Source organism: Acomys russatus, chromosome X, assembly GCF_903995435.1.
Source record: "Acomys russatus chromosome X, mAcoRus1.1, whole genome shotgun sequence".
Lineage (NCBI taxonomy): Eukaryota > Metazoa > Chordata > Mammalia > Rodentia > Muridae > Acomys > Acomys russatus.
The window spans coordinates 50491474-50563562 of NC_067169.1; the positions used below are offsets into that span (position 1 = coordinate 50491474).

At 42.2% G+C, this 72089-nt stretch overlaps 1 pseudogene; it reads right to left on the minus strand.

Moving 5' to 3' along the window:
* Positions 1–43926: 43926 nt before the first annotated feature.
* Positions 43927–58209, minus strand: LOC127185271 (rRNA 2'-O-methyltransferase fibrillarin-like; annotated as a pseudogene).
* Between the last annotated feature and the right edge of the window lie 13880 nt (positions 58210–72089).

The following is a 72089-nucleotide window of genomic DNA, read 5'->3' on the forward strand; positions in this document are numbered from 1 at the left end:
AAATTCAGGAACCAGCAGAGCCTCCATTGGTGCTTTGGAAAGCCTGACCTTTAAGTCCAGCTCTATCACGCTCCCACCCCTCCACCCCACCCCACCCTCGTCCATACCCATGTGCAAAGCAATTTTTCCCTTCCACCATCCATCTTGAAAAGAAACTCCATATTGTGGGGATCTAGAAAACATGACCAAGAGCTGACACAGGGCAAGGATAGAGTGTGAGGAAAGGGTTGAGGTAATTGGGGTAGCAATGTCAAGGGGCAAGAGTGGAGAGGCAGGCTGAGCCAAGCTAAGTAGGTCTTGGGGCTACATGGAAGATTCTGAAAGTGCTAGGCATGGGAAGGGAACTGGTGATGTTACTCATAACTTAGATCCCCATGGCCTCTAGACTTAGTCTGGATTGTGCTACAATGAGAGAGGAAGCAGGAAGCCCAGCAAGAAGCTGCTGATGTGATCCAGATGACATATGATGGGGCTTTTAGCCAAGGTGGCAACTGTGGATCCTGAGATACTTGGAACACCAGACTCCATCTTACACAATTGAGCCAGTAGTGGTACCTGTCATCCGGATAGAAAACACAAGCCATGGGCCTGTTTGGAGATGAGCTAGCTGTGGGGTGGCAGAGCGGGATTCCAGTTCTAACCACCCAGAGAGAATCACCAGTCAGGCAGAGGCACATCCTGGAGTGCTGCAGCTCGGCCCAGAGTGGTAGGCAGATGAGCCCACAGGCAGTGACACTCAGAGAGCTGACTCAGAGTCAGAGCTTAGACAAGGAAGAGGAGAGGCTAAAGTAGGGTGTTGGGAGATTCTGAGGATGAGAAGAACAGGAGAAAATCTGGCAAGAGTTTTTGTCAACAGTGATGGGCACGGAAGCTGAACTGTACCAGTTGGAAAGGTGGTAATGGCCACATCCTAGTTCCTTCAGCCATGACTCTCTGGTCATAAGTAAAGAGAGACAGGCATGCTTCCACTGCTGTCCACCGGCCGAGGTCTGGTCTCTGTTTTCTCTACACACACACACACACACACACACACACACACGGATGCACACAGACACACATGCACGCATACACGCACACAGACACACACACACATGCCCATGCGCACATACCCATCCCCCACACGCACTCCCCACATGTGCATAGTGTATGCCCTCCTCCCCCATTCCTCACTCCTTTTTTGCTTCAGTGAACTGAATTGTAGGATTCTCTATCCCTTTCCATCCCAGTTTCAGGCTCAGAAATAAACTGTTCACTGCCCTGGCGGTGAAACCTTATCTGGTCTGGTAAAAACCCATGTGTCTGGAGCAGCTGAGCTCCACATTTCATCCAAGGGGGTGAGTTGGCTGCTGGCTACCTTGGTGCAGCCTGGGTAGGGGAAGGGCTGGGAGATGGAGGAAGACAGAGAGAGCCAGCCGAGGCTGCTCCATTGAAAATGAGAGGCTTGGGGAAGAGAGGGAAAAAAGAAGAGGAGATGGGGAGAAATGGGAAGGCAGACCAAGCTGAAATGGTCGAGCCAGAACCACTTTCTAGAGCCACAGGCTTGTGACCAGTTTCTGGAATCACAGATTTGCACTGAAATCTCACCTTTACTGCTTCCTGCCATGGTGACAAGTAGCTTTCCTTTCTGACCTTCAGTTTGCCCATCTGTAAAATCTATCTGATGACCCCTGGCCCCCCCCCCTCACTGGTACTCTTCATCAGGCAGAATAGTTCCTTCTTATCATCACTCATGAGTCTTACCAGGACCCAGCTGGTGTGGAGAGAAAGCCAGGCTGCTTCCTGGAGACTTTGCTGGGCTAAAGAGGCAGCCAGACTGGGCCCGGGGAGGGGCAGTCCTTGAACCCCCTCAGGTGCTGTTTGCCTACAGAGTCTGAGGCTAGTCATGGGATGCAGAAAAGACGTGTTGAATCAGCATCTAAGAACGTCCACCTGGCCCCAAGCTTCAAAGCTTTGGAAGCAGCATCTGCTTTGCTCAGAGACATCCTACAAAAAGTTTGCTCAGAGACATCCTACAAAAAGGAAGGTAGCCCAGCCTCAGAGGCTGGAACTCCACCCACGGGGACCACCTCCCAGGGCTGCACACCAAGGCCCATCCATTTTCAGGCCAGATTCTGGTGAGCCGCAAGTACAGCGTTGCACAGACACCTCTGGCCAGCTGCACACCACATGCTGCCTGGCTTTGTGGCTGGTGGGGGTTGGGGGGTGAGACTTCTGATGCCCCAAGAGGGCAAGCAGGCAGAGGGACTTACCAGGCCTAACCCCTCAGACTCAGAAGCTTAATGTCAAGGTTAGTCTTGCTTTCAGGCTTCAGATTGGCCTTGCCTAGATTCCACCGAGGACTGTGGAACTGCACAGTGCCGAAGAAACGCCAGTCTATGTATGCCCTTTGTGCCTACCCGCACTGCTGCCCTAATCCACCCTCCTTCCCTGTCAGTGGGGTTCAGTTAAAGATCTACTAGAGAGGAGATGGATGATAGAAAAGAATCCATCATGACCCTGGGATGGGGGGAAATGGAGAAATGAGACACACTCTTCAGGTTGGGAGGGGTTGCCACCTTCACCTGATTGGCAGGACAGGAAATTGGGCCTTGGACAATGTAGAAGGCAAGCCAAAAAGGGTGCTGGGGCTCTTTCAGGGGGCAGTGGGCCAAAAGGCAGCAGTGGAAGTTTGTCTGGATGCAATCAAGCCTGCTATGACCTCATGGGGAGAAGGGGGGGGGGGAAACACCAGACCACAAGGCTTTAGGCCCCACTCTTCCTGATAGAGGAGGGAGAGGAGCCATGTGGAGCGCTTGGTGGAATGAGTGAAAAGAACGAAGATAGGTGCATGAAAAGAGGGTTGGGAGCCAGAGGAGCAGCTGTAGCAGAACCGCCATCTTCAGCTGACTCAAAGCTTTGGAAGAAGCAGTATGGGCCTGTTGCTGGAAAGAGCTCCCACTCTAAACAATCTATGAGTTCTGAGTGTAGCTTTCTCTTGAACAGGTAGGGCAGCGGTATAGGCAAGGCTGGCCTGGGTGGGGCTGACTTGTGTTCATAAGTAGAGGTCGCTAGGCCCGAGTTTCCCCATGTGGGTAGACTCCACAAGGCAATGCAGTGGAGTGTCGCAGCCTAGGTCCCACGAGGAGCTGGGAAAACACCTGAGAATCATGGCCTGGAGAAGAGAAAACATTGGGACTCTGTGGGGCTCTTTGGTCTCAGCTCTGAACACTGTCCTATGTGGAGAGAACCCCTTTTGTCTGGGGAGGGGGGTAACTCATGGGTGAAGCTGCAGGACCACAGAGTGGCTCAAACCAAAAATAGTTTTCTTACTAGCCATCCAAGGATGAACTTGAGGAGGGGATTAGTGAGTGCCTTGTTACTGGTGGCATGTGACAAACGCTGCATGGTCACTCAAGTCAGAGTAGATTGGATGGCTCCTCAGCTCTATGAACTCGATGTGCCATCTCCATGCAGCCGAAGGACCTGGCACTTGCTCCTCAGAAATCTTGAGAGACTGCCTTGAGTTATGTACCTCTCAGACTGGGTGCGAGGGATTGTGTGAGCATTCCCACATGCAGCTGCCTCTGCCGTTCTTTCTCCATTGCTCCCACAGGCCCCAGGGCTCCATACAATCTCAGCATCTCACCTTGCTGATTGTAGCACACATCTTTTAATAGTACACTAAAACAACTCCACATGCCTCCTCCCAGCTTCATGTGGGGCTTGACTCATGGAACAGTGATCGGCTCCAACTTCATGAGCAACTGAAGGGATTCCCAAAGATAGTCATGGCTGCCTATAATTGGCCCTCGCAGGCTGAGTTGAGACACTACACTCAGTAAGGCATGCCTATATCTGGTGCAGAATAATGCTGTGAAACACAGGCCAGTGTCTCATGGAAAGTACAACACAGAAGCCACACAAAGACCATTTCATGGAAACCTGGAGCTTCGAGCCCTACCCTTACAATAGGCCAAGTCACTCTCTGTATGGCCCTTAGGCCTCAGCCGCAGATCTTGTTGGCCTTACCCTTTAAAGACATTCAGGGATCTGACGCTTTTTGAAAATATCTTATCTGTTGCACTTTGGCCCAGACCCTACCATCAGCTCTAGCTATAAGCCTCCTTACTGCCTCCTCGGCGTTTGCTCTTGCCCTGGCTAATATCTGTTCATCTTGTGACAACCATTGGATTTCTGGAAAGAGTTGGAGCCTGCCACTCATCTTCTTGAAGCCCTCCAAAGGCCCCAGTGCTCTCAGGTCAAGAGTCGAATGATTGTTGCGGCCCTGCGGGATCCAGCCGCAGTGCTGTCACTGTCCCTGCCAAGAGTCCTACCAGTTACTCTTCGCATGGCTCATGGAAATCGTGGCTATCCCACAGAAATCTCTTCAAATTCTGCACTCTGGCAGCTTCATCTGTCCTCAGTGTTTAACAGCAGTGAATGCTGGCACTTATGCAGGTAGGAGCAGTAAGTGTCCTCTGATGCTGCAATCCCCCTGCAGGCCTTGGGTTCAGAAGCCCCAGTTCTACAGGTGTTACAGCTCTTCCGTATAATTAAAAAGTCAGGCTTCCTTGGTCCTTGATAGTGGGCAGTGTTTCAGCTTTGTGTAGCCATTAGGAGTCAGAGTTTCATACTCCTTAGCACTGGACAATGTTACAACTATTTGTCCAAGGTCTGAGATCTGTGGCCCGTGAAGATTTGACAATGCTCTCCCAGGGACCTGGCCCTTTGGGTTCTCTTCTCTGCCTTGAACTCGCAGCAATCTTCCTGCCTCAGCTTCTCAAATGCTGGTATCACAGGCTCCACTCACAACGCCATTGCCGTACTTGTCACACCCATCTCTGCTGGGCCCCCAGGGGAGGTGTTTTCCCTCTGACCTAGGGTGAGCATGGTTTCAGGATTGTTTGGAGTGAATCAGGGACTGTGACTTCCAGAAGTCTGGAACAAACGGCTTCAAACATCCTTGGCTGTGCTTTTGGCAGTGAAGGTAACCAGCCGCAATCCCTTTGCAGTTTTCTCAAGCTGTCTGTGGACTGTTTGAAGTGGCCAGTGCTGGCATAAGGATAGCGTGACTGGCTGTTTGCCTGCTGATCCTTTTTGCTTAAGGCAGCCAGGACAAGGAGGATGAGTCTGACAGCTGCTAGTTATGAGGTCAATTTGTTCCATCCCCCAACATATTTGCTTATTTACAGAAAACTGAATATCAGAGGAAGTGCTTACAGACTGGGTCTGGTGACTCATGCCTGTAATACCAGCATTGGGAGGCTGCAGCAGAAAGATTGCTGTGAGTTCAAGGCCACCTTGTATTGCATAAGGAAAGGAAAGCGTGTATCGAATCCTTACCTGCTCCCCCCACCAAAGCAGTTCTTAGATTAAGTTCTTAGATTAAGAACTTAAAGACTTTTTTAAACATTTATTTTTTACATTTGCATGCGTGCAAATGTAAAATGTGTATGTGTGTGTGAGTGACTAAGTGTGTCTGTGTGTGTGTGTGTGTGTGTGTGTGTGTGTGTGTGTGTGTGTATGCTGTGTTCATAGGTGTCCATGGAGGCCAGAAGAAGATGTCAGATTCCTTAGCACTGACGTTACAGGTGGTTGTTAGCCACCAAGGTGGGTGTGTTGGGAACTGAACTCTTTTCCTCGGCAAGAGCAGCAAGTGCTCTTGCCTGCTGAGCCATGTCTCCAGTTCTGACTTAAAGATCTTATTAACACTATTAGTGATGCTAACAGATTTTTATGCTGAGCCTAAAAACTCAGCACCTGCATGATTCCACATGGAGAGATGCACCGCTGTCTCATTTCTAGGAACCTGGCCTCTCCTTGACCCCACCAAGCATACTTTCTGCCTCTGTGCTTTTTCACAAGCCCGTTCCTTTCATAGGAATACTCTTCCCACAGCATCCAAGATCAGCTGTACTTTTACTTCCATCTATGCCCCGAGGCCACCCTGCCAGAAAGACCTTTCCCCTGCCCACATCATATCAAACACTGACTCTATCAACCCATCTCACCTGCACTTCTTAACCCTCCTTGTCTGCCTTTTCCTGTTCCTTATCACTTCTAATCATGTAGCACATATTTATTCTTGTGTAGCTTGTATCACACAAGATGGGGTCTTCTGTTCTCTGCTTTGCCTTAGGACTCAGAAAAGTTTCTGGCATGTAGTAGGTGATCAATAAAACTGACTATACTTAAATACACACACATATGTTCATATGTATGAAATACTGTGAATACCCACAACACACATATGTTCATATGTATGAAATACTGTGAATACCCACAAGTCCACAGAACCAGCCCAGGGGGCCAACTTCCTCTATGCCAGGACTTTGAGTTTCTGTTCTCTAATGTGACTGTTGGGCTCTGGGTGTATCTGGACTCCACCCCAAGAGGCTTCCTTGCCCCCTTAGCTGTATTGTTAGAGGCTTAGTTTTAAAGCAACTTCTGTCACTTCCCAGAGTCCATTAACCCTTTTATCAGACTGTCCAATAATGTTTTGTTGAAAGAAAGAAAACAAGAGTTAGGCATACTGGTGTATTCCCTTCAGGAGGCTGAGTCAGGCAGATCTCAAGTTCTTCACAAGCTCTGTGGGGCTGTCTAAGGGGGTGGGCCAGATCCAGTCTGCATCAGGACAGACTTCCAGGATAAGTAACCTGCGCTTTCCCAGAGAGCTCTGTGCTCAAAAAGGCCCTGTGCTCAGCTTACTGAATTGATGTTGCTGTCTTGAAGTCTTTCAGTTTGTCTTAGCCAAAAGGCCAAAAAGCAAGAATTTATTTTTGCTGTTGGTTTGTAGAAGGATAAGAGTACAAACTATGGCATCAGCCAAGGACAATACATGCAGTAAACTTCGAATCCCTACCCAGATCTAGCCAATGGACAGGACATTCTCCACAGTTGAGTGGAGAGTAGGGTCTGATTTTCACACAAACTCTGGTGCCTCATATTTGACCATGTCCCCTGGATGGGGAGGCCTGGTGGCACTCAGAGGAAGGATAGCAGGCTGCCAAGAAGAGACTTGATACCCTATGAGCATATAAAGGGGGAAGAGTTCCCCCTCAGTCACAGTCATAGGGGAGAAGAGTAAGGGGAAAATGGGAGGAAGGGAGGAATGGGAGGATACAAGGGATGGGATAACCATTGAGATGTAATATGAATAAATTAATAAAATATATATTTAAAAAAGAGAACATCACAATGTGGAGGTACAAGCAAGAAGCATGGGCTGAAGTGAAAGTAGGGAAAGCTGTACACTCTCAGAGCTCACCTCTAGCAAGGCTGCACCTCTGAAACATCCTCAAACACTATCACCAACTTGAGACCAAGTGTCCAAATGTCTGAGCCCATGGGGACACTTATCAATTGAGCCACCACAGAGGCTTTTGTGTGGTATGAATTGCAGTATTTTACTGGACACACAAACTTTTTGTCTTTTAAAGAAATCCAATGGCTTTATTATGAAAAAAATTTTTAATATTTTTTCCTACTGCCATTCCTCAGCATGTAAGAATTAAATTAGCATATATTTTGATTGTACTGTGCTAGAATGTTTGATTTTGAAGATTCCTGTTTGAGTTGCTGACTTCAGCCCTATAAAAATATTAAATGAATTTTGGCTTGGGATTAGGACAGAATTGTCAACAATTTCTGAAATGGCCTTAAACATACTTCTGACATTTTGTATTACATATTTACATGAAGCAGTATTGTCCTCATTAACAACTATAAAATTAAAATATCCATCAACTCTGAAAACTGCTGTAGATACTCCACGTTCTGCAGTATCAGTCAGCCAAGATGGAATTCTTTATGTGAAAATAAACAAGCAGAGCTATCTCATTACTAGGAAAATTTTGCTTTCCTCCTTAATAAATGAGAAAATTATATATATATATATGCATATATAATTATTTTAACATACACCTCTTTATGGCTTGTTATCTGTAAAGATTTGGCTTACATACATTTATCATATATTTATATGCCCTGGGGCACATACACATTTCTCAGGTGCAAAGGGGTTGCTTGTGGAAGACAGTTTAAGAAGTCTTATGCTAGGTGGTTCCAGGCTAGGGTTGGCTACAAGAAAAATGATCACAAGATGGGGGAAAACAGAAGAGCTGGAGCAGCAGGAGCAGCAAAAACGACAACAACAACAAGTGGGGGCCCTAAGGCTGGCGAAAGCTCTGCTGAAGTGCACTCGCTATCTGCCGTGTAGCATGGGGCATTAGCCCATCCCATGGCTAGTGTAGCTCCTTGGATATGCTTGAGTTTCCCCTAGTCCAGAACAGGCAGCATAGTCAGTGTAGTGGGAGAGTGTGCCAGCGTCTGGTCCAGGCTTGGGGCCACAAGAAACAGATGAAAGATCCAGTTTGTCCCCATTGATAATGCTAGTACTGTGAATTCTGAAGTGCCTGTATTGGGTTAAGGCCGAGCACATACCTCCAAACACAGCAACTCCCTAAACGTATCATTCTCGTATGTCCATAGTCTGCCTACATTTTGGGGCCTTTTCTATCTTTTATTTTGCAGTGCTGTGGACGGAACCCAGGACTTTGTGCATGCTAAGCAAATGGCCCACCACTGAGCTACGCCCCGGCCCCTATGTTTACTCCTAGTGCTTTAGCATTTTCTTGTATATCTTGGTTTGACTTTCTCTGCTGAGCATTCTATGTCTATTTGTTTTCCTCTCTATGTTCCTTTCTCTCCTAGCTATTTCCTTCTTGGATTCTTTTTGTGTCCCCATCTTTATGTCTAGCTGCCTTTCACACACACACACACACACACACACACACACACACACACACACTCACTCATATACACACAACTGTGTATATAATTGTTCCCTCCTCTTCACTGTCACTGTCACCTTCACTGTGGCTGTATTTTCTCTCCCCTCCCCATCTCTATTTTCTATGTGTTTGCCACCTCCTGTATCTGGTTCTGTTTCTTGCATCCTAGAGTCTGATACCCACCCTAGGCTGAGCTCCAGGACTCCTATTATGGAGCCAGAAAGGACAGGGCCTACTGGGTCAGGCAGTGGTCTGAGCAGGAGTAGGGGAAGGAGTAGGCTGAGCTCAACTTCATGCCCAGAGAATCCTCACAAAGGCAGCTTCAGGAGATTGCAGCCTGCCCTGGGGCTGTAGCCGCATCCTGCCTGCAGCCAACAAAGCAATTGGTACAGATGGCAGTGGCCCAGATGTAAAACCCAGCTGTTCAAATTAGCCCAAGGCCTGTAAAAAATTAGGCTGGATCTAAAAGAGATCAGGCTGTGGAAAAAGAAAAATGTTAGTTAAAAGAGAAAATTCCTGCTTCCACCTCTGGGTCATAGATCACAGAAGAGAATCCTCAAACCAGGAGGGACGTCATGGGGCCATCTGGCTTGGCCACATATCAGAACAGGTCAGGCCCCAAACAGTCAAGACAATGGTTGCCTTTGGATCTTTCAAGAATGCAGGCAAGAGAATTTTTGGTGTTTTTCCCCCAAGTACCTTATTGTTAGAATGAACCCTGCACTTTGGGAAGTCTGAGGGCATACCCAGACAACTGGAATCACTCATCCTAAGACCCAAATGTGCACTTTCACCTCCAATCTGTCCCATCTTCAAAGTCTCCCATTTTTTTAATATTTGGCACATTATTCACCCAAATTGCCAAAACTTGGCATCTTGCTGTTTTTTTTCCTTAGTTCCCTTTCAAAGACACTCAAAGAGTCAAACCCTCAATGACATCTCCACACTGACGTCACACAACATCCACTTCATACAGAATGAACCACACTATTCTGGTTCAAGTTGCCATCATGTCTATCTGAAAGATGGTATGCCTTCCCGTGGGTGTCTATGTCTCCACACTTGCATCTTTCATTCACTTCCCCCAAACAGATGGGAAGAGACACAAAATCTTTCTGTGGGGTCTCATCACACCAAACCTCACATTTTAACTGTGGCCAAACAAACGTTTCTGTGGTCTCATTACCGGCCCCTGCCTCTTCTCTGGCCATACTGTCTCTTTGCTGTTCCCTGAACACATCAAGCTCCTCCCCTCTTCAGGAGACATGACCCACACTCTCTTGTGCTTAATAATGTTTGATCCCAAGCCTTTGCACAATGTTACCTCACTTAAGTTCAATGTCTACTCAAAGGTCACCATGCTCAAGAGGTCTTCTGTGAGAACCTTGGTTAAAGTAGGTTCTCTCACACGGCTACTTATTAGTCCATATCACACTTTTATTTTTCTCCACAGCACATATAAGTGCTCGAATATAAAAGTGATTTTATATTTACTTGATGTTTAACCACCTCCATTGGTTCTTCCAGTACCTAAGAAGTCTGATACTTGGTAGCTACCCAGTGGTGGTAAAATGTACCAGAGAACTCTTGTTGCTTATAAGCAAGGTTGTTCGGGTGCCAAGTTACTTAACTCTTCTTTTAGATTCCTTATCTCTAAGATGGGAAGAATTGCATCTACTCTGTAAGATACTGTGAAGAAGAAATGAGATAGTGGCTCTAGCAATCATGGCAGCTGGCATTACAAAGTACTGGTTATTAAAATAGCCACTGAGAGTTTGCAGCTAAGTTTTCTGGTTCTGACTTTATTGGAAGCAGAGAGCAGTGATTTACCCTACCCGGGTTGTATAACCCCAACTCTATTCATTTTGTCACATCTGACCTAGGAGTACATGAATCCAAGGACACGGAAATGATAAGGTCTTTGAAACTGTCTAGCCAGGAGCATTCAACAGAGACTTAAAACCAACTCTTTTAAATACGATAAAAGGAGATCAGGATGTGATGTCACATGCCCATCATCCTAGTACTTGGGAGGCAGAGGCAGGAGGATCACCAGTTCAAGGCAAGCCTCACCTACATAGGAAGTTTGAAGCTAGTCTGGGCTACATGTCTCAAAAACAAAACCGAAAACATGATAAAAAATAAACTAAGAATACCATGGGCAAATAAGTAACAGAAACCAGGAAAACAATGTGTGGATAAAACGAAAGGATTAAGAGGTAGAAGTTATACAAAAGAATTAGATAGAAATTCTGGAACTTAAAACTATAATGCTGAAATTTAAAAGTGCATGAGTCACAGAAACTCTTTTCTCTGCTCAGGGACCACAGGAAAGGTGGCCAGAGTTTCTGAATTTGAGACAAAAATCTCTGAGAGTCTAGAGAGAGGCATTTCATTGTCATTAGGAGGATAGAAGTTGAGGTCAGAAAGACCTGGGGTCTATTCCCAGTCTAATTGTGTGACATTGGGCAGGAGATCGCCATTTCTAGACCCAGCAGGAATAGGAATAGTAGTCTGATAAGAGGATAAAATGAAAAGCACATGTAAAGCATTAGGCTAGTAGTCAGGGCTCTTTAAAGGGTAGGTATTATTACAAGTATTATCATGATCTCATCCATCCCTGTCTCTAGTCAGCCCTGCATTCCAGCCATTTTCTAGAGCTCTGGCTTAGACTCACTGAACGATTCCATCCTTCCACTGGGGAAAAACACCTCGGCTTCAGACTATTTCCAGCACATGGAAATGTTGCCATGTACAGAACAAGAAGGCTACAGCTTTGCCCATAGCCGAGGAGAGCCAGACTGGAGACACAGCCTCCATGCTTGGGTGCTTAGAGAAAGGTTCAAAGTTACAGATGATGATCAGCACAATAGTACAATCAGCATCTACAAACACCCGTCCTTTCACAGAGAGACTGAAAAATGAAGAAAATATCTGCATCAACTTTTTCAGAACTCTGGCAAGCAGATAAAATTACACAACATCCACATAAATCCTGAATGAAGAAAAGGATTCTACTTTTCTTGAAAAACTACTTGAAAGAGCTCCTGGCATTCGAGGAAGTCTGTCAAAACAGTGGTTCAACATAGAGAAAGGAACTGAGACTTCAGTGACCACATGTGACAAAAATAGGCTTTTAAAAGATAATATGCACAAGTTTCTAGACACATGGATGACTGTAGCCTCTAAACAGCCAAGAACAGAACATCAGGGGGAACGGAGATGGTGTGATCTTCAAAATTCTAATATTAGAAAATCCAAGTGTGCAGATCTTAACAAAATGGTAAAGCATACAAAAAATTTACAAAGTATGGCCCATCCAAAGGAAAAGTTAAGAAAACTCAGATATCATGTCTACTAGCAAAAATATTAATTAAATTGATTCTGTTAAGTATGTCCAAATAACTAAGGGAAAATTTAAAAATGCATGAATGAGATTAACACATCAGCAAAGAAATGGAAATTGTAAGGAGAAGAAAAACCTGAATGGTATAATAATTGAAATTAAAAATTCAGTAAAGGAATTACAATAACAAGTTTTAGCAGGCAGAAGAAAGAATTGCTGAACTTTAGTACAGGGCTATCAAAATTATTTAGCTTGAGGATGTCTACATGCAGAAGAATGGAATTAGAGCTTTATCTATCACCCTTTACAAAAATTAAATTCATGTAGAACAAAGACCTCAATTAAAACCCAAAACAAAACTCCTAGAAGAGAATAAAGGCATTGCCTTTCATAATATAGGTGAAAGGACGTTCAGAACAGGATATGATTTCCCTGGGAAGTGAGGCCAACAATGGACAAGTGAGATCTCATAAAACTAAAAAGCTTCTGTACAGCTGAGGCAATAGTCAATTGAATGAAGGTAAAGCCTCCCAGAATGGAAGAAAATCTTTGCCAACTATACATATGACAGAGGATTAATATCTGGACTATACAAAGAATTAAACAAACAGAACAAAAAATAGTCAAGGAAACAAGTGGCCCAAATTAAAAATGAACTATGTATCTAAACATAGAGTTTTCAACAAAGGAAATATAAATAGCTAAGAAATACCTCAAAGAGTGCTCATCATCTTCACCATCCTTAGCAATTAGGGAAATGCAAAATAAAACAACTTTGAGATTTCATCTCATCCCAAGCAGGATGAGAAAGATCTCAAAAAATAAAAAATAAAAAAATAAAAACAACAACAACAACAAACCTGAGAACAAAGGTGGCAAAGATGAGAAAGATGAGCCTTACTCACCATTGTGGTAATGCAAATTGGTGCAGCTACTCTGGAAATGAGCATGGAGAATTCTCAAAAACAAAAGCCAAATCTGCCATATGACCCAGCTATACTTTTCCATGGCGTCTGCCCAAAGGACTTGCCATCTTCCTCCACAGATATGTGCTCAGCCATATTCATTGCTGCTCTATTCACAATAACTAAGAAATAGAAACAACTTAGATGTCCTTCAACAGATGTACGGAAAATGAAAATTTGGTACATATACACTCTGAAATACCATTCAGCTGGAAAGAAAAATGAAATCATGACATTTGTAGGTAACTGAATGGACCTAGAAAATATTGTATTGGGTGAGGTAACCCAAACCACAGAAACTAGGGCAACAAAAGGGGACCATAGGTGGAAAGGGTGTTAGGAGACTACCTGGATAAAGGTGATATGAAATGAACAACAAGACATGGAGGCGAGGGCTCCAAGTGAGAAGGGAGAGATGTCAATATAGAAAAAGGAAGGAGGAGGGATAAATAGCAACAGGTCATTTGATAAGGCCTCAACTAATCATAATATTTCATATTTACCATATATATGGAAGTGAGAGAGAAATGGGGGAGGAAGAGAGAGAGAGAGAGAGAGAGAGAGAGAGAGAGAGAGAGAGAGAGAGGGAGAGGGAGATTGAGATTAAGTCATCTGGGCTAAAAATGCTCTCCACAAGAGCCATAGACTAAGAAGAACCCCAGTAACAAGCATGAGAAACCTGAATTGTTGCTTAGGATAGTCTAAGTGAGTCAATAGAGGTTATCTATGTAGCCCTGGTTTGCCTCTCAGAGGTTGAAGGTGTGCCTCTATTGCTGAATACACCATACACTTAGAACATAAGATTCTGATGATCTAAGATAGATCTGACTTGGAAGCCTCTTTCCTGTGGTCTAGTTCCATGGTTCCAGAGAAAGCTTCCAGGAGAGGCCAACAATTGAAAAACAACCCTACCTAGCTGCAACACTATGGAGCACAGCAATCACCAGCATGGCAAGATATATGTACAGGTGCAGCAAATGGTGCTCCCATGTAGGTGGCAACCAACGGCTGTGTAATTAGACTTAAGGCCCACTCAACAGGAGGAAAATCATGCCTGGAACTAGAAACCTAGCCAGCATCCCAGGGCTAGTGAGGCCATGGGCTTTAGAAAATAATCTACTACTGCTACCTTGCTAGGTCAGCAAAGTTCCCTACTACATTCTAAAGCTTATCCTTACACCCTCTGATACGTATACATGCCACCCCTCATCAAAGAAGCCTCTCTTTACAGCAAATGGAGAAAAATCACAGAAAACCACAACTGGATACAATGCAGAGATCAACTGATTGTGTAGAGCCCAGCCCTACAGATACATCTATGTCACGGTTTCCTGCATCTATGGCTCAGGAAGCATCACAGAAGAGGGGACAGAGAATTGTAAGAGCCAGCATGCCAAGAAGTCTGCCATGAAACAGTCTTTCCTAGAATTGGACGCATAAAAACTACCAGGACAGTGGCAATAGTAATGGACATGTTATCAGGGAAGGAAAAAAAAACTGTGCAGGGCTTTTCCCTTAGAAAAATAACTAATGACTACTGAGAAAAGAATGAGCCTTTCTCAGGAATGAGCCCCCTTCTTGGTTGTCTAATGTAGAGTGGTCAATCCTGAAATCATATACCTAAAAACAACAAACGTGTACTCAGTAGGATGTGTGTATACATATATATTTGTATACACATACACTCATATATAACGATAAAAGAGAATCTCAGCTTGAAAGAGGAGCATGGGAAGGGTTTGAGGGAGGGTAGCTGGGAAGGGCAGAGGGATGAAAGGGAGTGGGGAAAGTGATGTAATTCTACTTCAATTAAAAGCATAGTAAAAAAATTCTTAGGAAATATATAAAAAATCTACTATAACTAATAACTGAGTATATAAAACACAAGAGAAAAAGCTATTTCTCACATTCATATGGAGTTGTAAGGTAATCTCCAGTAACCAAAAGCTTTTTGAAAAAGAAAAAAAAAAAGTTGGAGAGCTCCCATTTCCCAAGTTCAAAACTGACTATAAAGCTACAGTAATCTTTGGAAGTGGAGGTAGTGTCCCAGTCTAGCTAAGAGCTCTAGGCTTCTAGCCACTAGGTCCCTGTCATGCACCCAAGATTATTCTCTATTCGTTGTGGCCTGTGGATATCTCTTCCCTTTTCAATCTTTCTTGGCCAACACTGGCAGCAGTCTTATCTCCAGGTGGGGTTATCTAGAACACCATGCTTTTATGTAGAAAAAATAAGATAGCCTCAGAGAGATTCAGAGAGACAAGCTGGATCAAGGATGACCAGGGAATGGCAATGGACAAGTGTCATGGTTACGTTCCTTCCACATCCCAAAGACTACAGCCATAGACTAAGGAGAACCTCATAGCCAGAAGAGCTCTTGGTGATCAAAGTCCAGTCAGTCTTACAGATTAGACATTGGTGTCTGGAGAATGCCTCAAGTTATGTAACAGCTAAACTCACTGTATCATAGGACAACTGGGATGCTATACACCTTCACTGTACCCCAGCTACTTTAGAACATGACTCTCAGAGCAAACCAGCCACCATGTTTATCCAATCACCTCTGCCTGTTTACAAGTGTCCGTCAGAACTGGGCTGATTGACTATAGACATTCCCTCATTAAGGAGGGGGTGAGGAAGGTCATTGGACCCTCATTTTAGACTCCCAGCCATTTGTATGCAATTCTTCCCTAATCACATGTGGCTTCAGGGTCTGAGGGAGTTACTGGGGTATATAGGCTGGATATATGTAAACACCAGAGGGCATCCATCTATGCAGCTATGGAAATGCCATCCTCTATGCTGAAGGCTTTCCAGTGTGGCTGTTCTGGGGTTACTTATGCTCCTCCTGGTAACCCTTTACCCATGATCTTTAAGTAAGTCCAGTAAACTCATGTGTGCCCCAGAGTGAACATTGGTGGAATCATGTTTTGGTTTGTTTTGGGGACCTTATGAGGTATGGGTAGACATTGTTTACATCTCCCCAGGGAAGGATTTCTTGTAACAGCAACCCTTCCATCCAACCCTTAGTCTAACGCAGACATGTTCTCCACAGCATTCTTACAGGCAGCTATTTGTCAGGCTATAACTAGTCACTGTCACAAAATGCTCCATATTTCTGGAAGCATACCTGTGTTTCTGTCATCCAAAGGACAAGTACTGGAAAGGGCCCCTCTTGCTCAGCAGAGCTTGAGTGACCATAGCAAATTCCATCCCACAGTATCCATACAGAATGTGGACTCTCATAGGGTCTCATGATACTGTCTCCTCTCTCTCTTCTGAGAAATCTCTTTTTTTTTTTTTTTTTTTTTTTTTTTTTTTTTTTTTTGCCTGTGGCTGGAGTTTTGTTCCACTAAAGAAACAGAGTCTCCATTTCCAAGCACTGGATCATCAGCATAAACACACCAAGCACCACTACCTCATAAATGCAACTGAAACTATCTTTTCTTCCAACTCTCACTTTTGGTCAGATACTAGTGGAAAAACTTTCAGGGTCCTTTGTGGGTATTTGAACATCTTGCAAGTAGCATGGCCTAAATTCAATCTGAACTTGTGGCTTCACATGCAGGCTGGTGGAAAGGGATGTTCCAGTGCCTCTGGGGCTCTGGAAATTTTCAGGCCCTCTAGAACCACCTTTCCTTGGGGGAAATGGCTCCTTTCTACTCTTACCCTGCTCCATCTCTGAAAACCTAAGATCCTGTTCTCCTTGCTCCCTCTTTGCTAATAACAAGCAACACTGGTGTTGTAAACACCTCTCCCATTTCACATGTGGGAAAACTGAGGTACCTACAGGGGCTACGATGCTAGGGAGCCTGAAGGCATGTGATTCTCACTCTTTCTGACCTTAACCAGAGTTCTGGGCCTCACATCTTTGCACACTCTGGGCATTTGTATTACCTGACTCTGACATATCAAGCTTGGAGAAATCTGGAGAAAGTGAAAATCCTTGAACCCAGGAGGGCTCAACCATTGGCAGGCTTAATGATGCTTGCCATCATTTTCATGCCACACATATTTTCTGTTCACTTGCCTAACTCTAACCATCTGCTTTGGCCTCCATGAAGTTGACAGTAGTGCTAACAGGCACCTAGGATCCACCCCAGCTCAGCACATCCTGTCCAGGTCTCCATAGGTCCTGGAACATCCTACGAATGCCATTTTTGCCTCTGTAGCTGACATATTAGGGATGGAGAAAGACAACAGATTTTGTCCTCAGCCCCCTCCTCCTGCCTTATTCCATTTGTTCTCCTCCATCTCCCTCCTCTGCTCATGGAACTTGCTTATAAATCCTGAAAAACCCAAACTCCCATAAATTCTCAATTCATTCTGCAGATATTTCCTGTGTTGGGGTTTTCAGCAGCATCTGCTGGTTTGAAGTTCCCTCTTTATTTGTCCTGGGGGCACCATTACTCTCAACTTTAGCAGTTTTCCTGCTCTGTAGTCCTGCCAGACTCCATTGGAGGAAGAGAAAATTGGTGAAAGAATAATTATTATTATTGTTATAAATATATATATTTCATTTTGGTTCCCCCCCCCAAGCCCTGATGAGAATCCCAGGCAGGGGCTGGCAAAAGGTTGGCTTCTTCACAGCCTCAGGACAGTGTGCTTGCTCTGTCAGATTCCAGCATTTGGCTCTCTTGAGAAGGGCACCAGCAACTAGACCATTCCCTGATAGTCTACCCAACTACCTAGTTCTCCAGCAGTTTTATTCACACCAAACCCTCCTGGATCAAGTTCTCAAGTCTCTTAGTCTTCTTAGGGAAAGAGGAGGCACTTAATGCCTTTGAAGCACTTTCAAATGTTTGGGTTTGATGACTTCTGGAATCCTCATAAGGATATTTCATTTTGACCCACAGAAGAGGAAACTGGGGCACAGAGAAGAGAAGTTAGTGGTCCATGGTAATCCAACAAACAAGTAGAAGAACTAGACATCAAATACAGGACCTTGTGCAGGTAAGTCAAGTGCTCTATTCCTCAGTGATATTGCCAGCCCAAGAACTAAGATGCGTCTGGCTCCAAAGCAGTTCTCAATCCACTTGGCGGCACTCCCCTCCCTCCCTGGCTGGCTCCCTCCAGTGTCTCAGACTTGAAACCACATTGCCGAGGCTTGCTTTTCTGAATTCCACTTGACTGTATAGATTCTTGGAATTCTATGGACTTGTACATCCATTTGTTTATGACAGAAGGGAAAACAGCCAGAGAAAGCAGGCAGGTGACAGATGACACATTTGTGTGTTCTTCATGAGCTATAAAGCCCTCGAGGACAAGACTCACCCATTTTCTTCAGTTTCTTCCTTGTATCCCTGCCATGTGACACACACACACACACACACACACACACACACACACAGAGAGAGAGAGGGATGAGAGAGAGGATGAGTAGCGAGGAGCGGAGAGAGCGATGAGGAGAGAGAGAGAGAGAGAGAGAGAGAGAGAGAGAGAGAGAGAGAGAGAAGAGAGAGAGCACTTGGTATAGTGTTCAGTGCAAAACTCATTACTTGTTAAGGGACAGTAAGGTGATAGTTATCCTTACTGTTCGAGCAAGTCTATGTGGCCCGATTTCTAGATGAGAACACTGAAGCTCAAAGAAGAAAAACAATTTGTTCAAGATGCATTAAAGAAATGACAATGTCAGTATTAGAATTCAGGGTCTGATAGGCCATGGAGCCTATACTCTTCCCAGGATGGTACAAAGCCACTATACCAACAATATGGTCACAAGTAGCAGTTATCAAATGAACACTAAATATTAGTGAACTATGGTGAATACTTCACAGAGCTATTCCCACTTAATGTTCATGTTAGCGATATGGGGTTTCTTCATTGTATTAATGACAAAACACGGGGCTAAAGCAGCTGAGAAACTTGCTCAAAGCCAAGTAACTGATGAGGAGCCATGCCAGATAGATTTGTCCAAGGTTTTTCTTTGCCCTTCTGGGAAAAAAAAAACCCTTCTTTATCTTCAGATAATTGATGCTGGGGGAAATCCCACTGAAAATTAACCTGCTTCTAGTGTCATAAAAAGTTTTAAAGGTTATTTGAATTTATTATAAAAGGAAGAACCAAAATTACAACAAATTCAGGCTAAAAGTAGAGTTCTGTCCTAGTTCTTGAGGCAAAGAAAAAAATGACTCAAAAATTAGTTGCTTTATTATGTGATTTTTATGATAAAACTGTGGAATGCATGGCATAACAGCCTTTACTTTGCTTTTCATAGCACAATCATAAAAAGGTCATTTTATTTTAAAAAACCCAAGAGCTTGGTTTTCCCCAGGATTTCTCTTAATAGCCAGAGTGTCAACTCATTATTTTTGAAGTCTTTATCTTGTTCTCATCCTCTTTGACTCGCTCTCATTCAGCTGTTAACTGGCTTCACATGGTTTGCTGAGATGCCATCAGTTTTCCAAATCACTTATGTTGATTTCATGAACTGAAGACTCTTTTCTCATATCTGCAGTTTTACTTTGCAAAATGATTGGTCTTATACATGCTCTTTTATCTTTGATGTTTATTATACCCAACAATCATAAAAGACTGGAGGAGATGTTAGGGTCAATCTGGGAGGAATGCCAGTGTAATTTTATAATTGGTGAATTTACTGGAGAATATCTTAATGGTATCTGGCCGTTCGACCCAACCTATGACTGCAAAGACTCACAAAATGAACACTCGGATAATCAGCGCCCCTGTGCACTCCCTCAGTAAGCCCTCGGCAGGTAATGAGTAGTAATCAATGAGTCAATGACTAGGGAAGCACTGGGACTTGTTTTTCAGTTCCTTCACGTGCTACCTTTGCTACTTGTGTAGTCTTTGTTCCTTCATCACAAGAGCCTTGGCCATCTTCTCTGAAGAGTGAGAATGTGGTGTAGTTGTACTAATTTTTGTATTGCTGTGACAGATTATTTGACAAAAATGATTTAAGGGAAGAAAGGTAAATCATTCTGGCTCATGGTTTCAGAGAATTTGGGTCCATCATGGTGCATAAAGAATAGTAGGGAATCTCAGTCCATGGTAGCAGAAGCTTATGGTGGAGACATATTACATTATGCCTGAGCAATAGAAAGTGAGGGCGGAACCAGAGGTCAGGTATAACCTTCAAAAGCCTGTCACCAATAACCTATTTATATCAGCTAGGGTTCACTTCCTACATGTTCCATAGTCTCCAAAAATATTGTCACCCAGAAAGAAAAATAAGACTTCAAACATGTGAGCCAATAGAGTGCATTTCAGACTCAAAACATTAACAGCAGCAGTTTAACACCCACCGGTTTACTCCAAATGATAGCTACTCCAAACATGCTCTATCCATTCCTTTTCTATTGATGGGCTTCGAGGCGAGTACATGGCCCATTCTTGGCCAGTGAAACATGAAAGGGAGTCTCCCTGGGTGGGTGTCTTGGAAAACAGTTCCTCTTTCTCATGGTGACAAAGACTTTCTGTCCTGCTCCGGGTGATGCTAGTGTCTGGTGATGATGCTTGTACTTGTTGCCGCCCTAGGCAGGCATCAGGGGAAGCAGCCTTCAGATGAAGGTTGGCTGAAGATGGCAGAGCAGAGAAATCTGAACTCCCTGGTGATTTTTTGAACTGTTGATTTCGCCACTCCCCGAGCTCACTCTACTTCTAGAATTTTATTATCTGAGCTAATAAATTCTCTAACTGGCTAGGCCAGTTTGAGTTATAGTTTCTATCAATCACATCCAGCTCAAACCATCCCAATGGGCAGAAGAGTCTATCTCACACACTTCAGAATAAAATAAGATAATCCACATAAAGGGGCTTAGTACTCAATGCATATTATCTTCAAGCACTTAGACATTCAAATGTGTTTTTCTTGTTTGTTTACGATCAACATCAGATTCTTTTCTGACTCCTTCTTAGAAGATAGACAAATAAAAGTATGTCTGTCTACAAATTCACATAGCTAGTATTTTCTGGGCTTAGGCTAGAGGGAGACGGAAACATGGCCCTGTCAGAGAATGCTCCTGAGTTGATATCTTTCCGATGAATTGCATAGGTTGAATGTGATTTAGCAGGCTTTTAAAATCTGAGACAGGTTCTTATTGTGTAGTTGTAGAGTGTTCTGGAACTTATGTAGTTCGGCCTGGCCTTGAACTAGAGATCTTTTCATCTCATCTTCCGAAGTGTTGGGATTACAAGGATGCACCTGCCTGCTCTCTCTGGCTCAGCTTTCCCTTCCATAGTACACATACGGATGTATAAGCCCATAGAGTTCTCTGAATCTATACAGTCAAGCAGCCCATTGCCTCTATAAGAAGTTTCAGCATTTTCTAAACAGGGATCACATGGAAGAGTTTACAGAACCAGCATATTTATTTCTATGTAGAGGAGTCAGCTGAGGCTAAAGAAGAATTTTTTCTCTAGTGCCTCATCTCAGGGAATGGCACCTCTATTCATTCAGAAGTCAGGAGTCATTTTTGAGACCTCCTTTTCTCATCAGCTATTAAGAGGACTCAATGAAGACGAATTAATAATGCCTTAAAATCAGCACTCAATAGATGCCCAAAACACATCAAATACTCAATAGGTGGTAACTGCTATCGTTTTCATGAAACATACCAGCCTGGGATTGGTGCCAAGCCATTCCCATAGCTTCCTTGACATGGTAGAACTTGATGACATTTTCATAAGGAAAATGAACAAGAAAGAGATAAGGGAATAGTGTAATTGACAAAATTACAGACAACCTACGAACAGTCTACTTGAGTCAGTTCCATGTATTCCTGGTGAAAGGGAGAGCCTTCAAAGCCTGTCTCTTGAAATATGACCCTGCCATGCATCAAGGCCTGACACAACTGTTGAGATACCATTACCATATCTTCTCCTCAGCCTCTGTCCGTCTTAGCCTTGTGGTTTCCTAAACCCAGGTGCTTGGACCACTGTTGCATTAGAACATAAAAGCAGTAACTCCCCACCCTTTGATTTCCTACCCCTAGCAGCTCCCTGGTTGGTGAGACACAGCTAGCTCATTTTGTGGAAACACAATGATTGACGTCTTTCTGTCTTCTAATAGAAGACCTGTAGAAGCATAGGGTGGCAGCCTTGTTGTATAGATGGCATTGCCGCCTGATCCAGATGACTTTCCCCCACTTAGTCCTACCTTCTGTGAGTACTGCTGATAGTGGGAAGGATTCAGAGGCTGGCCCTCGGCGGATGGGAGTCACCAGGTTCAGTTGTAGAGGGAAGTACATTTCCTGTTTATTGGGAGTCCATTAAGAGATGCCACCTTTACAGTGGAATGGCTCTGTGGTGTGAAACTCCACATGCACTCTGGATCATGTTAAGGCAAAACTATCAGAGATCAGACCCATACTTCCCTCAACCTCTTCCGTTTTCCCCCTGCCTCACAGACTCTTCCAGAGGGGCACACTCTATGCCTTGCATTGGTTGGAAAAATGAACACGTTTCAGATCTGAAGCAGAAGCTGATGCTAATCACACAGCACCCCCTCCCCCCCCCAACATGCAGGCAGGAGGATAGCCTTTTCTTCAAACCCTTTCACAGGATCCTGGCTTCTCACAGTTGTATATAACTTTCTCCAGGAAAAGAGGCCCATGATCTATCTGCCTCTCTCCTAGGGACTGTTGATCACGGTCATGGAAGTGCGTTTCTGAGGCATGAAGAGGGAAGATGTTAGAGGTTGCTGGAGTCTCCTAAGAAGGGGCTCTTGTTCCTTAGGCCAGCTTCATCTGGGCGCTGCATACATATCTGGTAAATCAATATTAGCTTAAGTGGTGATAATCTGGTAGAATGGACAAAATATATATATTTAATTGAACAAGAATGGGCCATCCTTTCATTTCACTGCAACTTTCATAGCCTGTGACATCCCTATGGTCTCGTCAGGACAAACCAGGGCCATCATCAGTCTCTTGTACCTTCCAGCCATCTGACAATCTGTACTTCTTACCCAGTGGCACACTGTGCGACATTAACATTCAACAATAGTCTGATGGCATTGCAATTGGCACCTAGATTAGCTCCAAGAAAGGATTTCTTGACATTAACAGGAAAATGTTCAGCATTATCTAGAGTGCTTGGTTAACATCATATTTCAAATAATGAATATGTGTGCAATTCAATTCACTGCCCCATCTCCTTTCAAGGGTTAGTGACTTGATTCACAAAATCAATCAGTAAAGTAGTGTTGTTAAAGAAAAAGAGCCTCTATTCCTCAAACGGATGTCTTCTGAATGCTTTCTCCTCCATTCATCATTGGCCATCTGTCTGCTTGGTGCTTTCTAGTTAAGAGTGATTCCCCTCTAGGCCCTCCTTCGCTGCTGTCTCATTTCTCCCTTCTCGGCAGCCATTCCTTCATGGTTCTAAGAATGATTCCAGTCAGAGGAATTCAGGTGGGACTTAAGAAATGACTTTCTGTCTGGAGGCAGAGGCAGGCAGCTCACTGTGAGGTCGAGGCCAGCCTGGTGTACAAAGCAAGTGTAGGAGAGCCAAGACTACACAGAGAAACCTTGTCTTGAAATAAAAAAAAAAAAAAAGACTTTCTGATTTTAAAAAGAAATGAGGTGCTGGACTGGGGGAAAGTGGTGTGATGAACTTAAGGGTGTGTGAATGACCTCAAACCCACAGCCTGAGCCTTCCTTCAGCTGTCCTATCAACTGCTCAGGGGAAACTGACCCAGTAATAGAGAGTTCACCATAACTCAAGGCAGCCAGTGTTGTGACAGGCTAGATTGATCCTTAAGCTAATTTTAAACATGCCTCCCTATAGCTATCACTTCTTACTTAGTCCTCTTAGGTCATAGAGTACCTGTCTGTCCTCTATGTCTTTTTGAATTTGAAATCTGAAGTCATAGTTCCTCGAGGAACATGAGCTGCAAGTTCACCCCAATCGCCTTGCAACAAATGTGCCCTCAGTATATGAGGTCCCTAGGCTGGACATGCCTTCCAGAGGCTAGTGAAGACCAAGGCATTTGGCCTATTTACACATAGATGCCAGTTTATAGTAGTTGTCAGCATAGCATTTCTGCTTCTGTTATTCTTGTGACCCCTGAAAGGGTCAGTTTACTGCACTGGGGTCACAGACTCTACTCTAGCCTGGTTGGCTTGGTCATGGTGTGACCTTGGCTAAGAGTCCAGCTGCCTGGACCTGTTTCCTCCTCTGTGCAGTGGAGATTATAAGGGTGCCTGTTGCAAATGGTTGTCATGGAAAGTAAGTGAGATAATGGCTGGAAAATGCCTGACACATGGCACAAGCTCAGTATGTATTAGCTCTCTTTCACCTCCCTCATTCTCAGTCCCAGGGCCTGCCTAACAGCTGGGGGCATCTCCAGGCCTGTGTGTGAGGGGAACGCCGCCGATGGGTTGGATAGCAGGACAGTAAGCAGATGGCCTCAATTTCCAGGGATGAGCCTAATTTTAACGATTCCATTTTGTGATCATATCATGCATTAGACAATCTGGCCTGATTTGGAGTTTGAAAAAAATAGAATCACAGAGGTGGATGATGACATAGCACCAATGGTGCTCTCATGTAGCCCAGCAGGCCTGGGATGGCAGAGCTTGGGTCCTGTCAGGAAATAATGTGTGCCTCTGTGTAGTGAAATTAGACCAGGCTCTTAGAGAGAGCAGGTGCCAGAGGTTAAAAAACATAGAAAGAAAGAAATCCATGTTTTTGTTTTGTTTTGTTTTCGCTCTGTGGCAAAGGATGGGTAGATTTTCCTGGTACTTACCAAGTATCCTGGGCAAGGATGGTGTTTAATCTGGAATTGGGCAAGAATCCAGGCTGAGACAAGTTTGCATTTGTGATCACAGGTTTGCTGGGCTACCTCAAACAAGTCTCCTCAGCTATGAGTCTGAACCTCTCTGTGAGGTGGAAGTCTGGCTTGGGAATCATCTCAGGGTCTTCTGGCTGGCTGTTCCCTGATCTCACTACGGTGCAGTTGATCGCATGCAGACTTTGCAGTCTCTGGCCTTCTCTGACTCATCAGCCCATTTCTCAGTTCCTCTGCCCTGTTCCTTTCCTTTCTCTGCCCCTCTCTGTAGTTCCCTCTGCCTCTTAGGCTCGGTCTACCTGCCCCACCTCTTCCCCCCGGAGTTTCCAACCTTTCTGCCTTTCACCATTGCCTAGGACATGTTTCTTCAGTGAACACCCCTTTACTCTAGGCCTGGGGGGCGCTTCTGCCACACACAGTGACTCTGCTTGTATTCAGGGCATCAATGTAGCCAATTTTGGGCTTGAAGAGCTGGTCAAACAGAATGAAGACCCACTCTGCCTCCCATGGTCCTCTGCTGCCACCTGTCGTTAGTCATGAGCGACAGCATTCTGGGGGTTGCCTGGGTCCACAGGGGCCAAGAAGGCTGCTCCCGCCAACAGGAATCCATTACTTTCAGTGTCCTGCCAGGCCTGATTTAAAGCTCATCCTGTAATCCATCTTGCACCCCCTCTGGGCCTGTCTCCTGTTTCCTTGCCTGTGAAATGGATGGAACTTGTCTTTGGCTCTGGCAGAGATCCTTGAGGAGTAGGGGCTTGAGGGATACATGGCTTTCCATCCCATCCTGTCCCTGCCACTTGCTTGGTGCGTGAACGGGTGTGAATGCTTCCTCTTCTTTGGGGAGACATAGGTAAGAGAAAAGGGCCAAGACAGATTGTTACCCATCAGGCAAACTGAATGTGGCCAAGAAGCTGGAAATGGGCATATCAACTGTATCCACAGACCTTGGCCACACCTCCATCTCACCAGCCACACTTTCTCATTCATTTACCCATTCATTCACGCAGTCATTCATTCGGTACAGGCTCATTCACTGGGAAAGCGCATCCATTCTGTGCTGCCACTGGCTCTCTAAGGAGGCAAGTCTGGATCTCTCCCAGCTTCTTTTCCTTCCTCTGTGACACAAAAGGCTTAGAACAGACCAGGGGAGTTGAACTCCCTTCCCTACTATGCCACCCCAAAACATGATTCTCCAGCTCCAGGTATTCACAAGATATTCTGGGAAACCAGCAATTACAAATGCCCATCCAGAGACCAAGAATACCCCACCCCACCCCATGCCCCAGAATGGATCTGCTTCCACCTACTAGACCTCTGAATAGCCTTTGCTGAGTCCCCTTCCCTTTAGGCTTAACATTTTTCCAGTGCCAAAGATCAGGTCTCAAGGCAAGCATATTCTCTGATCTCACTGGTGAATGAAGGTCCAAGATTCTTGCCACCGAAAGGTCTTTTGAAATTCCCTGCTGGCAAAGCCAGCCCCAGGGACCCCCAGTCTTGAACTGGGTCCAAGAAGAGATGGCTAGAACCGGGCTGAGTCAGACTCAAAAGTCCTATCCTCCTCCTCCTTCAGCTTTTAAAGCCACTGAACTGTGCTGTGCGTCGACTGGCACTTGAAGACAAGGTCTTCATGCCTTGTAAAGGAGTCCCGCCTGGTGGCTGGTGGCCTTCTGGCCAAAGATCTACCTCCTGAAACATAAAGTTGAGGTGAGGCCTGGGATAACTGCAGCTTTTCGGCCTGCTTGCCCTCTGTGGGCAAGATGCCATGCACGAAAACACTGCCAGGTAGTAGTCACCCAAAGGAGCACCTCCCTGGCCAGGCAAGCCCCACCCCCTGCCTTCCAGAAGGGAGGTCTGCCCACATCTGCTGCTGGCCAGTACATCTGCAAAGGATTACAGGGCTGGCCCTGGCTCAGGCTCATCCCAGATGTGGATTCCCCTGGAATGTGGCTTCTCTCTAATTGTCCAGCCTCTGAAGGGTCTCACCCGCCCCCCCCCCTTTTCTCTCCATCCGCCTCTGCCTCTGCTGCACCCCAGTGAGAGAGCGTGCAGCACGTGGAGGCCTTCCTCCTTTCCCACAGCTTGTGCCGGAACAGCCACAGCCGGGACCAGGGCCAGCCCGGTGGGGGGCCGCACTCTCCTCCAGCCTGGTCCATGGGGCTGGGGAGCGGGAGGTCTCAGCCCATCCCCCTTCTTTTTTTCTGGGGCCAGGCACTGGGGGGCAAAGGGAGAAACTCTGGAAAACTCACTATAGGTGAAAGAATTTGGCTCCAAAGTGCAGGCTCCCCTAATCCTTGGCCCTTCCTGGGAATGCCATTAACCTCCCCAGCCCCAACTGATGGAAAGAACAGGTCTTCTCCCGGCCAGGCCAGCTCCTCCGAGGCTTTCAAATGACAGCCTGGCTGCATTAAAGTGGCTCTCCTGGGTCGCAACCAGCATCTTCATGCCCCAGTAATTCTAACACACTCCCAAGGAGTGACATGGGCTCTGGTGTTTCCAGCTCTCCTGATTCCCAGCAGAACCTCCAGAATATGCTTTAAGGCACATGTCTTAGCCCAGAATTTGGGGTTGCAACCTTCCTCTGCCACAGCCTGGCTGTGTGTTTTGGGACAAGTGACTTCACCTCTCTTAGCCCCCAAATCCCCCTGTACAAGATGAAGATGACACCACCATTATTTCTGGATGAGATGAATTGAGTGGCTACTAAGCCAGGCTCTGTTAAGCATGTTATATGTCTTTTTCAAAGGAGTCATATGTGCAAGGTATCCTTTATGCTTGTGTTCTACAGGCTAGGAAACTGAGTTCTTCAAAGGCTGCATAAGAGGCCCAAAGTGACACAACTCATAATATTAAAGCCAGGATTTGATGACAAGCTGGCCAATACCTGAGCCTTCAGACAAGGATCCAATTAATGGAACCAAATATAATATGTATTATTATTTAGTTACTGGAACCTAAAATTATCTGTATTGTTAGTGTGTGTGTGTGTGTGTGTGTGTGTGTGTGTGTGTGTGTGTGTGTGTGTGTTTCTGTGTAGAAGCCAAAGAACGACTTCAGGTGTCACTTGTTAGTCACTGTCCACCTTTTATGTTGAGACAGGCTTCCTTATTGGCTCCGAACTCACCAAGTAGGCCAGGTTGGCTGCCCAACAAGTCCCAGGGAGCCACTTGTCTCCACCTCCCCAGGTCTGGGATTACAAGTGTACACCACAACCTGGCTTTAATTTGAATTAATATTCCAAATAATACTTGATCATCTCTTTGAATGAAAAGTATTTTCTCAATTCTTAATTTTGAGGTTAAAGCTCAAAATTTCCAGACCATCCCTTTCCAAACCTAGTTCTACTCTGGTATTTTAGCTTTCTCCCTGCTCCCTTCCCTCTGCCTTCTGAGACCTCAGCTGTTAGTCTCTCTCATTCTCATTGGGTGGCCTGAGTCTGCATTTCAGCACTCTCAATGTGGAACCCCCTTTGCTGCACACCCACTATTCTCCTCCACCTTCTTCAAGATTGAGGCCGACTGTCAGTTTCCACAAAGGCTGTGTGGAGATCCCAGTACTCTCTCATGCATCTCATGCCTGTGTAGTTTCTCACCTTGTATTTAAAAGGCAGGTCTCTTCCTTCAGGCCTGGATGATCCTATATATGGGTAGATGGATTCTAAAGATGTAATTCAATTTGCCTTCTTATGACAGTGGTCAGTGTGTACATGAGCTCTGGATGAATTTTGACACTGGCCAACAGCTTGTGAAAGACATATGAAGGAGAGGAGAGGAGGGAGGAGGGGAGAAGAGATGAGAGAAGATGAAAGGAGAGAGGGGAAGAGAAGAGAGGAGAGGTGAGGAGAGGAAACTAGAAAAGAAATGTAAGGCTGAGTCCTGCCAGCATGTCTCCATTTCTTGCTGTCCAGGTATTTTCCTTTCCCCATGGAACACCATTCAGGAATATGTCCTTCTAACAGTTTGTCCTGGTCTCCCTGGTAGCACCAGAAATGGCTCCTCCAGTCCACAATACCACAACCAAGAGATGAAGAGCTGCCGCCACTAACCAGTGTGCTTTGTCCTTTAGTGGAGGGGTGCTTATGTCATAGGCCTGTGTTCATGCTTCAGTCTGCATGTCATTCTTCATTACTGTTAGAATTGCTGTCTTCAGGGCTGAAGAGATGGCTCAGAGGTTAAGAACACTGAATGCTCTTCCAAAGGTCCCGAGTTCAATTCCCAGAAACCTCATGGAGGCTCACAACCATCTATAAGGTGACCAATGCCCTCTTCTGAAGTGCAGGTGTATATGCAGGCAGAGCACTGCCTAAATAAACGAATAAGTAAATATTTTAAAAAGCTGTCTTCCATGTATAAGGCCTGTGTTCACAGAACTGAATCTGGGGGAGAGGGGAACTCAAGTTAGGTCTGAGAAAGACAAGTCCTTCCTTCTCTGAGAGATGAGCCAGAGAAAGGCCAGTCACACTCTTAGAACTAGAGAGGATCTTTGAGACTCATCTGGAGTCATGCTGCCTCTCTGTCCCACAGTGGTACAACTGGGGGATCATAGTTCAAAGAACTTATCCAATCTATCAAATCCTTAATTTCTATCCTTAGCTCCTTATGGAAACTTCTCCCCCATGAACTACGTTGGAGGATGCCTGAGAGAAACATGAAAATCGCCCATGTAATCCTGGCATTTTAGTCCCATTCAAATATCTTTCTCTTGGTATGCCTTCTCAAGGCACCTGTAGCTGTCCCTTCCCACTTCAGAACTGCCTGTCTTCTCAGCACTGCCTTCAAAGTCCAGAGGTATCCCCCCTCCCCCCGCTCTCTTTTTTCCCTACAGTGCGAGGTCTGTCTTTCCTGTGGGTTGTGTCCCATCACCTCTTCTAAAATAACAGTCTGAGCAGCAGATTCACTAACTGGGTGGCTGATTGCCTAGCTGGTCATGGCTGATTGGCAGACACATGGACTTTCTGGTTATCTGAATGATGTTGTCCTACCGACTAATAGAGAAAGACAGTTGATGGGCAGGCTGACTGACAGGCAGATGATCTGACAGACTGGCCAGCTCTGGAAAGACTCAAGAAAGAGGATCTAAGAACACCAGCATGTTGAGCTGAAGGGAGAAACATACTGGGAATACCTTGGCAAGGCTACTGTCAAGACACCTCTAACAGCCTGTCACCAATAAGAACAAGAGGGAAGTAGTGAGGCTAGGGGCGATGGGGGAGGGGGGCTAATGGAAACCAGCTGTGCTGCTGGTCTGCCTCAAGAAGAGCACCTATGTGGAAACATGACTTGGCTCTGGCACCAAGACATTCCTAGTAGGCACCTTGCAGAAAAACAGGCAGCAAATTAGAAGAGTGGGCACGCAAGGAATCCTGCCCTAGCATGCTAAGCCTCATGGACTAGCAGGAAGATGAACCTCATTTTTCTTTCTGTCGTGACCTCCAGGCAGCTGATATTAAGAAAAAGGATAGCCCTTATCTGACTTTTTAGGAAAAGATGAGCCTGCAGTAGGCACATAGGATCTTGAGTTGGTTCCTAGTAAGTTCTTTGCCGTTGAAAGGTATTTCATTTTTCAGGCAAATCCTCAAGTTTTTCAGCGTCATTAATTTTATCTCCTTGTGTCTGTCACTGCACTGTGGAGGGCGCTAGCGTGCGTGTGCGCACACACACACACACACACACACACACACACACACACACACACACGAAGAAAGAAGGGGTTTCCCTGTTCTTTCTTGGATTCTTCTCTCCAAAATTACAGGTGTCCACAGGGAAGGTGGCTCAGTCTCATGGGGGGAAGCCTGTGGTGTCTTCCAAAAATGGATAGACTAAGGCAGCAAGAGACATCTCTGGAGTTGGGGAGAAGAAGAGAGGGAGGAAATCACACTTTCAGGAGACTGGGTTCCTAGTCATTTGCATATAATTGTAGCCATAACAAACACATTTGAAGCTCAAAGGCCTATGCAAAACAATATGATTTATAAGGAAAGACATAAAATGAATTAGCATGCTTGACAAGCAAACTGTTTTCAGGGCCATGGAACCACACAGAGACCAAACTACTTTATTGGCCATCTTGTACCTCACCCCATGTGTGCCCCAACTACTTCTGGTCTTTCCCACTTATCTTCTCCTGGTAAGGTCAGGCTGTTACCCAGGAACTAGGGATAAAGGGCAGGTAAAACTACTAGAAGGAAAATTTCCACAGTGTTCCAAAAGACAAGAAAAGAACCTTGACAACAAGAAAGAGTGGCATGATAGCAGGGCAACAAGCAAACACAGGCATGGGCATTTTGTAGTGAGTGAAGATGGAAAGGACCCACCTGGGAGCTGAGAGGTATGGGTTATAGTCCTAGTCCTACCCTGGGCCAATTCTATGATGTTGGAAGGTTAAAGGGCATATGTTTTGACCTGGCATTAGAAAGAACTTTCTGGAAATTTATGTTGCCCAAATAGAAAATAAGGAAATGTACAGGTGTGCTCTTAGAGCTTAGGTTTAAGCCATCCTTTGGAGTATCGTTGGAAAAGCCAGGGCATAAAACACTGAAGCAATAGACACTTCCTTCCCACATGTCTGTGATGGACACTTCAGATTCAAGCCATAAGAAATCATGAGAAGCCCTGGCCCACTTCCTTCATAATGACAGTGAGAGGCCTAGAAGGGATGCCATGTGCACAAATGCCATGAAAAAAGCTAGCTAGCCAGAAGGATACTACTAGGCACCATTGCTTTCCTATGTCAATGTCTTGGCTGGTGGGAGTAAGCAGCGTTGAGTGGAACTCTTTTGAGGTGACCAGCTTCTGTAGCCTGTCAGGCCCAGTAAAAGTCCTCCTCACCTCCTTATAGTTGATGACCACCTTCCTTGACTTTACCAATCTGACTGACCATTTCATCCTTTAAAGGCTGCAGTAGTAGAACTCAGGGTTTGGCTGCCCAATAGTCCTCCACTGTCATCTTGAATAATCCTGAAATGCTTCCATGGTTGTTTGCCCCTTCCTTTCTCAGACTATAGTTCATTTACCACATACTTTGTTCCAAAACACAAAACAAAACAAAACACTCAAGGGAAAAGCCAGACTAGATACTATGCACCTCATGCTAGGCTCTATCACTCAGGGAGGCTGATCAAAACCAGTGCTAGCCTATTCCCTCATACAGGAAGGGTAAGCACACAGAACCAGCCACACATTTGAGATCTGAGCCTTGAACAAGAGAGATGAAGTCCAGCCAAGATCCTACCTTAGCAGCAGACTGCTACACACTGTCACTAACATGACCACCTCTGGACACTTGCCTCTGTGTGAACAGACTCTTGGCTCTGCTCTGCCATGGGCTTGAATATCTGATTGGCTGTACATAGGTCAAAGCACCATAGCTATAGCTTTTGGTCTCTGTGGTGCTTCCTACCTGTTTTGAGAATGTTCTCAAACATGTGAAGTGTTCACGCCCTGGCCACTTACCACTGACTCACTGCTTCAACAATTCTGGGCTAGATTTCATTTTGGTGTCAAATGATTTTCTGAGTTCTCCCTGGTGCCAGCCACCACCATTACATATCACACTGCTGCGGTCAACCCCTTGTTAATACACAGAAGCAAGTCAGGAGACGTGACCTAGAAACTAATTAGCTCTTCCCAGTTTCAGTATGTATATCCCACCTGCATCCAGGTTGCAGAGTCCACTCTAACCAGTGTTCAATTCTGCAAGCTTTACACTTCTCTATTTATCATCTCATTTTCAACTTTACCTCATCCTGTTCCCTCTAGTATGCTTTTCTTTTTTCCAACTTGTTACCTCTCAACAGTGACTCATGGCTTCATCTCCATATCATTGCAAACTGCCTTAAGTAACAGGCCACATGTTCCCAATAGCACAGCTCCACCTTCTTCATACTTTTACATTGTACCATCCATTTCACCCTCTCCCCACCAGAGCACCTGCCAGTGATGTCTGGTGCCCTGTTAGGAAGGATGGATTTTGGGACAAGGGTTATTCAGTAGATGATCCAATGTGGGTCTGGTGTTGTACAGAAGAGAACTGTCATCGATCCAGTTTATGTTTAACTGGAACTGTAGCCAACAGGGTCTGAACTTACTGGAAATCTGTTCTAGAGACATCCAGTCTTGGAGAAGCTGTAAAACAGCTACCCAGCATCTAATACAATTCAGCTTGGAGATTCACCAGATCGACAGAGGTTTTCCCTGAGTGTTTATAATCCGTACTGCTTTTAGTTTCTTTTCCATGTGGTGTGGGGAATGTGTGATGGTTAATAGTGATTGTTTATTTGACAGGCTCTACAATACCCAGGAGATGATCCTATATGTATGCATGTGAAGGAAGTTAGCTAATTGGGTTGCAAAGAGACACCATAACTGTGGGTGGCACCATTCCATGGGCTGTGATTCTGAGTGGGAAAGAGGATGCAGGCAGTCCAGATGAGACTTGATAGGCTGAGGTCAGATGATAGGGGAGGAGGGATCCAAAGTTTTGAGGACTAGGGGAGCGGGGAGGGAGGATAAAGAAGGGAGGGCGGGACCAGGAGGAGGCAAGGGAGGGGGTTACAATGGGGATGTCAAGTGAATAAATTATATATATACATACACACACAAGTGAGGGGATAACAATTGTGATATAATCTGAATAACTTATAATAAGTTAAAGTTTTAAAAAGAAAAATAAAAACACAATGTTTCTGAGAAAAAATATTTTTAAAAAGACCTATTAAAGCAGGGTCGCATTCAGTCTGAGTTATGGTTACTGTTCAGTACTCTTATCCAGGTCTACAGTAAGGGGAATATATGAAAAAATGTGTCATTTGGTAGGGAAAGAAAGGAGTTTAAAGCAGCCAAGGCTATACAGAAAAACCCTGTCTAAGAAAAACAAAACAAGAAAAGAAAGCATCATTAAAGAGAAACTTCTTTCTCTGCAGATAACAGAAAAGGTGCCCCAAGGGCAAGTCCGCACCCATCAAAAGTTTAAATTCTTTGGAAAAGTGAGAGTCTAAACGGAGAATGCCACTGAAGTGGTTCCATGGTCTTAAAAGTGCCCGAGGGTTTTACTAACCAAGACTAGTCCTAAAGGAACACAGCGGCCAAGCACCTTCGTTAACTATGGTCCAAGGGAGACAGTCTGCATCTCCAATTTGTAGTAGAACTTGGCAGTTTTATCCAAGTGGTTCTGGTTTGACAGGCATGAAAAATGCTGGAATGAGGGGTCATGGAGGCTTATATAAAGGTCACTGAGGCTAGGCAATGTATGGCAGATCCTGGGGGTAGGGGGCTGTCAATACATGAAACTGAAAATGAATCCTCGAGTACAATGGAAACCCCAGGATTTTGGAGTTATAAGGACCATAGGAATGTCTGCCAGAGGATGCTGTAATAATGCAATGGAGTCAGAGTGAGTGTTCAAGAGAAACTGTGTGTGCTGCAGGTGGCAGAACTGGAGGGCTGGGATTTTTCCAAGCTCTTTGGAGCCCAGACGATTCCATTACAAGCCCCAGATGCCACACCCAGGGCTGAAGGATTTAATGTTTTCTCGGCTGGGTTTTGGCCTTGCTTTGGTCAACCTTTCTTTGTAATGTCCCCATTTCTTTATTTTGGAATGGGCATGTTTACTCTGTGCCATTGTTTACTGGAGGTGTTTACCTTGGTTTTGGTGTTATAGGGGCCCATAGCTAAGAGAGAGCCTGCCTCACCAGAGACTCTATGTTTATATATTTGAACAGTGCCAAGATGAAACTGAATACATTTTGCATTATGAGATGGCAATTAGCCTATGGAGACAAAAAGTGGAAAGACAGCTTTAAAGTGAAGTGTCATGATATCAAATCCACAAAGAACAGGCTTGTGACTGTTAATATTGACTGTCAACTTGACAGGATCTGAAACCACTTAAGTGACAAGCCTCTGTGAGATAGTTTCTAGATTGCTAATCGAGGTAAGAAGACCCACCATAATTGCGTGTAGCACTATTTCATGAAGACCAGGGTCCTGGACTGAATTAAAAAGAAGAAAAAAAGTAAGCACCAGGATTCACTGCAGTCTGCTCCCTCACTAGAGATACAATGACCAGCTGCCTCAGGCTTACTCCCTATGACAGATGGTTCCCTCAAACCGTGGGCTCAGAGAAACACTTCCTCTAGTTGTTTCTTTCGGGTGTTTTGTCACAGCAATAAGAAAAGTAATTTAGAATGGAACGCATGGCTTCATTCACCATTGAGCTACTGCCCAGAACCCTTAGTGCAGCTGCCATCTCTTCTATCTGCCTTATAATAGCTACTTCTGCACCAAGAACTAGGACTTGAATTAGGGCCTAAAACATTGGCTCTGCTGTCTCAGCCTACCTCTAATGACCCATAAGAGCCTCAACTTTGATTTTGGAATGCTAGAAATAATTCTGGTGGGTTGTGGCACAGAGCACCAATTGTCCCCCCAAAACTCACACTTTCCTCAAGTAAGAACTTTTCATAGTTTTACATTTTTTCTAAGAACCAACTGCTCAGCTATGGATCACATTTCCTGGTGTCCTTATAGAAATAAATCACTTATCTATTTGGTTCCGTGGCAATAAGAAATGAGCAGAATTGATAGATGTCACTTACAGGCTGAGATAGCCAAGTATTTGGTGTGCTTTCCCAATACTCTCTCCCTCTTTCTTTGTGAGGTTTTTGAGGCTTTTGTTTAAGGTGGTAACATTACCAGGTGGATGAAACTGGCTCTCTGAATGTCAAGAGGGAGACTTTGAAGCTTCCATAACTTTGCAGACCACATTAAATTTAGTAGTTAGCATTTATCTTTTATTATGTTAACTTGTCAAGATTTTGGGATTGTTATTACAGGATGGAATGTGGAATAAATGGACTGAATGGCATGACAAATAAATGCCAAGTCATAAGTGCATTCCCATGTTATCTCCTGTATCCTAGTGGTAAGGAGCTCCAGTCAGCACCTTTTTGACCCATGTCTCAGTCTTTGCAAGTTTCTTAGGCTCCTCTCTTTATTGCCTCATGCGTTAGGATTTCACTCTCATTCAAACAGCAGAGCTTTGAATCTCTGCCAGGAAAGCAGAAGTTAACATATGCTTCCCTAGTAGTTTCTCCACTCCAAATGACTTTTAGTACTCTCCAGCTATTTGTGGGGAAATGCTTCAAGCTCTAGAAGATGCCTGAAACAACTGTCAATAATACCAAACCTATTTACATTATGTTACACACACATACACACACACACACACACACACACACACTGTTTTAGTTATTTTTCTGTTGTTATGAAAAGACCTCATGACCAAGGAAACTCTTATAAAACAAAACATTTAATTGGAAGTTTGCTTACAGTTTCAGAGGGTTAGTCCATAACCATCATGGCAGGGAGCATAACAGCAAGCAGACAGCATGGTGCTGGAGCAATAGCTGAGAGCTCACATCCTGATCTGCAGGCAACACACACACACACACACACACACACACACACACACACACACAGAGAGAGAGAGAGAGAGAGAGAGAGAGAGAGAGAGATGATGACGACAGTTATTTATTGTTTAAGCATAAGAAATTAACTACATTAAAAATAGTACAACAGAATAAAATATAACAGCGTACAGCATTGCTACTTTTGCGCTTTGGAGCCATTATTACATACAATGAGAATTTCTTTAGTAAAAGCACTGCAATACTCAACAGCCGCTCTGATAAGCAAGGGCTACAGCTAATGAACAAGTGGGCAAAATAAACTGTGGATATGTACTGGACAAAAGAATTATTTATATCCCAGCTAAGAAGGAGGAGGATCATTCAAGATTTAGTCACATAATAAGAATGCCGTGCTTATTTTAAAAGTTATCCATTTAATGTATTCAGGCAATGGTTGGTAGCAGGCAACTGAAACTGCAAAGTAAACCATGGGTAAGGGGGTGGGCGTGCTACACACTTTAGCAACCATAGCTAAAGTATTTTGTGCCTTTTAACAAAAGTGTTACATCAAGAATGGCACTCTGCAAGTTCTCTAATGTGCCTCTTCATTATGGTCCTAAGACATTTCTTTCTGAAAAAGAAATGATTAGTATTTTTGAGCTACTCCGCAAACTCCTTTCTCAGGAGGTAGGTTACTATGAACTGTACCCCACAGCATACCTGTTGAAGTGATGTTTTTGTGCACTGTGTACTCAACTGATCAATTCTGTGCCAGGCAGTGATCTGCTTGCAGGCTGTACTTTGGCATTATCATTATTATGAAGCATCTCCTATCTTAGTATTCTTTAAACATTGTTCTCCATCACCTTCTGATTGGTTAAATAAAGAGCTGAACAGCCAATAGTTGAGCAGGCGAGGATAAAGCAAGACTTCCAAGCCCAGTGAGGGGGTCTCAGGTGGGGACCAGAGAGAAGGGAGTTGCCATCAGGACAGGAATGAAGAAGCAAAGCCAGGGTGAGACTAAGATGTCAGGTAATGAGCCACATTGCAGAAAGTAGGTTAAACCAGTATCTGTGAGGTTAGAATTGCTGCGCATCTGCCCAGCTATAGTGCCTGAAGCTATTATAAATAAATATACAGTATCCAGGTCATTATTCAGAGCAAGGGAGGGCATAGAAAACCACACATTTACACATACCCACTCCTGAACACCACAGTTTGTTTTGGTACCCAGTAGCATCTAATATAGGTGTGTCTTATTCTGTCACCTGCCTCAGGTCTCTATGTTGCATCGACTTCAAATGCCTATTTGCATCTGCCATGGAATTCCTTCATCTCTCAGGGAACATGGAAGTCCTCGTCTCTCCAGAAATAAAACATCACCTCTAAAAACTAACTTTCTTTGATTTTTCTGTGAAACATCTTAGATGTGAACCAAACTGGAAAAAAAAAAAAAAAAAAGCCCAGTTCCATGGCAAAGCACTCATTCCTGAACATGACCATCTTCCAGGGGCTTTGGCACCAAAACCCTGTTGTCTTCCACCTTATCCTTTGCTACTGGCAATCAACAATATTGCTTCAGATACATCCTTTTTGTCTTTCCCTCCAGGTCATTCTCCTGCTAATTCAAGACACACAGAGACCCACCTGAACTCATGAAGTATGCTGTGCTTTGATTGGGGGTGCAGCTACACTTTGGTAATTAGACACTGGTCCCAGACTGACCTCTCTCTCCTCTAATGTAGCCCTTTAAAATCAGAAGAGTTACACAGTATAGTCCTTTACCTGAGTGGGCATTATCTTGCTATCACCTGGTTACTTAGATGCACAGAGCCAGGAGCAATGTGGAAAATAAAGCTTTATTTCTAGCTCAGGTCACCTGTAGCGTTCTAGAGAGTCACTTCTGTATCTTCTCCCTCTTCTCCTTCCAAACTAATAGTCTGGAAGACCTTTTTTTCACCTTTCCAGGACCATCCACAAAGCTACTGTCTCTTGGTGTCTCTAGGAATCTCTCCTCTGAGCCACTCTCTTCTCTCTTTTCCCCTCCCTTCCCCTCCCCTCCCCTCCCCTCCTCTCATCTCCTTTCCTCTCCCCTCTCCTCCACTCCTGTCCTCTCCTTTCTTTTTTCTCTAGTCCTTTCTTTCCTACCAAGCCTTTCTGATCTCTTAATATGTCTCCACAAGATTCCACATTTCTTCCTTCTTGGTTTAAAGCCTGAGGTGTGTATTCTACTCCTCAGTCTTGTTTGTTGGCCCTGAATGGAGCAAGAAAAAGCTTTAGACTCTTGAAGATGGAAAGGGAGATGAAGGAAAATGTTCTCGGTGGTCAAGTACTTTACAAGACCATCAGACCCTTCACACGGACCAGTTTACTGCCTCTTAGCATGTTCCTTGTGTATAATACTGCAAATAAATTTTCTATTGATTGGTTTCCCTTTTTATTATACCAAAAATATAATCCATTCTCTTATCCCAGTCTGGTATATTCTAGCCCCAGAAGAGTTTAGGGAGAAAATAAGCTGTCAGGCACATTAAGCACCTCTGTGTATGGTGTATGGTAGATTGCTCTGGATTCTTCTCAACTTCTTCAGACTTGTATTCCATTGTCATCATTCATTCCGTTCATTCATGTAATCATTCGTTATCAAAACCCACTGTTCCAGACCCTAAACAAGATGGTGTGCCCACTCTGTGGTTGCTTCCCAGGCACACAATGGAGCCAGCCAAGTTTAATCTGAATCCAGGAGGAGTGAGGGAAGACAGAATGGGATCCCCTAGTACCTAGCTAGAGAGGACTTGAGGAGTGAAGGGAGACTGAGGCCTGGAGGATGAAAGTATCATGCTGCAGGCCAACAACTCTGTAATCTAGTGCTACTGGAACAGAAGGACAGTGCAGGGTGTGGCAAGAGATGAGGCAAAGAAGCAGTTGTTTCAAGGGGCAACCTTAAGCCTAAACTACAGAAACTGGATTCACACTTAATTGTTTTAGTAGAGGATAATGATTAATATTTGACAAATGTATGAATATGTTATGTCACTGGTATGATAAAGGGATGGTCAATCAGAATAGAGGTTAGCAAGAGGCCTCAACAATGTTCAGACCTCATGCCTGACAATGCTGTAGTGGAGGACAAGAGCAGGCAATAGCAGAGATTACATTTCCAGGGAAATGTAAGAGTTCTTAGTATGGTACCTGTTTCCATGGTGACTTGGGGATTAGGGGTATCTGCAGTGGTCCTTGTGATTTCCCAGGCACAGACTTCTCTTCTTTCCTTGGCCTCTAGCACAAGTATATAATTAGATGTTCTGGCAAGCTAGAGTAAGTGTAGCCCAGCAGTCCATACTGCAGGTGTGGCTACAATGATGGGGTCTTCAGGTTCGAATGGTGCCTAAGATCCTTCGGTCTTTGTCCCTTAGAAGACTGTGATGAGCTGGTCCAAGAACCCTGCAGGTTCTCATGGAGCCTGGGACCTAGACTCTTTCTAGCCTCAAGAGAGCCTTGTAGTTCCTGAGGCAGGGATCTGCTAGAGGGTTCAACTGTTCCCAGGCCAACAAACTTATCAACTTTGGCTTCCTCTTGAAGTTGGCATGAAATAGCAGGATCCCCGGGGAATGCAGGCTTGCCTTTAGGGAAGCTGGCAACTGTTCTGGGATGCAGTATTTGCTGCTCATGTCCACAAATGTCAAAAGCCCTGGCAAAGGGGCCTTTTCAGTCTGAACCTTCTCTCTGAGGAACATTGTGATAGCAGCCCCAATAACAGCAGTGCATTTCTTAATGTCTCCTGGGGCAGCAAAGCAGCCTCATGAAGTGTAAGCTTTGGATCCAGCAGATTTCAGCTCAAATCCAGGCACTATCCAATATATTGGTACAACTTTATTGAGATAGAATTTATGCATCACACACTTTACCTGTTGAAAGCATACAATTCGACAGTTTCTACCACTACCACAGTCAATTTCACAACATGTTCATCACCATGAAAGGAAACATGCTCATTAACACCCACTCCCCATCCCCACCTCCAAGCTGTTAAAGAAAACCAGAGCCAGAAAGTAAAGTGATAAAGGCAGATTTTAATCAGGAACTACTGCAATAGAGAAAAGAGATCTCACAGTAGAACCTGGCTTAATTCCTAACTCAGCACGGACAAGTATGGTGGATAGCCCACAGCAGGCTTGGCAGCATGGGGTCTGTGGGTGGAAAATTACTCTGAAGAGATGCCAATGATAGGGTCTTTGTGGACAAGCCTTTAAAAATGTTCAGCAAATGATTATGTATACTAGTATTTTGTTCAGGATTTTTTCAACCACAATCATAAGAGAGATTGGTCTGCAGTATCTTTGTCTTGTGATGCCTTTTCCTAGGTATGCTGTGAGTACAATACTGTCCTCAAAGAAGAGGTGCACAGTCTCACTAGCTTTTCTATGTTTGGAAGCTTGCAAAGATTGCTTATTTCTTCCTTAAAGATTTGAAGAATTCACTAACGAAGCCATCTAGGACAAGAACTTCCTTCTTTCCTTCCTTTCTTTCCTTCTTTCTCAATCTCAATATCTGTTTAACACTTAATCGTTCCAGGAGTCATATAATAAACCTTATGATCCAGATGAATTTAGACTTTTCCTTTCTGTTTAAATATTTTTATAAAGTATATTTTGATCATGGGATGCATTTTGTGTTGTGCAACTATTCCTGGGTATGAGATCTGTCCTGCATTGTGGTTGATACATCCAGGGACAGACACAACATTGGGGAAAAACTGATTTTCCTTTTCCTAGTAGGTAAAAATGACAAGTTGCTTCCTGGATTGGGGTAGTACTTTGTGTCCACATTCTCTTCTCATTGCTGAGACTTTTCTTTTTTCTGGTTCGACCCTGGGTAGGTTTTGTGTACACTGTCACAGTCTCTGTGCATTCATATCTGTCTCAGTCTCATTGAATCTGGTAAACGCTGTCTCCTTGGAGTCACCCACCACCTCTGGCTCTTAAAAGCTTTCTCACTATTCTTCCTCATAGCACCTGCACCTTGAGGAGAAGGGTTAATGAGGACAACCCACTTAGGATTCAGTGCACTAACTCTCTACATATTATGCAGTTGTGAGTCTATGTGTTTATTCCCTTCTACTGTAAGGAGGGGGCATTGAATGAGGCACTGATATGTGGGTAGAGGAATGTGTCATTTTATTTCTATATTCCTTTAGCAGAATAATAGAATTATGTTTTCCCCTTGGCCCATGACAGATTTAACCTCAGGTTTGTGGCTACTTTAAAAGTATCAGATATGGACTCTATCTCATCGAATGGGCCTTAAAGTCCAATTAAAAAGTAGTTGGTTGTTCCTACAGCATTTGTGCCAATATTGAAATAGTGTTTCTTGCATGAAAGTTGTTGTTGTAGGTCATAGGGTTTGTAACTGAGTGATATTGATGATTAACCTTCTCCTTTGGTAGTGTGCAGAATACCTTCTAGCATCATCATTATTACTCAATATAGGTGAAGCTTCTAGTTGGGCATCAGCTCAATTATTCCATGTACAATGACATAAATAACTGGTATCTTCAGTAGCAGGACCTTACCATTACATTGAGGAGAACAATCAATAACATTGGCAATAGCCTTTGATGTTTGTGGGGAGTGGTCCATGAGACTCAATAAGCTGTAACTCATTCCTGGCACTAGAGGTTTTAGTTGGTGGCATATGTCTAGTTGGGACGTTGTTTTCTCTATTATTTGGTGACTCCATTTATATTAACCTCATATATGTATATATTTTAGAAAGCTTCTTCAGTAGTAGTTTTCCATATTTTTATTCCAAATGCACTTTACTGTTAATTATTCCTCTCCATATTCCCTCTTTTACCCTGCCCCCTCCATTCCTCCTCATTTATCCTCCTATTTTAGGTTCTTCTTTGTCTTCCATAGCACTGAATTCTATTTCCCCGTCCTTAGGAGATCGTCTCCTTCCCTGAAATCCCTTATGAGATATCAAATATCTATAAGTATTTGGTTTGTAGTATGCATATTAAATGCTTAAAAGATAGAATCCAGAGAGAAACCATGCAATATTTGTCTTTTTGGTTCTGAGTGCATGATTTAATTTTTCTTAATAGATGAACAGTATGTCATTGGTCTTAAATGTACCACATATTTTGTTATCCATTTGTTGGATGATGAACATATAAGTTTTTTTCTAATTTCTGACTATTATGAGTAGAGCAGTAATGAAAATGGATGAGCAAGTATCGCCATAGTAAGATGTAGAGTCCTTTGAAAACATTGCCAAGAGTGGTACATAAGGAACTGGGGTTACTTTGATTCTCAGCTTCCTGAGGAACTTCCAGACTGAGTTTCATAGTGGTTGTATCAGTTTGCAGTAAGTGTTCCCCTCTCCTTACATCCTAACCAGTATGTGTTGTCATTTGTTGTATTGATCTTGGTCATTCTTACCAAGATAATATAAAAATCTCAAAGTAGTTTCAGTTTCCATGACCATGATGACTAAAGATACTGAACATTATAAAGTGTTTGTCAGCTATTTGTGTTTCATCTTTGGATGACTCTTTGTTTACTTCTATACCCCATTTTTAATTGGGTTGTTTGTTTTGTTGATATTCGTTTTTTTCAGTGATTATATTCTAGATACTAATCCTCTATCAATTGGTAAAGATTTTCCCATTCTGTAGGCTTCTGTTTTGCTCAAATGATTATTTCCTTCCTTGTACAGAAGGTATATTTTGAGCTTGATGGAGTCCTATTTATTAAATATTGATCTTAATACCTGTGCTAGTGGTGTCCTGCCTGTGCTAGTAAGGTCAAGCTTATTTTCTACTTTCAGATTCAGTGTATCTGGCCTTACTTTGAGGTCCTCGATCCTTTTGGAGTTGAGTTTTGTGCAGGGTGATAGATATGGATCTATTGTCATTCTTTTGCATGCAGCCTTCCAGTTTGACAAGCACTATTTCTTGAAGATGCTATCTTTTCCCCTGTTTGTATGCTTGGCTTCTTTGTTAAAAAAAATAGGTGCTCATGGATATGTGGATGATTTATGCCTGGTTCTTTTGCTCAGTTCCATTGACCAACATGTCTATTTTTATGCCAATATCATGCTATTTTATTACGTTGTAGTAGAAATTGAAATATGGGGTGGTCATAACTTTGGCAGTTTTTAAAAAATTATTCAGGATTGTTTTAACTATCCTATGTTTTTAAAAATGAAGTTGATTATCCATTTTTTGTGAAGTACTGTTTGTAATTTTGATAGCGATTGTATTGCATCTGTAGATTGCTTTTGTAGAATGGTTATTTTCACAATATTAGTCCAACTGATGCATGAGCATGGGAGATCTTTCCATTTTCTGATGTCTTCTTCAATTTCTTTCTTTGCTTTTTATTATACAAATCTTTCACTTGCATGATTAGAGTCATTGCAAGGCGTGTTGTTTTTTTTTTCAATGATATGAAAGTTCCTGCTTTCTAGATTTCTTTCTCAGTATGTTTTCCATTTGTATATAGGAAGGTTAGTGATTTTTGTGTGTTAATTTTGTATCCTTTTACTTGGCAGAAGTGTTTATCAGCTGTAGGAGTTTCCTGATAGATTTTTTAAAATTATATAAAATCATATCATCTGCAAAAAAAGATACTTTGATTTCTTCCCTTCCTCTTTGTAGCTCCTTGATCTCCTTTAGTTTTCCTATTTCTCTAAGGCTTCAAGTACTTTGTTGAATAGGTATGGGGAGAGTGGACCGCCTTGCCTTGCTCCTGATGTTAGTGGAAATGCTTTGAGTTTCTCTCCAGTTAGGTTTATGTTGGCTGTGGGTTTGCTGTAATTGCCTTCATTATGTTGAGGCATGTTCCTTGTATCTCTAGTCTCTCCAGGACTTTTATCATAAAGGGATGCTGGATTTTGTCAAAGCCTTTCTGAGTCTAATGGGATGATCATGTGGTTTTTGTCATTCAGTCTGCTTATATGGTGGATTACATTTATTGATTTACATATGTTGAATCATCTCTGCATCTGTGGGATGACAGTAACCTGATAGTGGCGGATAATCTTTTTGATGTGTTCTTGGATTCAGTTTGCAAGTGTTTCATTGATAATTTTTTGCATCTTTTTTAGTTTGTTTTGGCATCAGAGTAATAGCAGCTTTATAAAAAGAGTTAGAAAATGCTCCTTCAGTTCTTGCTTTGTGGAATAATTTAAGGAGTATTGCTATTAGCTTTTCTTTGAAGGTCGGGCAGAATTCTGCACCGAATCCATCTGGTCCTGGGCTTTTTTTTTTTCTAGTTTGTTTGTTTGGGAGGTTTTTAATTACTGGCTCTATGTCACAAGTCATTGTAGACCTGTTTAAACAGTTGATTTTTACCTTTATTTAGCATTGATAGGTCATATTTGTCAAAAAATTTCATTCATTTCTTTTAGGTTTTCCAGTTTGGTGGAGTAAAGATTTTTAAAAGTATGCCATTATGATTTTTTTTTTAATTTCCTTGGTGTCTGTTGTGATGTACCCCCTTTCATCTCTAATTTTATTAATTTGGATCTTCCCTCTCTGTCTTTTGGTTAATTTGATTAAAGGTTTGTCAATGTTATTGATTTTTTTCAAATAATTAACTCATTTCATTGATTCTTTGTGGGTTTTTCTTCTATTTCATTGATTCCAAGTGTAATTATGTCTTCCTACCTACCTTTTTAAGGTATTACTTATGATAGTTTTTCTCAAGCTTTCAAGTGTATTGTTAATTTGCTAATATGAGATCTCTTCAATTATTTATATAGGCACTTGTTTCTGTGGACTTGCCTCTTAGAACTGCCTGCATTTTCTCCTATAGGATCAGGTATATTTTGTTTTCATTTTCATTCCCTTCTAATAAATTTAAATGTTCTTATTGATCCCTGTCTTGACCAAATTTTTGGTCAGTAGTTGATCAGCTTCCCTAAGTTCGGATACGTTCTGCTGGTTCTCTTGATGCTATCCAGCTTTACCCTACAGTGGTCAATATGATGCAGGGTGTTACTTAAATCTTCTTATATCTGTTGAGACTTGCTTTGTGTCCTAATATGTGTGGTCAGTTTTGGAGAAAGGTGCATGAACAGTTGAGAAGAAAGCATATTCTTTAGTGTTTGAGTAGAATGTTCTATAGATGTCTTTGTAAGTCCATTTGATTATTCATATCATTTAACTCCTACATTTCACTGTTTAGGTTTTGTTTTGTTTTGTTCTGTTTTGTTTGTGGGGAATATGTCATGTTCATTGGCAAATGTGGGATAGGAGTCAATCACTATCATTGTGTATGATGGCTAATTTTTATGTCAACTTGACACAAGATAGAGTCATACGCGAGGATAATAATAAGATCCAGCTGTAGACAGGCAAGCCTGTATGACATTTTCCTAAGTACTGATTGTTGGAGAGTACCCAGCCCATTGTGGTTGGAGCCACCTCTGGGCTTGTGGTTCGGGATTCTATATGAAAGAAGGCTGAACAAGTCATGAGGAGCAAGCCAGTAAGGAGCATTCCTTTGTGGCCTCTGCACCAGCTCTTGCTTTCAGCTTCGTGCCTGGTTTTAGTTCCTGGACTGACTGCCTTAGTTGATGACCTATGTTAAGAAACTATAAGCAAAATAAACTCTTTCTTCCTCAAGTTGCTTTTGGTAATAGTGTTTCATCAGAGCAATAAAAAACCCCAACTAAGACACAGTGTGTTAGGGCCAATAGGTGATTTTAGCTGTAGTAATCTTTGTTTTATGAACTCTGATGACCTTGTGTTTGTGCATAAAATTTAGAATTATAATATACACTTGACAATTTTTTCTTCAGTGAGTATGGAATGTCCTTCCCTATATTTTCTGATTAGTTTTGGGTTGAAGTCTATTTGGTCAGATATTAAAATGACCATGCCCACTTGCTTCTTGGGTTCATTTCCTTAGCATATCCTTTTCCATCCTCTCATCTTAAGGTGATATATATCCTTGATGGTGAGGTATTTCTTGAATGCACTAGAAAGAAAGACTACTGTATCTAATCCAGTTTGTTAGGCTATGTCTTTTTATTTGGCAATTGAGAATATTAGTACAGAGTTATCAATGATTACTGTTTATTGATATCTGTTATTTTGCTGTTGTGCTGTGGGGTTTTTCCTCTTCTTTTGAATTATTGTTCTGGGATTATTTATTCCTGGTGTCCTCTTGGGTGTAGTTAACCTGTACAGACTGAAGTTTTCTGTAATCTGGATTGATAGGCAGAAACTGTTTAATTTTTTAATCTTGAAACTCTTCCCCCCAAGATTTTTTTTTTCGGTTTTTTGAGACAGGCTTTCTCTGGTTGCCCTTTGACTGTCCTGGACTCGCTTTGTAGACCAGGCTGGCCTCAAACTCACAGCGATCCGCCTGCCTCTGCCTCCCATGTGCTGGGATTAAAGGGGTGTGCCACCATTTCCCAGCTTTCGCCAAAGATTGTGATAGTTTTGGTGGGTATAGTAGTCTGGGCTGGCATATGTGGTCTCTCAGATCTTGTCAAACATCTATCTATTCAGGCTTACCTGATTTTCAGAGTCTCCACTGAAAAATCAGGTGTTAATCTGATGGGTCTGTCTTTGTACGTGATTTGATTGCTTCCCTTGCCATTTTTAATATTCCTTCTTTGTTCTGTATATTTACTGTTTTGATTATTATGTGTCATAGTGAGTTTCATTTATGGTTTTGTCTATTTGGTGTTCTGTGTGCCTGTCATACCTTGATAGGCATCTTTCTTTTCATCTGTTTGGGGGAGATTTTAGGATTTAAAGAGAACTTGTTTTATGTGTATTTTTACTCCTTCTTCTAAACCTAGTATTTGTATGTTTTTTTCATGCTCTCCCAGATTTCCTGTATGCTTTATGCTTGGAATTTTTTTTTCAGATTTAACAGTTTTAAAAAAATCTTTAAAAGACTGAGTTATTCTTTTATCCTCCTCATTTTCATGACCTGAAACTCTCTTTTCCATGTTTCTTAACCTGATGGTGAGGCTTAGTTTTTCATTTCCAATTTTATTTCAGTTTGAGTTTTCTTTAGTGATTCAGTTTCTTATTTAAATTCTACTTTTATGTTTTGAATTCATTATTTCTTTCCGCTGTCTTTTCGTGATCTTCAGAATGGCATTTATTCATATCATCTTTAAGGTCCTTGAACATATTCAAAATTGCTATTGTGAAGCCTTTGTCTTGTGCTTCAGTGAAATTGCTTTTCTTAGGGCATATTAGAATAGGGCTATTGGCTTCTGGAGGAGGTATATTGTCTTGGTTCTTCACATTTTTAATTTTGCACTGGATCTAGGCACCTGGTGTTATGATGCTTATGGTTATTCTTCATGTAGATATCAACTTTCATCTTTGTTGGGTAAGTTGCTGTTGCTCATGCTGGATCCTAGCTAAGTGTGGTGGCTGAGGTCACTGAGTTCTAGCCTAGTGTAGCCACTGGGGGTCCATGGTAGAGAGTGGTTCTGTAGGTTGCTGGGTGTCACAAAAGAATAAAAGTGAGCTAGAAGCTAAGACAAGACTTTTCCTTATGGGTAGTATCTTTATTTTTTAATTGTTATTTTTAGCTTGGAGCTGGAAAGATGGCTCAGCAGTTAAAAGCACTATCTGCTTTTGAAGAGGTCCTGGGTTGGAGTCTCAACATCAACATAGTGGCTCAGGAGTGTAACTCTAGTTTCAGGGGATCCAATACCCTCCATGGCCTCCACGGGTACTATATACATATAAGACACATAGGTGCATGCAAGCAAGACACCCCTACACACAAAATAAATGATTTTTTTGATAAAGCTCTGTTCAGATGGTTGTCTCCTTTAAGCCATTTATGCAGTGTGTATTTGTCTTAACTCAGTATGTACCTACAAAACTGGAATTGTGTAATTTATTTTCTTTCAAAACTTATTTTTAGTTCTGTGTATGTATATTTGTGTGGGTATGTGCACATGAGTAGGGGTGCCTGTATATACCAGAGGTGTGGAATCCCCCAGGGCTGCAGCTGTGAGCCACCTCACATGGATGCTGAGAACCAATCTCAGGTTGTTTGAAATGGCTGTATTCATTCTCAACTAACGGATCATCTTTCCAGCCTGCAATGATATACTTTGTACAGAAGAGAACTTTGAGGTCTGGCTAAATGGCTCAGTTAGAACTCTTACTGTTCTTATGGAGAACCTTTGTTCAGTCTCTAGAACCCACATGGTACCCCACAGCCTTCTATAACTCCAGTTCCAAGGGATCTGATGCCCTCTTCTGGCCTCCATGGGCTCATGCACACATGTGGTGGTGCACATATATACAGCCAGGCATAAAATGAAATTATCTAGAGAGAAAAGAAATTTATCTCAAACAGTTATAAATACTGGAAAGTCCAAATCAAGATGCCTGCTGCTGGCTGCCAAAGGCTTTCATGTATATCTTCACAACACTGAAGATAAAATGACAAATGGTGAGTTAACCTTGCATCTTTACACAACAAAAAAGAGAGAGGGAGCTAAGTCACCACTCAAGCTTTTTCAAACGTATACATAAAGACTGGTCTCTCATGACCTCAAGACCTCCCACAAGGCTCCACCCCCATCACTGTTGCAAATTAGGTTCTCCATATGTTCTATCATCTATCTATCCATCCATCCATCCACGCATCCATCCATCCACCCACCCACTATCTATCTACCCATCCATATATTTACATTGCATATGGTGGTACGTGCTCTGGTGTACATGTGGACAGAAGACTACTTGTCAGGAAGAATCAGTTCTCTTCTTTCACGTTATGGGTTTCTGAAGTTGAACTCAGATTATCAGGCTTAGGAGCAAGTGCCTTTCCCCTCTGAGTCATCTCACTGGTCCCACATATGATTTACTGTGTATAGGTATTGGTATGCATGTGGACATATCCATGTGTGTGCATATATGTGTGAGTAAATAAACATAAAGGGCAAACGCTGATATCTGGTGTCTTACCCTATCACTCCTAACCTTATTTTTGGAGATAAGGCTTCCTAGGGAACCTAAGAAGCAATGAAGCAATCCTACCTAGTTAACAATCCCCTAAGCTCTTCGTGTTTCTGTTTCCCAAGCACTGGTGTTACAGACATGTACTACAAACTCATTTCTTCATATGTGTGTCGGCAACACTATACCAACCGAACCACATCTCCAGCCTCCACAAGTGAATATTGGGGAACATCTTCAGACCATAGCATTCTGCTTCCCTCCATTCCTGTTCTCACACAAAATACACTCGTTATACTCCACTAACCCCCAGCGTCTTAACTCATGCCAGCACCAACTCAGAAATCATCTAAATCAGATATGGATGAGACGCAGGGCATGATTTATCCTGAGGCAAATTCTCTCCAGCTGTGAGGACATGGACATAACTCAACAAGTTCTTCGCCACATTGGAAAGCTTTGAGAAATTAAACAAGTTATCTCCTCCCAAGACACAAAGAGGGGAATGACACACCACAACTATTTCTATCCCCAAAGATAGAAATATGGAAAAAGAAAGAGTAAAGGCTCCTAAGGAAGTCTAAAATCCCACAAGGTAACTCACATTACGTCTGAAAAGCTGGACAGTGATCCTCCTTGGTTCCCTCCCTGTCCCATCCCCTGGAGACACTGGGACAGAGAGACTCCCAGGGCTTTACTGGGGCACAGCCCACACTTTAACTGTCACGAGCTGAAGGCACTTCTCTGATTTGCTGGGGGCTGGGAGCTCTATACTTCTGGGATTTTAGGCGCAAGTTTTCACTCAGAGCTCTGCTAAACACTGCCCTACAGGGAGTTATCTCTGGTGGTTCGGACCCTGGAACATGTCTTTACCTCAGCCTCAAGGCTTTCTGAGGCATTCTTTAAAACCTAGGCCTAATCAGTCTTGCCAATACCAAGGCTTTTGGGTAGTAGGGATTGAAATCAGGACCATCTCCTTCCTTCCTTCTTTTCTTTGTTTTTTTTTCAAGACAGGGTTTCTCTGTGTAGCCTTGGCTGTCCTGGACTCGCTTTGTAGACCAGGCTGGACTCGAACTCACAGCGATCCTCCTAGCTCTGCCTCCTGAGTGCTGGGATTACAGGTGATTTACAAAGATTGTTGTGCCACTGCTCCTGGTTCTTCCTTTCCTTTATATTGATACAATATCTCACTAAGTTGCACAAGCTGGATTTGAATTCACTGCGTAGCCCAAGTTGGCCTGAACCTCACAATCTTTTTACCTCTACCTTCTGGGTGCTGGGATACACACCTGTGTCACTGCATTCAGCCCCCTGAATGGATCTTGCACTCTATGCACCTGCAGAATTAGCACCACATGGGTGCCACTAAGGTTCACTGCTTGCATGCTTAGGGGTAGTGTCCTGAGCCATACATATTCAGGCTTGCTTTGAGCCATAGTTGTCTGATTTGCTGAATTAAAGGAAGCAGTGACTGAGCTGGCCTGGGAAGTGAGTCCACAAATACTCTGGTGCCTGTCTTTAAAGTGTTCTGCCTCCAAGGCCCTGGCATAGCAGCCTGATGAGAGAGACAACCTTAAAGATCTCTGAAATGCTCTCACAGTCGTTCTCTCATTATCATAATGAATAGTACTGGCTTCCTCCTGTCTGTTGAATGAAATAAATAAATAAAATTAAAGGGAACTGATTGCTCCTAGGTATGGTGGAGGAGAAGTTTTATTATAGATATGTGTGAAAGCATGGTCAGAGACAGGGGCATGTGGAAAATTCAGAGTGGACATGAGCAGACCCACCTATGCCATGTGAGGAGAGGGGAAGAGGGGGAGAGGGGAAAGGGGTACCAGGTGCAACATCCAAGAGGCCCCAAATGGTTGGATTATACAGGGAAGAGCAGCAGCCCAGCCCCTGGGCTGGAGAAGTTTAGGGTAGAGGCAGGGTATGCCAGCCAGGAGGGCCCAGTAACAGGTACAGACTGAGAGATGCGAGAGAACCTGGCAGCCAGGCCCACTTTGATATGTTAAGTAGGCATCACAATCATTTGTCCCAGGCTTGAAACCTAACATTTGTAACAAACTCTTTCATAAACAGTTGCTTGCCTATATACTCAGTTTTATTATTTTAAACACATTTCTTTTATTCTTTATATGGCTAGGCTAAAAGATTTACAAAGATTGTTGTCTTTTTCCTTTTAAAGAAATCAGTTTGTAATATATTACAAAAAAACTGGGTTTCATTATTGAATTTTCAGACCACCATCCGGGTTTGGTCTGGCTGGGTCACATCAGCAAAGATCACCTCCATTACTGTGATAAGCATGCTACTTGCTTGTATGGGTGCCAAGCATCTTCAATCACAGGAAAAATGTTGCTCCTCTTCTTGGCCTAGTTGATGCAGTCATGGCCAGAACAATGGGAGGACTCAACTTCATGGACAAGACCATCTGAGCTGACAATATCAGAGACATTGGAGATGGTGGTGCCTGACGCTGCCCCAAGATAGAGCACCTTGGCCCATGCCTTGATGTAAAGCTGGTCTACAACACTCAGGATTGCTTTTGCCAGCTTGTAACAGAAGGACTTCCAGGCTCAGTAGTCAATCTTGTTACCTCCCTCTGAAGTAAAAACTCTCTTCTCCCCATACTCCAGGAGCCAGATTCTTTGTAACAAGGGCATCCTCCTTTCTGCAACAGAGAGATGCCTGCATGACAATGTGGTTTCACCATCACATTCTTCCCTCACTGGTTTTCTCTTTTGCCTCCCTGTCCACCACTCCACCACAAGTTATCCCCAGGCTGGAAGCTTCCATCTCATCTGCTTCCTCCTCCACCTTCTAGGGCCCTGAAATCTCTACCTACGCCTGGGCCTCTACATCTACTTGGGTCTTTACCTCCCCCAAACCCTCCTCAGCCTCTTTGGCTTCCTCCTCTACTGCCTCTGTCACCAAAGCCACCCACACAGGAGCTGGAAACTGGTTTCCTCACTGTGTTCTGGCCACGTTGCTCCAGCAGTCTGTGGTGGCCCTCACTCCACGAGTCTCAGGCTTGTTGTCTACTTCACTGATCTTAAGTCCTTCCTTCCACAAAGCCCTAGCCTAGGACACCTAGGAATTCAGCCAGGTTCTTTGCCACTTTGTGACAAAGGTGGCTTTTCCCTAGGTTTCCACTACCAAGCTCCTCATTTCTGCTTAGGGCCTGATCAGAGCAGTCTTTCCTGTCTACATTTCCGCCAGTGGTTTTGTTATGAAGAAGACTGGGGCCTTCTCTACAGCGCTGTTACTCTTCTGAGTCATCAGCAGAATTGCCTTTAATGTTCCAACTCAGGACAATAGGAGCTTTTCCTAGTACACACTTCAAAACCGTTTCATCGTGGTTAGCCATCTTTAAAGCAATTTCCTCTTGTAGTAGATTGGAACTAATACAGAGACCTACAATTAGACAGAGTGCAGAGAGTGAGAGACTTCGGAGCACTCAGTCCTAAATGGGATGTCTTCACGAAACTCTACTAAGGGTTCATGGAACCCTGTCAAAGAGGAGGCAGAAAGGTTGTAAGAGCCAGAGGGAATGGAGAACACCAAGGAAATAAGACCTCCTAAACATAGTGGGACTGGCACACACATGAACTCACAGATACTGTAGCAGCATGCACAGAGCCTGCATAGGCCTAGGCCACATGTAGTCCCAGCACGGAAAGAAATAGACACAAGCCCCCATCACTAACCTAGAAGCTATCTCCAATGGAAAGCTGCTCACAAATGAAAAATTAGTTTTCTTCAATAGAGTATTACTGGATATATAAGCCACACATAAGGGCAGGCTCCTGCCCAGTAGTAGATGGCTAACACAAAACAAACTTAATGGTGTTTTTTGCAAATTTTTTCTCATATTGCTTTCTTTCTTCTTCTTTAAAAAGTCTTACTGGGTCCTTTGCTTGTATATTATGGCTTCCGTGTGTGTGTGTGTGTGTGTGTGTGTGTGTGTGTGTGTGTGTGTGTGTGTTACTTTAAGTGCATCTTAGATATCTTCTTGGGCATTCTCACATGGCAGAAAGTAGAAGGACAGAAAAGGATGGAAATTGTACTCATGGCAAAAGAGAGAGGAAATCAAGCTCACCCAGAAGCCTTTTTATAGCAACTCTGCTGTCATGACTGCACACGTGACAGGCCCTACCTCCCAACATGGCTGCACTAGAGAAGAGACACACTCATAGCATAACAGTATCTGTCTAGGAATCTGTCCATTTTATCTAAGTTATTTATAATCATTTTCATAGCTACATGGTCAGTAACCATATTTTTTCTTTCACTCCTGGTTTTGGTAAATTGAGACCCCTCCATATCATGGATAGTCTAACTAAAGTTTTCTCTGTTTTGCCAGTCTTATTAAAGGAGCCTTTTGTCTTTATGCCATTGCTTTTCTTTTTAGTTTTTCTAGTTCATCAATATCCATTCTAATCTTTATTATTTCCTTCCTTCTCACTTCAGGCTGAGCTTGCTCATTTTTTCCCTCAGTCAATACTGCCAATTTCCTTGCTATATCATCCTAGGTAAGACAACTCATCATTCAGAGCTGTAGTTCCTCATTTATAAAATGCTAACCTACCTCACTGGGGGATGAGATGAGAGAATGTAGATAAAGCACTTGGTACTTGGTTCTGATGCACAGGGGCTTCTGTTATTTTTCTTCCAAAACAGCTTATTTATTTGTTTGTTTGTTTTATTGTTTGTTATTAGTGTGTGTATGTGGACACACAGAAACAGAAGCCAGAGAAAAGCTTTGTGCAATCTTTTCTTCCACCTTCACAAAAATTCTGGGGGTGAAGCTCAGGTCCTTAGGATTGTATGGGGGGTACCTTTAGCCACTGAACCATCTCCCCTTAATGCTTCTGTTATTATTTTTTTCACTTCATCTATGTAGCAGTGCAATTGTACTCAATGATATATCACAAAAGTAAGATCAATTGTAAGATTAAATGAAATCGTTTACTTATGGTCAAGACAAACACATTTGTTCTTCTTGTAGGTTTCTAAGATCCTCTTGATCATTCTATTTCCCCATCTCCTATATTTGTCTTATATGGGTGGATCAGGGCCCAGAGGGGTCTGCTCAAACGATTGCACTAACCCAGGACAAGTAGTAAACATCAAACCCCTACTCAGATCTAGCCAATGGACAGGACATTCTCCACAGTTATGTGGAGAGCGGGGACTGACTCTGACATGAACTCTGGTACCCCATATTTGGCCATCTCCCCTTGGTGGGGAGGCCTGGTAGCACTCAAAGAAAGAATAAGCAGGCTACCAAGGTGAGACTTGATAGCCTATGACCATATAGTGGGGGAGGAGGTCCCCCTTGGACATAGACCTAAGGGGGGGGAATAGGGTGAAAGCGGGAGGGAGGGAGGAATGGGAGGATACAAGTGGTGGGATGACAGTTGAGCTATAATCTGAATAAATTAATTTTAAAAAGACAGACACATTTGAAATCCAGAGGGTGATGTGAATAGCTGACCTCCTGTAATCCATGGACTTGCCTGGGGTGGGTGCTTAGAATGCTCTCATCCCGCTTCCTTTCCTTCGAAGTTCCTTTGCTCCCTCTTCCATCTCCATGTTCCTTGCTCTTTACTCCCACTGTAATCTCCAACACCCTCTAAATAATATTTTATGGATCCTGGCTAGTTTCTGGTGATTTAAAAATTCTTGTTTAAAAAATCATCTTATCTTCTACTTTCTATGCCAACATTCTCCTTTCTCCCACAACTTTGAGAATCAACAGGTAATCTGACAAGTCCTATTATCTAGGGTTCAGAGTACTCTCTGTCCCAATTATTTCCCCGCTGATCCAGTTTGTTGCATTTTGCCAGTGATCTGCAAAGTGAGGCTTCAGGCTGGAAGTACCAGCATTCACCCAGGGAATGGATGGAAATGCAAATTCATTCCTTCATTCAAGACAAACTTAAGGAGAAATTTCAGACGGGACCTGGCAGTCTATATTTTATCAATTCTTAGAGGTGGTACTCACGCCCACTTGAGTTTCAAGAGCCATTATACTAAGGATCCAACTCCTGCTCCCCATTCGGTTTTATTGTTCAAAGTGGTAAGCATTCTCTACATTTCAGTAACCAACAAAGAGCTGTCATCCATACTCTAGCTTCTGTCTATGCAGAACATTCGAATGCTGAAGTAAATCCTACATATTCAAGTGCCATAGTACTTTCCTTTGTATCCAGGATGCTATGTTATTGCACCTATTTTGCAATTTTGCAAACTGCAACCTTATATGTGCCTTTGGTCCCTTGCCAGTGATTCCAAATGTGTGTTACTGGCCACACAGGGCTCCCTTCCTGATATCCATAAGGATGGAGGGAGACCAGGGCCATTCCCCTCATAGTATCACACATATGGAAACCCACATATGCATTTTATGTTTATGTTATAAGCAAAGAGTCTTAACTGTGTTTATAAAAGTTTCTTACATTTTAATTTAGAGATTAGTTGAATAACCAAATGGCAATGCTCCTCACCTTTTGGTTTCTTCAAATTAAATGGTTTTCATGATAACCAGCTCTTGAAGACTAGGGAACAATGCATTGATGATGGATAAGATTTATTGCCAAATAGATTGCCTCTAGAACCACCCAGAATACTTATGGACATATTGTGAGCGGTTATTTAGATTGGATTAACTAGGATGGGAACATGCACCCAAAGCATGGGCAGAATCGTGACACAGGTTGGACGCTTGGACTTAACAGAAAGAAGAAAACAAGAAAAGCACCACTTCTCTGCCTCCTGACTGTAGCTGCAATATGATTGGTCACTCATGCTCCTGCCATCCTGTTGTCCCCATCACAGTGGAGTATACCTTCAAATGGAGCCCAAACCAAATAAAGCTCCACCCCATCTCCCTCCCTCCCTCCCTGCCTCCCCTCTCTCATTTGTTTTTTACTTTCTCTGTGTAAAAGCCCTGGATGTCCTTGCAGCTCTCTTTGTAGATCAAACTGACCTCAAACGCACAGAGACCCACTTTCCTCTGCCTCCGGAGTGCTGGGCTTAAATGTGTGGTCCTCCACTGCCTGGCTAAAGCCCTTTCTTATGTAGCTTCTTGTCAATTATTTGGTCAGAGCTGGGAGAAAAGTAAAAACTATCCCCAAGGGCACCCATGTCATCATGAATGTTTTTAGATTCCAAGCAAGGCTCACTGGGTGTGACAAGCAGCCTGGCACCAGCATGTTGTCTAGAAAATGACTTTCTTATGCTAGGTTGGGAAAATAAATACATTCTATGGTTTGGGTGAACTAACTTATTTCCAAGTAGGTAACGATTTTATGTTTGAGATGTACTTCAAAGCTAACCTGACCTACCTGAACCCGCTTGGTTATTTTCATCCAGACATACTTGACATGTTCCCTTCCATGATCAGTCTCACATAATGTCCACCATTATCTCATATTTGTCATTCCAATGCATTTCCACACACTTCTAGAACCCCTTCAAGAATACTGTAGTGCCTTATGTGACTGAGATGTGATTTTTTTCCTATGAGGAGGATCAGACTGGCTTTAGTTAAGAGTTTAATTTTAATTCTTCTAGACACAGGCTACAGGAGTAGTGTAGGCTTGGACCTGTACTTTACACATCCAGGCTGGCAGTCTCTGCCATCATACCTTGCTTCTGTCCCTTTACTAGAGTCAGTGCCAGTGCACATCAGATGGGCTTCATAGGAAAGATCGCCTCTATCTCAGTACTTCCCAAAATATAGTGAATCCTCTGAAGGCAGTCACTCAATAGCATTCGATTCAGCACTGCTAAGGAGATACACTAGAGGGTAGACACCCATCTAAATTTGGAATAGTATAAGGTAAACTATGACATTTCCCCGAAAACACAGGATTTCTAATCATTTGAGCTGCTCACTTAGCCTGTGTTTTAAAGTTTTAGTTAAACTATTGTACACCTTAATGGGATTCTATGTGATATTTCCATATATGCATATAGCATGCATTGAAAATAACCACCTTTGCTATAAAGCCCACTCCAACGTCTAGGAATCACTACTGTACTTTGAGAGAGAGTATAACATTCATCCCTTGCTTTCTGTGTCTACTGTATTTCATCTAGTGCCCTCAGACTCCTTCCATTTTGCTGAAAATGACAAGATCTCATTCTTATTTGTGGCTGAAAAATACTTCATTGTGGATACATTCTTTACCACCTCAGATGTAGATTGGTACCTAGGATGATCCCATATGTTAGCTGAAGAGTATTAAAGTACTTCAATAAACATGGCTGTGCTGATTTTGTTTCTTCTGGACACATACACAGAAGTGGGATAATTGATGTCATATGATACATTGAGAAATCACCATACAACAGTGATACTTCACTAACTTACATTCCCACCAATAGTGGCTAGCAGTTCCTTTGAATCCACACCCATGGCAGCATTTGCTACATTTCTGGACAGTCACTATTCTAACTAGAGTGAGCTAGAATCCTGTCTGATGCCTCATGAGATAGAACATTTTTTTCATAGATTTGTTACTCAATGCATTTCTTCTTTTGATAATACTCAGATCATTTGCCATTTTTAATGGGATTATTTGGATTTTGCTCTGAGGTAGTTTTTCTTCTCTCTCTCTCTCTCTCTCTCTCTCTCTCTCTCTCTCTCTCTCTCTCTCTCTCTCTTAGTTTCTTATGTATTTTGCATATTAACCCTCTGTCAGATCAGTCACTGGCCAAAACTTTCTTCCATTTTCCAGGCTGCCAATTCACTCTGCTGATTGCCTCCTTCGCAGTGCAGAAGTTCTATAGAGTAATGTGATCTCATTTGTCAGTTTTTGCTTTTGTTTCCTACTCTTGGGGTTATAGCCAGAAAAAAATTCTGAGAAATGTGCATCATGTTTCAGTCTTATACAGTATTCTATTTTTAAAGTTCTTTGTTTTCTAATAAATGCCTTTGATTATAACTTTACCTTTGAGTGCAACTTGGCTGCTTCTCACTGGTTTTGGCAATTAATGTTGTCATTACTATTAACCTATAAATAATTGACAATTTTTGTTTTTATTTCCTATTTAACACATTAATTTAGAATATGTTTTAAATATAAAAATTGTGGATATTGTTATGGTCTGATTGTGTTTCTCTAATTCTTATGTTGAAATGTATTCATTAATTTGATGATATTGGAAGGTAGAACCTTTGAGAGGAAATTAACTTTTAAAAGCAGAGCCCCTATGCCTGGGATTAATGCCCTTAGTACAAAAGAGGTTCCGTCCAGCTGTTTGGCTAACATGTTCCACCTTGGAAGAATGTTACCCATGAAGGGTTCTCCTTGGTTTATGTTTTTTCCAGGGAGAAATTTCAGCTGAGAAATCCAGATAGTTTAAGGATATTTTTATTTAGTAAAACAGAGTGCACACTCCATAAAAAACAGTGGAGTGAACTTTCCTGAGAACGGATAGCAGCCCATTAGGTTCTGTCTACTGAATTTAAAGAAGTTTAAGTCACTTCGTGTGACATCATTGTTAAGTTACTCCCCTTCTGTGCCTCTTTCATTTCACTGCACTCTGCTGTGCATGTTTTGGGGTCAAGATGCCCCTGCAGGCCTTCTTTCCCTCAAGATGTTCACTGGTGGATTTGTACAGTTGGTGGGAAAGTGTCTTGGCTCCTCCATTTCAAATGCAGCAGAAAGCACCCAGCTGTAGCTTTAAGAATGATGAGGCACAACAGTGCATCCAAGGCATCAGGAGATATTGTTACCAAGATAAAGTAGCAGTTTCCTTGGTTACCTCACGTCTAGCTCCTTTTCTACCCTGCCAGGATATATCTAACCTCAAAACAGGTGCATGTACAGCACAATCTCCTCATTCCTGTTCATGTTTACCTAGCTATCGACTTGAACACTGGAACAAAGAGAAAGCATCATCTATGTATGAGCCAGAAGCAGGCCCTGGCCAGACAGCAAATCTGATAATACTTGGAACTTTTTAGCTGCCAGAATTGTAAGAAATGAGTTTGTGATCTCTATAAGTTGTCTACTCTATGGTATTTTTATAGTAAAATGAACATACTAAGACCAACATTTATCTTTTGACTTTTAAGGCTTAGTGAATTATACTCAGTAATACAGTCTATATAACATAAACATTTAAAACTGTTTTCAGAAAGCCAGGTGTAATAGTACACACTTATAATTTCATCAACTGGGAGGCAGACTGAGGCACTTATGAATTTAAAGCCAGCCTGGGCTACATAACAAGATCCTCTCTCAAAAAATTTTTTAGCAAGACACTTGATTTTTATAAATAATCCATATACATTTGAAAGAATATATATTTTTACTGGTACAAATTCTCATATCTGTATACATAAAAACATGTATGCTGTTCATATTATCAAGGCAGTTAATATTGCTAGTCAATACCTTCCTGATTTTAATTATTATTACTTTTAAATTTTATTTATTTATTTTTGTGTATGGGAGTTTTGCCTGCTTATATATCTATGCACTACATGTGTGCCTGGTGCTCAAGGAAGCCAGAAGTCAGTGCTGAATTCTCTGGAACTAGAGGTATAGACAGTTGTGAGCTGCTCAAACCTGAGCCTTCTAGAAGAACAGCTTAGCATTTTTTTCTTTTTGTTTTAAAAGGATATTTTATTTTATTTATATAAATATTAGTTTCCATTTGCATATGTGTATCACTTGCATGTCTTATGCCTACAAAGGCCAGAAGAGATTAGATGCCCTTGAACTGGAGTTACATATAGTTTTTCCTTTTTTACATATAAATTTATATTATTACACACATATACAAGAAACTACCTACAGCGAGAAGAACCACAAAATAATCAGGAGTTATATAAATGTTATATTCATAGCATTTTGATTATTCAGCTAGCACTCTTAACCCCTGAGCCATCTCTTAAGCTGCACTTTTAATATTTTGGTCTACTAGTGTTTCACTATCTGAAAAGTAAATTAAAAATTTTCACTTTTCATAGGGAATTAAATTTTTACTTTTGTATTTATTGTTTTATATATTTTGAAACAACCTCCTTAGATGCATATGGTTTTCTCCTTGTATAACATCTAACTGATGAACTGTTCCTTTAATTAATATGAAATTTTCTTCTTCATCCTCTTAATGCTATTTCATTGGCTAATAACAATGCCCACTTTCTTTTTGTAGTATTGTCTGCCATTTCACTTTCTGTCCGTTTGAATTCTCAATTTTCCCATGTCATTTTATTTTAGGTATTAATTTTCTTCTGTATTCACACTAAAACCTTTGTGATTTATGAAGTAATTTTGATCTCTTCACATAGTTTTATTCAAATACACATGTGTTTTTAAATTTTATCTTGACATTTTTTGGTTTACTGTGGAATGAAAAGCAATTTTCTCTACTCAACTGATATGAAAGGTAGGCATGCAGACAGCAAGGATTTGCTGATTGGACATGCTAAGCATCTAGTTTAAAGTCATGCATGTTAGTGTGATGTCAGTAACTTGATGCCTTTATATGACTACCTTAATGTCAAAAACTGGTTCCAAACTGCTGCAAAACTAACTGTTGCAGGATTTCTGGAATGAAACATGGTATAAAGAAACAAACTCAAAATTAAGGTGTTTTCTAATTCAGATAATGACAGATAATCTTTACTGAGCACTGACTATGTGCCATGCAGTGTTCTATACCTCACTGTCATCACTCTGAATAGAAAGCAAGTAGAATGTATTGGTGAGGGATCCAAAGCGAGACTGCATACTGCCTAGTATGGAAGGTACCCACTTCCTCTACCTTGGCTATAGTACGTAGAAACACTAGTCTTTCCAAACTACATTAAACAAACTTACCCTGAGGGTTATTTGTTCCTTTCTTTAACCAATACCCACCAGGCATCTGTTGCATATAAAGCACTTGCTTCTAGTCTCTTCCTTGGGGAGCTTATATTCTAGCAAGAAAAGCAGATAATAAACAAAACAACAACAAATAAAACTTACAAATAATGCTAGGTTCAGAAGAAAGCATTACAGTGATAAGGGTGAGTAGCTAAGACTACTTTATCTAGGATGGTCAGATAAGGCTAGTGATGTGTGTGTATCTATCTCTAGGGGCCATAAATGGTGTATCTGTATACCTGACTGTACATAGTAAGAAGAGATCAGATATAGCCTCTCTGCAAACGCACTTGTATCTAAGACACTGAATAAACAAAAGAGAAATGTGCATATGATAATAGGCATTTCCAACAAAGGGAACAGTCTATGAGATAGATTTTGATGTGTTTAAGGCAAAGCAAGAAGATCCATGTGGTTGAAGGCAAATGGAGTTGATTTTTATCAGAATGCCCTATCTTTTTAATTTTTTTTTTTTTTTGCTATTACATTTTGGCTTTTGTTGTTTTGTTAAAATTGGCGTTTAATTGAGCTAATTTTGCCTCTTATTTTTCTTTTCTTTTTTGAGAAAGGGTACCACAATCTAGCTCATGCTGGTATTGAACTCCCGATGCTCCCACATCAATATCTTGAATGCTGGGATTACAGGCCTATTGGAACTACTCCTCTCTCTTGCCCTTTCTCTTCCTCCTCCTCATCCTCCTTCTCCTCCTCCTCCTTCTCCTCTCTCTCTCTCTCTCTTTCTCTCTCTCATGTGTGTGTGAATATGTGTCTCTCTGTATGTCTTTCCTTGTTTCTGTGTATCTCTGTCTGTCTCTCTTTATATGTATATTTCTAAACAAATGCTCTACCACGAGGCTCCATTTCTGGACTTAATTTCCAAGAATATAACAAATTAGAGGGAACCATATGATGAACATTTATGCATCAGTCATGAAGCTTCAACAATTAACACATAATCTCATTTCAAATATATCCTCTACTGTCCTCATACACATTAAAGTATTAGACATAACTCAGCATATCCTTTAATCTATAAATACTTTATTATACTCCCCCAGAAATGAGTCTGTGCTTTAAAATATTACCACAATATGTTGAAGGGATTCATACATTAGAGTGGTGTGATGTGATGTATATTAAACACACACACGGGCAATTTACGAAGAGCAGATTATAGGTACTCATTGGTGGCACTGAGGAGATTGGCAGGGATCCTTCAGTGGTTCAACAGACAGATGGTGGTGGGTAGGTCCACGAGGAACACCAGAGATGGAAACAGGCTGGGATGATGTTGATACGAAGGTAACAGCAGTCCACAAACCCAGGAAACCTTGTAATTACAAAGTTCTAAGAGAGCATCTGCTCTAAGACCACAGTCCCTTTGTCAGCACCATCCGGATGCTTTCAGAAAAGATGATGGTCTTGGAGAGTCCACCCTGGGATGGGATGGACAGGGATGGTTACTCTGTAAGTCATCCAAACCCCTGGGGCTGAGGTGTACAAATATTTGTTGCCTGAGTGTATTTCCACTCCTAACTCTGGTGTGCCTGCAGAGTATTGTCCATGACATCTCAAAACTAATGGCACTGCCAGGATGGCTGACATACAATAAGTGATGAGTTGATCCAGGGTCCTGCCTACTAGTTAGCCTGCTATAAGCCCACTAAGATCTCAAGGCTTCTGAAAGCCTAAACTGGGCTGATAGACCAGCCAAGAGCACTGTGTCCACAGAGGTCCCTAGCTGTATAGCCAAGGAGGAAAAGGAAAGAACAAGCTGGAAGAGTGAGATAGAATGTAAGAGTGTGTTGAGAGACAGAACTAGATTGTAAGATAACATGTGTGGGTGTGGGAGAAGGATGCCCAACACATCACACTGCTAATGTCAAGAGAATCAATGAGAGGATGGCAAGCCATGCATACTGCAAGATGAAAGTAGGTTAGGACACAGGCTACAAATCATCCAGGATGTCAGAGGCTAGACCTAACTCTTTGGTTTGAGTTCAAGGTGGATATGGGGGTGGTTGACACCAGGAATCTTGTCAGGCAGGATGAGATGCTAGCCAATGCTTCTCTGCTCATCCACATCTTTCAGGGTTACAGAGGAAGATGTATGTCTGCCAAAACTTTCAGCTCCTAGAAAATCCAGGATGCTCTGAGTTTCTCTGGTAGAAAGAGGATGCAAAGTTGTGGGATCAGTCTTGTACAGTTATGATATGTGCGTTTTGGCTGTCTCTGGGGTAAAAGTAACCCCATTTCTCAAGAGATTTTTGTCAATAGTGGTAGCATAAATTCCTTTGGCCCTGGTACAGGCTTTCCTCTGTTCATACAGATTCAGGTCCTGGAAATGAGAAAGATGACTCTCTACCTCCCAGTCCTGGGGAGAGGAAGCTTCCTGAGTTCATGCTCCAAGAATATCTCTCTAGAAGCCACATATTTGGCCAGCATTTCAACTACTGGCAGAGTGGGTTATCCAGCTGCTTGAGAGGCCTGCATTAAGTGCTGACAATAGTAGATCAAAATGCAAGTCACTGCCCTACAGCAGCGAACACAGGAAATGAGTGACTACAAAAGTCAGCAATTTATCGAAAGTCAGCCTAGGTCAGGGCCTCTGGGGGAGTTGTAATAGGCTTTGCACAGAATTCTGGATAATGATGTTGAACAAGATGATGATGGATAATAATGGTGGTGATGATGATGATGGTGGTGGTGGTAATGTAATGGTTAGTACTTATTGAACAGTTACTGTGTAGCAGACATTATGCTAAGTGCTTCACACACACACACACACACACACACACACACACACACACACACACACACATACATGTGAAATCTCTGTTAAAAACCATAGCCATCCTGAAAGGCTCCTTTTTGCTGCTGTTTTCTTTCCACTTTATTTTTTTAATTTTTGAGATTATAATTTAATTATAATATTTCTTTCTTCCAGCTCCTCCCTCCAAACTCTCTATAGATTCTTCCCACTCTTCTTCAAATTCATGGCCTCTTTTTTTCCCCACTAATTATTTTTTGAATGCAGTTCATTGAATCCATATAATGTTACTTGTATATTTTCGGGGCTGACTGCTTAGCCCAAGAAAACTCAGAAAACATAATTGATTTGTCCAAGATTACCAGCTAGAAAGTGATTGAGTTCAAGTTTAAATGCATTGATTCAGAGCCTGAGCTCTTAGCTCTCTGCTTGAGGAACCCACTGAGGGTATCTATATTAGTTACTTTCCCTTTTGCTATGACAAAGCATCTGACAAATGCAACTCAAGGACTTCCTTCCATTTTACTTTGGCTTGTGAGAGAGGCTGTAGTCTACCCTAGCAAGGAAGGCATGGCAATGGGAGGGGCTGTAGGTGTATCGACAGGAGGGTGAGGAAGCTGATAAGATCACCTGCACGCAGCAAGCAGAGAGACAAATGCTGGTGGCCCATTTCCTTTCTTCCCTTGTTTCTTTTTTACTGCTCAGGCATAACAGTCCATGAACACCAACACCAACAGGGATGGTTATACTAAGGTGCATGGTTGGGCTTCTCTCCTCAGCTAAACCTCTTTAAAAACACTCTCACAGACACATTCAGAGCCAAGTTTCTATGTGATACTAAATCTGCTCAAGCTGACAATGAAGATTAACCACTGGACTGTCCATGCACAATATGACACGTCTGCAGCAAAATGCCAGTTAGGTCCTACTGCAGTGGATCCCTGTGGGTAGAACTATATGGTACTGTGGAAGATACTATACACTGGATAATCTTGAATATGAAAAAGATGTAAGCATGAAAGTTGGACAGAGGAAGGGCAACAAGCTCAAGCACCCAACTCTCTGATGGCACAGAGTGAATGACGTTTCTCTCAATATGAATGTTTGGCTTTGGGTGGTAGATTGTAGACTTGTCCAAGCCCATGTATCCCTTTTGGTTACACGAAGGGCTCAGAGTAATAGTTCTAGTCATGCATAAAACACTGATTGGTTTCCAGTATACATGCTGGTCACATTCACTAGTGACCCACTTGATCATATTTCTAATATATGAGACAGCTTCATGTGTAAGAGCCCAGCTAATCCTGTCTAAAACTGTTTACTAAGTGTGTTATACCAAATTACACAAGTTCTCAGCAAGACCATGGAACACAAGACATAATGACCATCTTCTGACTTGGGTGGGGTGGAATCTCAATGTAGTTTTGACTTGAATTTATCTGATGGCTAGTGAGATTGAATGTATTTTCATGTTTCCTGGCTATTTGTATTTAATTTTTTGAGAGCTATTTACTTCATTATCTAATTACTTAGTGGGCTGATTAATTTCTTTATTTCAATATATATTCTAGATATTAATTCCAGGTCAGGGATATAGATAGCAAATAATTGTCTGCTATTTTGTACGTTGTCTCTTCATTTTATTAACTGTATCGTTTTGTGTGAGGAAGCCTTTTTGTAATTTCATGAGGTCTCACTTTTCAAATGTTAGAATTATTTACTAAATGAATGCAATTTTATTCAGAAAGTCCTTGCCTATGTCTATATCTTAAGTTCTTTTCCCTTTAACATATACAAAGTTTCATGTATTGCATTAACATTCTTTGACCCATTTGGAGTTGATTTAATTTTAACTTTCAGTCATTCATTTATTTATTACCCCCTTCTCTGTGTGTGGATACCATGGCACATATGGAGATGCCATAGTACAATTGGAGGAGTCACTTCTCTTCTTTCAGCATTATACCCGAGTCCTGGTCCCAGGTGTTGAACTTGGGTCATCAGGCTTGAGTGCAAGTATCTTCACACTCAGAGCTATTTTACTGGCCCTGGAATTGGTGTACAGAGCAAGAGATAGAGATCTAGTTTCATTTTTCCATATAAGGGTATCCGGTTTTCTTAGTATCAATTGTTGAAGGAGCTATCTTTTTTCATTGTGTATTTTTGGCATCTTTGTAAATAAATCATATGCCTGTAGTTGTGTGGGTTTATATATGGGTTCTCTGTTCCATCAATTTATGTATTTTTTGTGACAATATCGTGCTATTTTTGTTGCTATGACTCTGTAGCACAATCTAAATTGAGCTCAGGTATTATTGTTATTATTGTTATTGTCATTTGGCATCTTTTGTACTTTCATATGAATTTTAATATTCTTTTTATTTCTGTGAAGAAGAGCATTGGAATGGAAACTTCTTACTTTATTAGATTGGGTGACATAAACCCATTTTCATGCATTTATGTAATGTATTTCAATTACATTCTCATTTCCTAATGACCTCCCTTTCCTTTCTCCTTCCTCCTTCCTTTAGTGCCACTGCTCTCCTAGTTTTACATCTACTTTCATGTCATATATGCACATTTATTTTACATGTATATATATACATATACATACACACCTAAATACATACATACAACCTGTTTAGAATGTAGAATGTTACCTGTTTATATATGATCTCAGGACTGATCATTTGGTATCAGATCACCAATCGTGATCTCATATGTTGGGAACAAAATTTCAAAATTTCTCCCACCCTCAGCATGTCCCAGTTGACCATAGTTATTTATCTAGGATTGAGGCCCCATGAAATTTCCCTCTTCCATGTTAGCGTGTCCATTAGGGTTAAGCAGCCATGTTGGTGAGATTTCATGAATGTTGCCTTTCTGAAGTGCAATCTAACAGCAAGTTGTCTGTTCTTTTGGCTCCTTTGATCTTTCTGCCCCTTCTTATGCAATGGTCTCAGAGACTAAGGTGTAGAAATTGTGGTGTAGCTGTGTCAATGGGGGCAGAGCACCATATGATTTCTTGTCCATTCTGATTCTTATCCATTGTGAGTATAAGGGTAATATTTAGAATGCATTTAGGAATTATGCTGGTTTAGTAAAGTAGAAGCTGTCCGTTCTCCTCCAAGATCCATGACTTCACAAGTGCCACACATTTAGCTAGGTTTCTAGTACCAGGCATGGTGCTTGTTGTTGAGTGGGTCTCAAGTCCAATTAGTGAGCAATAGTGGCATGCTTACCTTGGTGATGTTCCCATTGTTTGAGAAAAAAGGCAATTCTGAGTGGGATTTTTTTTCTGATTTTTTTCTCAGCATGTTGACTATTGGTAAATAGGATGACTGCTGATTTTTTATATTAATTCTCTATCCTGCCACTCTACAAAAGTGTTTATCAACTCTAAGAGTTTTCTGGTTGTGTCTTTAAGATCTCTTATGTGTAGAATTCTATCATTGGCAAATAAAGATAGCTTGATTTTTTTTCTTTCCTACTTATATTGTCACATACTTTAAATATTAAATTGAATAAGTGTTTATACAGTGTAAACCATTGTTTTTTATTTATTTTAATGGAAATTATTTTAGTTTTCTTCCATTTAGTATGTTAGCTATAAGTTTGTTACATAAAACCATTATTGGGTTGATATATATTCTTGCCATTCATAATTTTTCAGGGCTTTTATCATGAAATAATTTTGGTTTTTATTGAAAGCCTTTTCTTTTTTCTTTTTTTATAATTACTTATACTTATTATAAAATCACTCTATATCCAAGCACAAAACCAAAATTCTTTATTTAAGATAATTTTTAGCTCACTGACAAAACAAATTAGGAATAACTTTCATTGTTACCATATAAAAAATTGGAAAATCTTGGAATAATCACCTTAAAATGTATAATTGTATGAATATCTGAGACAATATAGCTGCACATTGAAAGACTTTTCTATATCTAATGAGATGATCATGTAATTTCTATCCTTGAGTCCATTTATGTGATAGAACTACTTTTATTGATTTGCATATGTTGAACCATCCCTGCACCTCTGGAAAGAGCTGATCACTTCAGTAGGAATTTGTGCTTTTTCATTTTTTCCTCAAGAACCCATTACAACAGGTTATAAACACTACTAGTGGGAGGTTTGCTGACTATGCACATGGTATGGCCAATATTTTACCCTCTCCTAAAGAAGTACCATAAGGTTTGCTTCCAAACTATAAGCGTTAAGATATACTAAAGTTACATCATAAGGTGGCTCAGTCTTCTGTGTAATTCTCCCCTTTTTTGTAGAGAGTTTGACTAGGTAATCCAGGCCATTTTCACACTTAATATCTTCTTGGCTCTGTTTCTAAGTTTTAGGATTAAAAGCATGCCCACAATGTCTGGCTTCTTTTATGTTTTTTACTATTTTTTTAAAGACATGTCTTGCTATGTAGCCCAATCTGGCCTTGAACTCACTATGTAGTTCAAGCTAGTCTCAAACTTGTAATTATCCTGTCTAGGTTTCCGGAATACTGAAACAATAAGCATGTGTCACTGCACCCCACTTCATATGCAAATGCTATTCTAGAAGTTAGTGTGGCTGTATTTGGAGTGGTTGTTTATGTGTTTGATAATCTTCACTCCTGATGTTTCCCATAGATTCTGTAACCTGTTTAACATTCTGTAGCTAAGCTCATAACACTGTTGCATGCACTCTTAGTGATCTTGATCTTGGCAGGCATATGAGACAATTTATATGTCTTTAATGATTTGGGACACAAATCAAAGGCACAGCCTATCAAGGATGCTAGAATTACCAAAAATCAGTAGACTTGTGTTGGCCATGATGTTTGGATTAGCCACACTCTGATGTGCAATGGTCCTTAATATCACCACTAAGACAGCATAGTAATCATAAATTGTACTTACTGTCATCATTGGCTTTCTTTCTTCACAAGTGGTTTGTATCTACACCCTTTAATACTAAGTATGGTCATGTGATTCTCCGTGGCTCATGAAAAAGGAAGCAGAATTGACACAGGTCACTTCTGGGTTGAAACTTTGAGTCAAGGTATTATTCTTCTTTCGTAGTGAGACAGTCACAGAAAACAGATTGAGACAGAGGCACTGTTGATTTTGAATTCAGATAATTATTATGCTCAGAGCTTCAACTAACATGGACTGGACATATAACGCTAGCAAGAAATAAACTCTTTGTTCTTAGCACTAATTTTGAGGCTTACTTGTTTCCTAGGAACTTCTTAACCTATTTTGATGGATAGGCAACAATTCTTCTCAGAGATAAAAAGTGTAATCAATCAGCACACATACACATGCCACCTTAAGATTTCAGCTTCTCTTGTCCTTCCCATTACCCATTGATCTTAAATCTTTGTAAAATTGGAAAGAGTAGGAAAATCAAACTTTGGCTGGATCACTTGGCTTCAGCATAGTAAATATAAGAAACCACTTTCTGTTTTAATTAACTCCAGACTCTTGGCATTAACCCAAGCCAACTCAGTGTTACTCATAAAACTGGACCTAAGAGACATTTGGGAACACGAGAGGGTGGCAAGTAGAGAATAGCCTTTCATTTATCTTTGCGGATGCTGTCCCTTGAAATCAACTTGAATTACTCATAAAAATATGCGCCTGGCAGCCAATATTGGTGATCTTTGCACTTTAGCTCTTATTTTCTCTCTTTCAGTTCCACCCATCTCTCTACTTTGACTTTGTATTTCTTTACTTTATACTTACTCTTTGGCTTTGATAACTGCATGTGTCTTCTTTGGATTTTAGGACCCTTGACATTTGTTTATTGGCCCTTACCACTCCTGAACAGCATGATTTAATAGCGGACACAGCAATACCTTCCAGTATTGGCATCCCATTATGTGTCAGCCACCAGCCTAAGCATTACCTAATTCTACTTAATTTTCACGAGAGTGCTGAGAAATGAAGTAGTTATTATTAAGATTTTCATTTTACAGATGAAAACAAGAGGCACATAGAGATAAATCATCCCCAGGATTCTATATGTCCATCAAGCTTTGGTTCTTGGAACTTTACTATAGCTGTTTCTTAGCCATTGACTGGCTTTTTCAAGGAATCCATTACATCCTTCATTAAGGATCAAATGAAGCAGATATTTTGGGCAATTTTAATGATCAAAGCTGCCTTGTGGCTCTTGCCATTGACCATCTTCAGTTATTTACCAAGTATCCCTCTACAAAGACTTTCACTCTGGGAGATCTCGAAGATGTTTCTGCCTCACCTCTGAACTAACTAAATTGTATATATTGAAAGCACCAAATTCTTTTCCTGAGGCTGAGCTTGTCAATCAGCTTCCAAACTCATCTGGAAGGCATTTGAATAATTTTTATTTGGTTAGATTATAGAGGCTTGGCCCTTATCTTGTTTTTATGGTTTTTCTATGATCTAAACAACCAAGGTGGCTTTCCCACAGAGGCAACACTTTTACTCTTGCACTTATTTTTTGTAGGAAGCAAACTACAATCAACATAAGCTCTACAGGAGCTGGCAGGATGGCACCGTGGGGAAAGGTGCTTGCTGCTAAGCCTGAAGACATGATTTGATGAAAGAACTGTGTGGAAGAAGAGAATTGGCTTCTAAGGATTTTCCTCTGACCATTTACACACAGGCTGTGTGTAACAAGTGTGAGGCCTGTACACACACAAACACACAAACATGCACACACACTCACATACACACCATAAATGAATAAACAAACCAATGATAAACAAACAAGCAAAGAAAAAACTTCATAGGGTGAGAATAAGAAATTCACTGAACTGCATCTTTAGCTCAGTGGTACAATACTTGGCTCTCTCCTTAGGTTCAATTACCAGTACTACAAAAAATAATATTCTACATCAAGACCGCTTGAGACATGCAGAAGACACTAGATAGTTACTGACTTCAAAGATGGAACGCTTGAATTTGCAGATCATTTGCTTGTGAAACCCTCATTTTTGAAATATTTTGGCCCTAGAGACACTATGTGTGACATGGTAAGAGTTTGGTATCTGACAGATGCTTAGACAGTGAAGATAAGGTTGACCCCTTGTCAGAATAGCTCCCAAACACTCAGTGAATTGTACTCTACTAGATGGCCATGGCTACCCAGCTTGAGGTAGCTCACAAATATCATTTCTATTACGCTGTGTTAGCTCAAACTCAGCACTATCTCTCTGGGCACCACACTAACTCTCAGGATTTCCACTGTCTATAAAGCAACAATGTCTATATAGTTTATGAACCCAGAAGAAGGTCATAAAGGCCACAGAAGTCTCATTGAAATCACTGGATCTCTTTCTGCATAAAACACATATCTTGTGATCCATGTGGAACCTGACCCCTGGTAGGGCCACAGGGCCACAGGGCCACAGGGCCACAGGGCTACAGGGCTACAGGGCCACAGGGCTACATGGCCACATAGTGTGGATGTTCTCTCCATTGTGGTATATTTCATCCTTAGCTCTAGATTTTTATCTATGTCAAATATTGCTGTTTTGTCAAGAAGGAACCTCAATTTCATCTCCAAAGATGTTTCTCAAAGTCCTGCCAGTACACATTAGGCTATCTACCACCAACTACCTGCAAACCAGAGGAATCAAGGAACTGGACCACAGAAGGATATCACTTGGTCTGCACACTAGCCTACCGCCACACTACAAAGCATATGTCTAAGAAGCCCTTGTCCCAGACCATACCCTTGCTTTCTAATTAGTTATAGTTTCATTCATGCTCCCTCAAAAACACAGAGTACCCCTAGAGCTTCATATCACTTAGGAAAATCTAACTTGATATGATACTATGGAGAATTTCATTAAGTTTATGGCAACAGGCAATGGGGCCTTGGACAGTATGCAAGCAGCTTTATTAAAAAGTCTTGGAGGATACTCCCCTATAGCACTGGATGAGCTATGATTTTTTTTTGAGAAACATCCATTGTGCTATTCCCTCAGCTGGGTACATCCTCTGGCCACAGGCTATGCCTGCTACACCTTTGGAAATGGTCACTTCAATGATGTACAAAGAACCAGTTGGTGGTAATTCAAGATGGGGATCAATGCAAACTTTTTCTAACTTTGTGAAAGGCTTATGCTTTTGTGGAGGCTCACAGAAAATCTGTTTATTCTTTTACATTAAAATTTTTTTTGTTTTGTTTTGTTTTGTTTATTTATATTTTGATCACGTTCTTGTCCTTCTCTCAGCTCCTCCCCACCTC